The sequence below is a fragment of the Taurulus bubalis genome (genome assembly GCF_910589615.1).
Source record: "Taurulus bubalis genome assembly, chromosome: 8".
Taxonomy (NCBI): Eukaryota; Metazoa; Chordata; class Actinopteri; order Perciformes; family Cottidae; genus Taurulus; species Taurulus bubalis.
The window spans coordinates 14,379,041-14,449,566 of NC_136596.1; the positions used below are offsets into that span (position 1 = coordinate 14,379,041).

At 40.5% G+C, this 70,526-nt stretch overlaps 6 protein-coding genes across 6 annotated transcripts in view; 2 read left to right on the top strand and 4 right to left on the bottom strand.

Annotated features, from left to right (window-relative positions):
- antxr1a (ANTXR cell adhesion molecule 1a) overlaps positions 1-6,908 on the top strand; it is a gene marked incomplete at its 5' end in the record, with an annotated part of 19,006 nt that extends 12,098 nt beyond the window's left edge. The window contains 5 exons of the mRNA XM_079222009.1: positions 342-383; positions 1,129-1,224; positions 1,496-1,663; positions 2,480-2,560; positions 4,948-6,908. Of these exons, the coding sequence (XP_079078135.1) occupies positions 342-383; positions 1,129-1,224; positions 1,496-1,663; positions 2,480-2,560; positions 4,948-5,367 (807 nt within the window). The 3' untranslated portion in view covers positions 5,368-6,908. The remainder of the gene's footprint in view (positions 1-341; positions 384-1,128; positions 1,225-1,495; positions 1,664-2,479; positions 2,561-4,947) is intronic.
- A 3,512-nt stretch (positions 6,909-10,420) lies between these two features.
- LOC306740658 (glutamine--fructose-6-phosphate aminotransferase [isomerizing] 1) lies at positions 10,421-25,758 on the bottom strand (the record flags this gene model as incomplete). The annotated part of the gene is made up of 19 exons (XM_079222887.1): positions 10,421-12,132; positions 13,494-13,655; positions 14,131-14,298; positions 16,397-16,524; positions 16,936-17,050; positions 18,842-18,999; positions 19,336-19,456; positions 19,668-19,765; positions 20,123-20,218; positions 21,430-21,593; positions 22,223-22,331; positions 22,416-22,495; positions 22,579-22,640; positions 22,730-22,864; positions 22,949-23,007; positions 23,122-23,244; positions 23,346-23,453; positions 24,310-24,417; positions 25,641-25,758. The coding sequence occupies 19 exons, from the start codon at positions 25,756-25,758 to the stop codon at positions 12,088-12,090; spliced, it is 2,157 nt and encodes a 718-aa protein (XP_079079013.1). The 3' UTR covers positions 10,421-12,087.
- Positions 25,759-26,305: 547 nt separating this feature from the next.
- On the bottom strand, positions 26,306-32,646 carry nfu1 (NFU1 iron-sulfur cluster scaffold homolog). Its single transcript, XM_079222014.1, has 8 exons — positions 32,578-32,646; positions 31,070-31,170; positions 30,843-30,978; positions 28,517-28,583; positions 28,307-28,424; positions 28,166-28,229; positions 27,900-28,074; positions 26,306-26,659 (listed from the first exon to the last, which is right to left on the bottom strand). Exons 1-8 carry the CDS (start codon positions 32,634-32,636, stop codon positions 26,621-26,623), a joined length of 759 nt encoding a protein of 252 aa, XP_079078140.1. The 5' UTR covers positions 32,637-32,646; the 3' UTR covers positions 26,306-26,620.
- A 92-nt stretch (positions 32,647-32,738) lies between these two features.
- Positions 32,739-35,373, top strand: cUnh9orf78 (chromosome Un C9orf78 homolog). The gene is made up of 9 exons (XM_079222013.1): positions 32,739-32,876; positions 33,050-33,109; positions 33,202-33,253; positions 33,361-33,431; positions 33,554-33,631; positions 33,983-34,180; positions 34,300-34,436; positions 34,539-34,643; positions 34,869-35,373. Exons 1-9 carry the CDS (start codon positions 32,800-32,802, stop codon positions 34,964-34,966), a joined length of 876 nt encoding a protein of 291 aa, XP_079078139.1. The 5' UTR covers positions 32,739-32,799; the 3' UTR covers positions 34,967-35,373.
- Positions 35,374-36,426: 1,053 nt separating this feature from the next.
- Positions 36,427-39,474, bottom strand: med22 (mediator complex subunit 22). The gene is made up of 4 exons (XM_079222015.1): positions 39,406-39,474; positions 39,038-39,195; positions 38,741-38,821; positions 36,427-37,793 (listed from the first exon to the last, which is right to left on the bottom strand). Exons 2-4 carry the CDS (start codon positions 39,158-39,160, stop codon positions 37,575-37,577), a joined length of 423 nt encoding a protein of 140 aa, XP_079078141.1. The 5' UTR covers positions 39,161-39,195; positions 39,406-39,474; the 3' UTR covers positions 36,427-37,574.
- Positions 39,475-40,013: 539 nt separating this feature from the next.
- Positions 40,014-60,337, bottom strand: LOC306739915 (AP2-associated protein kinase 1-like; the record flags this gene model as incomplete). The annotated part of the gene is made up of 21 exons (XM_079222002.1): positions 40,014-42,571; positions 47,092-47,181; positions 47,524-47,691; positions 48,375-48,476; positions 48,629-48,733; positions 50,322-50,411; positions 50,708-50,776; positions 50,877-51,070; positions 51,354-51,541; positions 52,161-52,373; positions 53,109-53,284; positions 53,979-54,142; positions 54,229-54,308; positions 54,638-54,741; positions 54,885-55,017; positions 55,137-55,218; positions 55,300-55,421; positions 55,572-55,714; positions 56,199-56,307; positions 56,926-57,044; positions 60,178-60,337. The coding sequence occupies 21 exons, from the start codon at positions 60,335-60,337 to the stop codon at positions 41,703-41,705; spliced, it is 3,480 nt and encodes a 1,159-aa protein (XP_079078128.1). The 3' UTR covers positions 40,014-41,702.
- Positions 60,338-70,526: the final 10,189 nt, after the last annotated feature.

Genomic DNA, 70,526 nt, shown 5'->3' on the forward strand with positions numbered 1-70,526 from the left:
TCATATTGCGATGGGAAAAATCTAAACTAAGAGCAAATAATACAGAATTACAGAAGTTATGAGAGCCTTTTACTCTTCCCTTTTCCCAATCGACAACCTCAGGACCAGATTTGTAGGTCAGTGCTTTGCACTTGTTAATAAGTAGTAGAGACTTGGATGAAAAACTATTCCTCAGAAGTGTGTTGTGTAACCATTCTGTTGCACACATAGGACATATTGCAGTGACATACAGACGATATGAAAATCGATTTTGATACACGTGTTTGTGACATTCGTGGTCTTCCGATGAATAAAGAAAACCTCCCCTCCTTCACCGCTCGTGCAATTTCTTCCCTCCACAGATCATCCATGAACCCCCATCGCCAGCTCTGGAGGAGAGTTCGGTATGAGTTGCACCGTCTCCACTCAATCTGTTTCTTATGACTCCAAAGAAAATATATTATTTTTAGATTAAGACAGCCACCAGTGTTAGGTTGTGTATCTTACATCTCAATGACCATGCGGTGTCATTCACTTGCGCGAGTCTTGGTATGAATTTCATTTGGTAATTATTTCAATGTGAGTTAACGCCCTCTTCAAACAGTGAAATCCTGACTTTTACCATTTTGTTCCTGCTCTCTTTTCTAAATCCCTTCCTCTGGAGCTTTTTGGACCTTCATGGAACATTTAGTGAAATTAAACTGACAAATAACACCATTTCAAATGGATTTGATCCACAAATTAACGTTAATCAAATACATTTTAACTGCCCAAACTTACAATGCAATAACAGCAAGCCACAATGCGACTGAGAGACACGTCAGGCTACATTTATTTGCACCAATTAAGCAGAAAATTAGGTTTAACAGGGTAAAGCTATTCCAAAAGCAGACTCCATGACAGCTATGGCTTCACATACAACTTCCAGCTTTCATTATGGCTGTGGGCTTTGTAATTCCTCTGATCTGACAACTCGCACAGAGGGGACAAAAATGAGGGCTGGTTTTGGAGGGAATTTGTACCAGGTAGGTCCTATGTGTTCATTTGATGTGTATACTGTACATTCTTGTAAAAACAGCGAACTATTAGCTTGTTAAATTATTTATTAATATATCACAATAAAACGTACTTCCTGTCACTCCCCCGTAGGATGATGAAGACTTTGAAGGCCCTAAGAAGAAATGGCCGACTGTAGACGCCTCCTACTACGGAGGAAGAGGAGTTGGGGGAATCAAAAGGATGGAGGTTAGATCAAATAGACCATCTGTTGTGCTAAGGATAAGGATACTGGACTTAAAAGAAACCTGATAAGATGTTTACACATTGGGGTTGTTAAAAAGGAATATGGATAGTTGACCACCCCACTTTCAGAAAGTTCAAATAACACTTTCAATGAAACTCACTTTATTTGCATATACACTGAAATTAAGCATCTCATCTATGTATCCTGACCGTCTTTAAAGGCAGTGTGTGGAACCGTCAAACATCTCTGACTCTCCATACTCTCTGTCATCAGGTCCGCTGGGGTGAGAGAGGCTCCACCGAAGAAGGAGCAAAGCTGGAAAAGGCCAAAAATGCCAAAGTGAAGATGCCTGAACAAGAGGATGTGGAGGCCCCCACACACATCCTCAACAACGGCATGCGCAAACCCATGGGGCCACACAAGTGGTACTCACCCATCAAGGTAAGGTACCAGCCAGGAGGAAACTGTCTGGGGAATGTGTTTGGTCTGGAGATGCTCTTTCAAGCCTCGCTGATGACAACAACTAAAACTGGCAAACATATTGGAGTAATGATAATAATGATTTCAATAAAAACATTAAATTGTGAAGGATTTACAATATATTTGTTTTAAAAAGTCTATTATTATATCTGAGCCTTCAATAATTTTTTTAAGCATTCATGGTTTTGGCCTCTGCTGGGATAAATGTTTTGTATGCATGAAAGACATCATCTGTTAAAAATGACTGCATGTTAATCTGGCTGAGGATATGTAAATAATGGCATTATTAAAATGCCATAGTGAAAGTAGCATGAGATGTGTTGTGTAATAATGCTTCAATGACTACTGGCACACAGTCCCTTCCTCCAAGGCCAGCATAGGGTTAAAGGAGTGACTCCGAAGCATGCAGTCAGCGGGGGATTGCTAATAGAAACCAGACTTCAGTTGGACTGACCTCCAGGGAGTAGAGCTGCACAGCCAGCAGTTTTGTGAGGAAAAACAGCTGCAATTGCTGCCTTTATCCTCAAAGTATTTTCTGTGTTTAAAAGCTATAAAGAGTCAGTTCACGATGAACTGAAACCATTTCAGTTTGTCACTAGGACTCGGTTAATAATGGTAATTTCACTGCAGCTCGAGTTCGGCACACAGTGTGAAAAAGTGTTGTTGACTGAGAAAAGACAAAAGGGTTGATAACAGAAACTTGATATAAAGAATAAAAAGGTAATTTTGAGATGAATGAAATGGTTTAAAAGTTTGATTTCCTCTGTGTTTCAATAGAGCAAACTGGATGCATTGTTGGTACTTTTAAGAAAAGGCTACGACCGTGTGTCTGTAATGAGACCTCATCCGGGTGACAAGGTAAGAATAACTCAAAAGCTATAGGCATGAAAGCATACAGCCTACATTTTACCGATTGATGGAAGGTTAACAGTGTGTGACCTCTATACTGTTGGCAGCTGACATGTAGTCTAAAACTGTTGTAAAAAAAGTGTTGAAAAAAAGAGTCTGAGAGAAGTCTGCATTAAACCTTATTCGCAAGAGTTTATGTAATGATTCATTTTTCATTGAGTAAGAAATGTTGATTTAAGAGCAATCATTACCCTCAAAGTTGATGAAGAAAAGATCTTCAGAAACTTTAATGCACTTAACAGAGACAGAGCCAGACTTGGGGGCCTGCATGGTATTGGAAAAAATTGACATTGTGATGTTTTCTTTTTCTGCTATATTGCAATATAAAAAATACAGAAATATTCACAGTACATTTTTTAGGCTATATTTACAAGTTAAATGCATTAATCTGTTTAAGAGCAGAATTAAGAAGCTAGATAAACACTTTTGTGTTCTCGTCTATAATGTAAAGGGTCTTCAAACTCTAACTCAAATAACAGAAGAACATTTACTCAATTAAATTGGATTTTTGTAGGGAAGCGCATGGTGGTAGTAGATAAAACAACCCCCTATGACAATGTTAGGAAATATTTCCCTGGTAATAGAAGGTTCAGTCAGAGAGGCTGAGAGGAAATCCCACAAAGTTGAAGGTGTTTAAAGATTTGAGGCTTTTGACAAGGCTGGAGCTCCAGATTTGTATTATTTGAAACCTGAAAGGAGTGAAGGTACCAACTACAGCATGTCACATAGTGTAGAATAGTATACAATTATGCAATAAATGTTGCTAAATATTTCAGTCTAATATGTTTGTGGATCTATTAAAATAGGAATATTTCACTCAATGCAAGCATCATATACCGATAACATCCATCCTTTACCCCCTCCCCCTCAAATACAGTAAGTACAGCTGACACACCACCCTGTAATTAGAAGTGTATGAGTGAGTCCTCCATACTATAAAGCTCTTCATTAGTGCACTGGAAAAACAGCTCAGCTCTAGTTTCCTTGATGATTTGCAGTAAAGAAGCTTGTTCTGGTAGCAATTAGGAGTCTCCTGTCAAAGCCTTGTTTTTATAACTTCTCCTAAATGAATGCAGCGGCGGGATGGAGGAGGCCTGTTGATCCTACTGCCTGACGGAGAGAAACCCAAGGCAGGTTGCCGTAACGTGTAATTTATTTATGAGCCTCTAAAAACTGGGGAATCTTGTAATTAGTAAAGGAAATCAAACAGGGCACAAGACATCAGGCTAAAAACTCAATATCACTCTTTAAATGTTTTATCACATATTCTTCTATTGACTGAATTGTAGGTTAGCTGCAACTATGATTCAGTGCAGGAGTGCAAGAGACGTCACAAGAATACTTCCCTGTTAAAATGGCCATTTCTGTATCAATTACTCACTGCGTGTTGCCTTGAATTCTTGTAAAAATCGTGCATGCCTCCACAGAGAATGAAGTATTCAGAAATGGTCAAAAACAGAGTAAATCCTTGATGCATTTAATTAAAATCAGGTAGGTGTAATGCTTCTTATAAAGTCTAATGTCAAAACTTTATCACAACATCGGTTTACAAACTCTTACAGAATAATTCAAATCCCGTTTATCCTGTTGTGTGCTCAGTATTTCCTAAACACTTGAATTCTCACCTAAATGTTCCTATTTAATACACTTGCACCACGACTGTTTCATGGTATCGAGTACGATGCCAGGGGACGCCAACCTATGAGTCCAACGTGTTAGTTAAGAGTTTGGCAAAAATGCATCTTTGGAAAACACTAAACACAATTGGATACTTGGTTTATATTGCGGAAATTGAGAGAACGTTTGTAAACCTATGTTTTGTTATAGCTGTTGTTAAATCTGGCCTCCATTTACTTTGATTCAATGATTCACTCCGTTTTCAGAATCCCTGTACACCATCGAGGCGTGCAAGAAAAACGTTTTCTGCAAGAATTCAAGGTCATTTAAAGGGGATTTAAGAGTATTATTTTAAAGTCCATAATATACACTGTCCTCCTCCCACTAAGGAATACAACATGTCTTTGTCTTCGCCCCGCTTGTGAATGAGAGAACAGCGCTGTCATTCCGATCAGTCCACTCCCTGACTCCCTGTTCCCAGCTGCTCTTGGGGTGTAGCTTGTTTCTGAAATATGATAGTCGCTCTTGCGTGACCTCACTTTGGTTTGGACAGGGTGGTGGCAGGTTATTTTGGCAGGCTGTCAGTAGAGCATACAAATAATTCCCTTGTGACTGAGAAAAGGTTTGTTGATATTAAAAGTCACGTGTAGAAAATAAGAATTGCAAGGTTGTTTATCGTCACTATATGCTCTAAAATCAGGTCTGATTTCAAATTCCAGGGCAGATGCATGAACTTCACACGCATAAAGTCTCCCTCTCCTCATCACCCACACCATCACCCATCTCCCATCTACAACCCTCCCAGCAAGACTCCACCTCCACTGCAGGGCACCCTCTCCCCTCTCCCCAGCAGCCCTCCATCATCTCCAACATTCTCCTTCTCAACCCTTCCACTACTGTCTCTGACTCCTCCTTCCACCTCCACCACTCCCTCCCCTCCCATTTCACCTCCCCCTTACACACCCCCACCCACCCGGGCTCTTCCTCCGACCACCATGCAGATACCTGAAGCTCCGGCGCTTCCTCCCACGCCTCCACCCTCTGCCTCCCCGACTGGTTCCCTGCCTCATCTTCCACATGCACCTCCTCCGGGACGAGCCCCTCCACCTGCCCGCCCACCACCTCGCCCTGGCCTGTAAAGCCCCGGGAGCAGACGGGAGAGAGTTTAGCAGAATATGAAAGGCAACTCAAGAGTCTCACCAACAATCAGCACATGACCATCCTTGATTGTACCTGTGAGGACCTGCGAGTGTCTTGTGCCACACTCAGTGGGCTGTGGCCTTTCTGTTTGTGAAGTGGACCAGCGAGAACTTGTTTTCAGCTATTTGTCTACAGTGACTTTTGTACACATTTAGCCCAACAGTGCAATTGCTCAGATGCTTGAATTACACCAACATTCCCTACAAATGAGGTCATGCAGGCCGGCTCTAAATGATTTTCCTCGATGGTCCTCAGAGCTGCTTCAGGCCCAGAGTCCCTTCCATGTGTACGTAAGATTAGACAAATCCTGGCTTGAACTAATGCCTTTTCTCAAGGAGCACAGTCACGTTCAAAATGATCAAGACACTAGAATATGTGCCTGTGTTACATTTCCTGATAAGAGAGACAAGACTCATGCCGCAAATATTTCACATACAACAGATTTAGGATGCTTTAGAAGAATCTTAAAGTCCCAGTTTTTGTATTCTTGAATGTTGAGCAATTGCATGCAAATATTTGAGTTGATCTTTTTGTCACATTTCTACCTTGTTTTTATTTTATTGTTTTAACATAAATGCATTTTTTATTTGTACTTTTGTTGAGAACCATTTGAGGTTAGAACAACTGCAATTGCTGATAAACCCAGCAAACAAATTGCATATTGAAACAGCAACGCAATATATCTAAACTTATTCTTGCAACTTTTAACTTGCGTGCCATATTAAACGGCTTCATGGGAGTCACTGAAATCACTGCATATGCAAAAATATGTCAGTCAGGGAAAAGCTTTGCACATCGTCTTGCTCATCCACCTACAGCCTCTAGCACAGGGTTTTATGTAAATACTAATTTTGATATAACCATGTGTGTTCAGATATCTGTGAATGTGTGTCTGTGTCAAAAAGAACGAGACTATTTGTCACAGCCTGTTTAATCAACTTAAACAAAGTGATCTGGCTTTTATTTGCACAAGATGCTTCCAGTTCCTCAAATAATGGGACATAATAGAAGCCTGCTGTTTCAATGGGTCATACAAAGTTTAGTAAATGAAATTAATGGTTAATATGAAGCTGTTTCTTGATGGTGATCAGAGGAGTCTCATCCGAATGCAGTGAGAATTATAAACTCATCTTTCACTCTAAGAGTCTTACATAGATGTCGTGGAAAAACTGAAAAGACCATATGTAACTTTCCAACAATACAGTACAGTGTGTAGACACCTTTGTTGGTTTAATTTAAAATGAAAGTCCATCCATCCATCCATTTTCATCCGCTTAATCCGGGGTCAGGTCGCGGTGGCAATCCCTCCAGCGTGTCCTGGGTTTTCCCTGGGGTCTCCTACCAGTTGGACAACTGAAAATGAAATGAAAGTAAACAATCAAAATGTATTTTTTTTATATTTGACTTCATGTATTGTTCTTGGAAATGCAATTACTGACCAGTAAACCTGCGTGATTTACTTCTTGACAATGTGATAACAGCCACTTTGCTCGGTTTCATCAAAGGTAAAGATTTTAATGTGTTTACAGTGCTCCTGCTTTTCAACACTCTACAGAATGTTTCCCACATTCCATGTATTCTTCAGTATGTTAAGATACAACAATATTCTGTAACACTTATTGAACTTTTGATTCTATTTTCTTGTATTTCACTGTAAGTTAGACAATTGAAATTGCCACTGGGATCACCAGGTTCACACAGTGGACATTGGCTATTTGCAAAAAGCACAGAGCACCTCACTCCCTCTCCCTGTGATGCAAAAAGAGAGAAAAGAATATGCAGAGCATGGCTAACTAATCCCAGATGTTCATGTGTTGCATTATGTCACATGCACGAATGGAGTGAGCTATCTTGGAAAATATTAGACACCATTTAATCCTTAGGAAATGTGGACAGGCTGCAGGAAAGGTGTCCTAGTGCTAATCATCTGGGCATAATTTGGGGACAGACAATTGACAGGACAGAGTGGAGCAAGGCACTGCAGCTTCTAAATGTCTCAAAGAAAGTGACTTAACATTTAAGGTTGACAGCATGCAGGGACACTTTTTTTAATCAGATAGTGAATTTTTGTTGTTGCACAAACTTAATGCAAAATGTCATCGAGTCTATTGCCAGCTTTTGTTTGCCCTCTATCTTAAGAATTACATCACAGCTGTCTAACATATACTATATAAACATTACATCACAGACCATAACCCAATAACAATAGTCACTAGTGTTATGTTGGGTGTAGTCTCTTTTGGTAAATTCTTTAAGAAGTAGTTCTTCATCAGTATAAAACATTCAACTTAGCGATAAACCCGAGATCTTAAATTGCAACTGACAGTTTGTTGAACAGATTTTACTCCAGAATTGAGGTCAGCTTTGTGTTAAACCAACATTCACTAGTGTCTGGCCTACAGTCGGTTTACATGCTAGAATACATTATCAAACATATGCTCATAAGTGTTCAAGTCAGTGTTGAAACTGAAATCCATGTGCTTATCTATTTCCTAAATATAATGCATCAAATACTACTGATCATCAGGGACTTTTACTCATCAATCACGCCTTAAAAACACTGGGTTTCACTTCTAAATGGCATCACACTCACAAACATATAAGATAAAAGGACAACAAAAGGACAAAAAAGAGGCATTATTTCGGTTTCAAGCTGTGTGTGTGTGTGTGTGTGTGTGTGTGTGTGTGTGTGTGTGTGTGTGTGTGTGTGTGTGTGTGTGTGTGTGCGTGTGTGCGTGTGTGCGAGCGTCTGCGCGCGTCTGCAGGTAGAAGCTGTTTGTCAGTCTCATGGTTCTGGACTCTTGTAGATGCCTGATGGCAAGAGTGAGAAGAGTGCCTTCCTGTCCTGGGCAGTGCAGTTTCCATACCATACTGTGATTGAGCTGGTGTGGACACTCTCGACCGTGCATATGTTGAAGTTGCTGAGAATTTTGGGTGGCATGCCAAATTTCCTCAGCTTTCTTAGGAAATGCAGTTGCTGCTGGGCCTTTTTAATGTTCTGCAGTGTGTTATGAGACCAGGTGAGGTCCTCGCTAATGTGCGTTCCGAGGAATTTAAAGGTTTTCACCCTTTCCACCTCTGTCCCAGTCGTATGTGAAGAGGGTGTACAGCACGGGACTCAGTACACAGCCCTGGGGGGTCCTTGTGCTCACAGTTCTTGTGTCAGATGTGCGGTTGCCAACTCTGACTCATTGGGGTCTGCCTGAGAGAAAGTTCAGCACCCAGTTGCAGAGAGCATGTGTCAGACCAAGAGTGAGGAGATTTACAGAGAGTTTGTATGGAATGACTATTAAATGCTGAGGTGAAGTCTATGAAGAGCAGTCTTGCATAGGTGTCCTTGCCCTAAAAGTGCGTGAGGGTTGTCTGGATGACGTTGTTGACTGCATCGTCATCATCTTCTCTGTGCTGACTCTGAGGTCGGATATTTTTCTCATTACCGGCTGCGTTGTGGTTATGTTGAATAATTGAAATCATAAAACAGAGTTCAGTAGCCTCTTTAGCTTCTTCATTAACTTGTTGAAAATACATTAATTTATAAAACGTAGTGTTTTATAGATAGATTCAGTCACCATTCAGTGTGATTTACACAGAATATCATTGTCTCTGATGTCCAGAAGCTCATAATACCTGAAGCTGACATTGCAGCCCATTTAAGGATCGGATTTGTCTTTTTTGTTTGGTTCTCACAGAAAAGACACCAGACGTTGGGGGAGGAGCCGCAGACGGCATGGTGTATCTGGAAAAACACTTTCTCTCCATCACAGCTGGAGACTGCAGCAGTCAAATGACATTATTGCTTTCAAATATCTGCATGATTGTGGGTCTATGATGTGTTTTGTGAGTGTTTCCGTTCTCCAGAGGACGCTTGAGAAACAGCTGGAGAACCACAGGGAGACTCATCTGAAGCGTCTCAGCCGCCTCCGAGACGAGATCAATGAAAGACCAGGAGAGCATAATAATCTACATGGTATAGAATGTCTAACACGGTGCTTGGATTAGTGCACACTTCACACAAACAGAGAGTTTGTAGATCTCTTCTCGTCGAGGCCTCTCTTCTTCTGCAGACTTCAGGTCATGGTTGTGGGACCTTCCACAGGCCTACCAGGTTCTTTAACTTGTAGTTCAGAGACCAGTGATAACATAACGGGAGGATGCGATGTTGCTTACCCGATTTTCAAACTCGGGGCTCTCGTGTGACAGGCGCGTGCCTTATCATTAGTTCAGGGAGCCAGATGAAGAGTGCGGTGAGGCCGGGCGGCACACTCAGAACACGGAGCGTGCGTTTTTTTTTTTACATAAAAAGATAGAGAATCTGATGGGATTCGTGAAGCCATGGTGATAGTTAGTCAGTGCAATGAGATCCTTCTGGGAATTGCACTTGCTTGCACCAAGAGTATAGCTTTTTACCTTTCAACCATGCTGAGGCTGAACGCATTCCTCTGGCTAACGCTGTGCTCTTCTCACGAGAGAGACTGGACCAACGCAGACTCAAACCGCTCCACCTGTGCGTCATCAAAGACCTTCAGAAACAACAGCTCAACTCCTTTGTGCTTTGGAAGAGGAAGAACTGTGAGGTGGCTGACGTCAGCGCTGCATGCCATGCCTGCACTCTGCCAATGTTTACGCTCTGTTAGCGTGACCATCTTGGCCCTGTCAACTTGGTGCAGTAACTTCAGATCCACTGTCTCCACCCTGATGACTTTGTGCCAATGCATCAGACCATTGTGGTCTACCTTCCACACTGTGATTGGTTACTCTACACAAGTACTCAAATCGTTTGGGATCTGTCATCACTCATAAGCAAACCCTAAATGTTTTGTGAATCTGGATTCCTATTACTACCTGTTTTTATTCTAATAAAATAAATGTGACATTTGCTGATCAGCGTAATCAAGCACAATGTTTGGCCAATTGTCAATATTTCAGGATGTGCATGCACACCCTGAACTGTACACTTCTCATCAAATGAGCTTCGACAATTAAAAGGGAAGTTACTTGACACTTTATTGCACCACTCCAACATTAACCTGACAGCGGTTGCTAGGATTCAGTGCAGGGTTCAGTTTATGCCTCCAGTCAAGAAATCTAACTCTGCTTAAAGCATGTATATGTGGGTTACAAAAGTACCTGTAACATTGTCCAGTTTCCAAACCCTTTCACTGGCTCAGGAGACGCTTGGGTGGTAACATGTGATGGACTTACAAAAGTAACGAGAAGAAAACAAAGACATTTGGATCACACACAGCTGGCATCTGACTTTCTATCTAAATAAACATCTTCAGAATAGTAATAATTGACATACTGCCATATAACTGTGTATATGCCCCCTTTAGACCTTCATACCACACAAGCTACCAGCATCAGTACATGTTTGGCTACAATATAGGATGAACATATCAAATATGTATGTTTTGGTATACAACTGCCAAAGCCATTGCAGATATTTTTGGTTTGACAGTATATTTCCAATGACAGTAACATTCACATTTCAAATCAAAGAGTAACTTCAACATAAAACTCATTTTTCTTTTGAAAAAAAATTAAAGAAAAGAAAGAAAAAAATAACTACAAATGGTCCCAATATTGCAGTAGTTGTGCTGGCAAGGTGTGGGTTTGGAACTGGGTGCAACTTCTACTTCAGGTTAGTAACTTCATCTCACTTAAATTATTTCAGTTTATAGCTTAAACTAGAGACCTGTGATCAGCAATGAGGTCAGCATAAGAATCCTTAAATTGTGAACAGATAGCTTTTAAGTACCAGTATAATGTACAGAGAAGGCTAAAGCAGAAACAGTGTACGGTAACAAAACAATCTCACACTCTGGTGTATGTGGCTTAGTAAACAAGGCCTATTCTAAATACAAAACACTACGTTTATAGAGAAGAACAAGCTTCTATAATCTACCCAGTAAGGATTTTACACAGCAGCGTATATTAACACGCTTTTCTGTGAGGAAGCTGTGTGTCCTCAGAAGAAGAGAGAAACTGAGTCAACACGGTTAAACTGCGCTACAATTACAAAGAAGCGATGACCTGTGGCTTTGGAATGATTTAAGACTGTCGGTTACTTCAACTGTGGAGTAAAGACACTTCAAATAATTAGCTGCCAAAGAAAAAAATATCCAAACTAAACTACAAATCCTTGCACTAAAGGAAAAAAGAGCCAGTAAGGTCTTCAAAACACAACTTCTGCCAGTTCGCAGAACGTTCGCAGAACGTTCGCAGAGATGGCTCAAGCAGCAGTTCGAAGATGCTCCCAGTGAGACAAACCAGCACAAATAAACATGGAGGGCACAGGATAAACCAAAATGGTCGTCAGTTGTTAGCTTCACAAACCCAAATGATGATGATGATGATGATAGTGAAAATATGTCAGTGTCAGCCCAGACCTTGCCACCACAGACAGAACTGCTTCTCTAACAATAATACGACAATGATGCCAAAAGGTTCTTGGAAAATAGAAGTGAGATACAGATAATGTGCAACAGTGAGATACACAACTGTTGAGTAAAAGATGGCATTAAAAAGACCCATGACACACGATACATAAACGGGACATTGTTTTCTCTTAGTTTCTGCATACAGACGCTCCCTCGCCATCTGTACACGTTGAATGTGCGTCCGCCAGGCTTTTGTTGTTATGTGATGATTGGTGCGGTTCACTCTACGGTCACAGACTTGGCCAGGTTTCTTGGACAGTCCACCTGTATTTAAACAGAGGGAGGTAAATTACTACATAACAAACAACAACAACCATATGGGTGAACAACAAGTAATAAGAGGTTTCTACTATTGACTAAATGCTACGGTCAAACTATCAAGTACGATTAAGCCAAATCTTAACAACAACCAGTGATATGGTGGCTTGACAGACTGATAATTCCCAAATCTTTGCTCCTCATCCCTGGCTTCAGATACTAGGACAAACTTAAAAATAAATAAATAACTAACGTGGGTGTTTAACAGAGCTATTTGCATGTAAATGTTTGTGTCTCTGTTAGAACAGCAGTGCAATTAAGCGTAATAATGAATAGTTATTGACATAAAAACAAGAGCTAACTGGGCGGCACAGTCAGGACCTCTCTCTGAAGTGCTCGAAAAGAAGTGTTACACGGAATATTTGCATTACTTAAGGTTAAGCTGTTTACTTTGATGCCCTGCACTAAAGCAAAGCCAGTGAAGTGAAAAGAAGAAAAAAAAAAAGATGAAAAAAACACAGGTAAAAAAACCTGTCCAATCAAGTAAAAAAATGAGATAAGATAATCTAGAAATGGAGAAAGAAATAATAATAATACAGATAACACTTATAATAGCCATAGTTGGTGTAACTGTGGCCGAACTGTGCCACGATCCCTCATATTATCACAGTCGAGAGACCCCTCACAAATCCTTCTCGTTTTCGTCCTGTGAATAAACTATAGCTCCCTCAGTTCATCTAGACTGGCTTGGAGATCTAGACAGCATCAGGCCGTTTGGAGGCAGAGTAGCGTCTATCAGTGTCTCTCTTCTGGCCGGGAGAAGCCATATCGTTCAGATTATGCCTGCGTGGTATAATAGTGTCCCGATCAGGGTGCCTCAGACTTACATAAACATCGTGGAGCTCTGGGCAGTTTTTTTCTGCACTAAAGGATTGCCAGAGATTTCTCTAACAATCCCACTGTGGTAGCGTATATCCACCAAGAACAGAACAAGCTTAAAGATTGTGTATCGATATGTAATGGTTACATATGCTCCAAGGCCTGAAGTCTGTCAAAATGACGGATTACAAGCCCACTTTATGAAGAAAAGTACGAAAAATAATTAAGATAAGAATATGAAAATGCTCTCACAGGAGTAATATTATTGTGACTATTTTTCACAGTGACCAGTATATGTAAACACTGACAAACTGACAATACTGAAAGCTTTTAGTTACAATGATGACTGCAGATGCAAATAGTGGAGATTTCAGAAAAGAATATTTTATAGCATTTTTTGTTTTAAGTAACAGGTGAGGTAATAAATCTCATCTAGTAAAAAGGTCATGATTATCAGTTACCACTGGGCCTGAAGGGACAGTACTTACGTCGTAACCTCGGAGGACAGCCAGGTGGAAGGAAAGCAGCTGCAGTGGGATGACGCTCAGGACGCCCTGCAGGCAGTCCACACAGTGAGGCACTTTGATGGTGCGGCTGGAGTTCTTAGCGGTCTCGTAATCGTCTTTGTCACAGATCACGATGGGGCGACCCTATAATATCAAACAAAGCAAAACATCTGTCAATCTGGTCCCAGTTGATTTTCACACCCCTTAAATCCACATCTGCCACAGATTACTAAAAGCAATGATGTCACACTGGAAAGAGCACCCCCCCCCCCCCCCCCCCCCCTTGTTTAATGAGGTGAAGGATCAGAGGTGTGGCACAGACAAGACTGTGAAAATCATCAAGTATTCACAGAGTTTAAAATTCAAATATGGAATTCAAGAATTATTCAGATGTTCTGAATCACAATGATTTCACAAAAAAACAACTTGCTTGTAAAATCAGAGTTCAAAAGAATTGACCAAGTCAGTTTCCATAACATAATATCTCCTGACCATTTTTGAGACCGAGTTATACATCTGCAGAGTCAATCACTTGGGTTCACCACTGCAACAGGATATTCAGGACTGTCGCTTCCTAAATATCACAAAATTTTTTCGGGAGGCCGTATATAGGTCTTACCTGGCGGGCAACAATCTGCTGCAGGGCGTTCTGACATTTGACATAGGTGTGGTCTCTCATGATGATCATGATGACTGGCATGAGTTTATCCACCAGGGCCAGGGGACCATGTTTCAGCTCTCCAGCCAGGATGCCTTCTGAATGCATGTATGTGATTTCCTTGATTTTCTAGACAGGATGAAAAACACCCATGAGTTAAAACAACTACTACTCTTTTAATACTTTAATTGAATGCCATTATTCAACTAGAAAATTTCACAAGTGTGGCTACTATTGCCGTAAGACGTCGCAATATATATACATTAGTAAGATGTAGTAAGAAGGTAGTAAGATGTGTTATTGAGGTATATATATATATATATATATATATATATATATATATACCAACATTAGCTGTGAGGGCTTGATGGTGTAAATATGAATGGGACAGCACTTTGCACAACATATCACGCAATTACATAAACAAATATTGTGTACAATTGTGTATTTATTTTCTATTTAATACAATAATCCTCATTTGCGCTTTATGTTAAGATGCAGTTAATTCGTAGACAGACAGGAGGCGTTACAATGCCCGAATATCTCCAAGTCATATGTGTGTGCAGATTTTCTACCAAACCATCTGTTAAACCCCAGATTGAGGCAAAAACATGCTCAAATCTCCAATATAGTACATTCACCGGAGAGGAAACAAGCAACCAAACGCACTGATATGCTTGAATAGTGTTATGACTTAATAATGTGAGCGTCAGTGGAGCTGTTAGTGCTGATTCAAAGTGACCGTATTAACACGTGCACGCGCACGCGCACGCGCACCCACACGCGCACCCGCACGCGCACCCGCACCCGCTCGGCCGTTCGCGCGTGCACACATAGACAAAGCTAACTGACTGTGTGTCAACACAAAGCTAACTTTGTGTTAGCTAACTTCATGCTAGCAATCAAATTCACTTCTTTGTATCTCCACTATGTTCACGAGACCATAATTACACACGCACACACAGTCAGCCATGACATAAGTTAACTTCCTGGTGGCATTAAATTCACTTGTCTCTCCCCCAAGAGCATTGTGTGCGTGTTTGTGTCTAACAATGTATGATATATAAGAATGAGTGTGTGAAACGTTTTTTGTAGAGTTTAAAATATGAGTGTCTTAAGACTGTGGATGTCAGCTGACCAATGTCAGTTGGCGCCTCCTGCGTTTGTGTCACCGGTTGTCGTGGTGACAGCCATGATTGGCTAACTTGAAGCAGCTGTGTCACTGTGTCACAGAGGGAGACAGGACTGTGGATTTAATGAGAAAACAACCTTTCAAACTATTGTATTTGACACACAACCGTGGATCCCATCGCGCAAATAATTCATGAGAAGCACAAGACTTCTGAGAACGTTTCCGTCTACTAAATATTTGTAAGGATTTAGAAATGAGAGCGTAACTTCAGTTTATAAAGTGCTCACGTTTCAGTCGAGAGAAAATTGTGGTCCGATTTAACATGGAGGTTGATGGAGCAGTTGGCCGGACTTCATGTCGCTTTCAGGCTTGCTGACAAAACAGTATTCGTTTGTTGGATTCCACGACACATGTGTACCACAAGCACAATATTTCCAAAGTTTTCATATATAAATTATGCCTAAAAAGTAAATATTGTGGAGTGAATGGCAAAATACAAATAGTTTTTACGCAAGAGTCGGAAGCTCCGCCGTGCTCTAGCGATGACATCACCACTCTAACCTGCGCCATACACACCCATTGTAAACTCTGATATGGTCCCCACATTTTCTTAAACTTGAACAATAATTACATAAAAACTGTGCTGTTGTGGGTATCAAAAAATGGCCAATGACACTCCAGACTTTTGTCAACGTTTTAAACTTTAAATAATTTCTCTACATTAAATTATGGTGAGTCACTATGGGCACAAAGATGAGTGTTTTTTTGGCTCTCTTCACGCCGAAATCCCATTCAAGTGAATGGGACAATTTCTCGCCGTTTTTCGGGCTTTTCGGGCTTTTCGGGAAAACGGCCGGTGGAATCTCCCGCACATTTTGATGTATATTGACGCATCTGATGCAGCTGAAGCCACACTTAATAAGGAGGAGTGAGATATATAGCCAGAGACAATTATTTATAAAATAGAAACAAATATATTTTTGCAATCTAGTATTACTTGTATAAAGCCCTCCAGAAACACCTGACATTATAAAGAAATTGAAAAAAGAAACAAATCAGTTGAAGCTGGTGGAAAATAAGGTTGTATTTGCTCACCAGTGCTCCTTCCAAGCAGGTAGCATAATGGTAGCCTCTGCCCATGATCAGGACACTCTTCTGTTGGTACAGCTCTGTTGCCAAATCCTGGATCTCATCATCCAAAGCGAGGACCTCTTTAATCAGATCTAACAGAAAAACAGATGGAATTAAAGATTTTTTTGAAAAGTGGCAAAGAAGAAGCACCAACATGCAAAATCATGAATAAAATACTGTCATATGCAGGAATGTGGTCTCAGACTCATAATGTTGAGAATGGGAGTGGCAGAGTGGCCAGACATTCTTCATTAGTTTACCATTAAGGACATTCCATCATACGATTTAGATTCAGAGAAGGACGTGAGAGCCTAGAGCCTAAAGCGCTCTCTTCTTCTGATCCCACCCTCATCACTTAGCTTCCTTTTCCAAGAGGATTAACAAAAATAAAAAACAGGCTTTAAGTGTACTTGATCACTACCCCGAGAGCCCCCTTTACATTGTAATCTCACATGTGATCAGAATTTCTTTTTCTGAACCAGAAGACTTGTGGCTTTATTTACCTGGAAGCACTCTCAAGCCCTGGATTATCTCTCGGCGTCTGGGCTGCATGGAAATCCTGTCATCGCACATCAAGAGTGCAAACATGATCAGGGCCACAAACTGGCTGGTGTAAGCCTGCAGGGCAAAGAAAAGCAGATTGCATGCGTTATTAAAGTTAGCATTATCAAAAGTCACATTTTTATACAACAGCTGTCTGATGATCCATGCATGGACGTAGAATGGTCACAACTACTACTGGACATTGCAGCATTGCTTGTTGTGACCAGATTACTAAAGATATAGTATTTTTCCTGTTATGCAGCTTTATTGAAAATAAATAGCAGCAACCATATCCTGACTAAAGCCTCTCTTTTAGTGGAGTTCTTGGAATCTGTGCTTCTCGTCTCCCAATTAGGATAGTAAACTCTGTCTCCAGCTAATGATCTGCACCAGATGAGAAATGAAGGAGAAGTGGGTTTTAGTTCCTTGCCAAGCAGCATGTGGCAACATATGTAATCCACATAGTAAACTGTTTTTTTTTGGTGTTCTTGTCACCAACTTTTTATGGGTTTCATGCACAACATGCCAATTGTAACCCTGCAATTACCCTTGTATATAGCTGAAACATGAAACACTTTCATGACACAGTTCTGGACTAGAAAACACATTTTGTAACCAGGTAAATTCTTTAAAGATACTGCTACATAATTCAGAAAACCACTCCCCTATTTAGTCAGTTGACCTGCAAGAAGGATTTGTCTTTTGGTAGCGTCAAAGTATTTTCTCTCCACATATTACATAAGTCTCGAATATGATCATAGGAATTGGAAAAGGCCATTTCCCTTTTTTCTTTTCCAGTTAAAACAAGGCATCTAATTAAAATGAAACAAAGAAAGTAGCTGCCAAATGGATGAATTTGAAATAACTTAGCAATACGGGTTCTCTATAGATTTGATGAGCAAGGTTGCCGTATTTGGTTGAGTTGGGTGTGGGTCTTTGGCCCAGCAAGCCAAGCAGAAAATGATGCCGTCTCTGAGGCGTGCTTTGGGGCTTTAGAGCAGCACAAGAGTCCCTGAGCCAAGCCCATGGGCTGGGCCAGAGAGGGACCTACTACACTCTCTTCACTAGCTGGGACTCCAGTACTCTTGAGTCCAAACTGGCAAAACCTTTTGGTTTTGAGAAGGGAGTGGGATGGTGAGGCGGAAAACAAAAAATCCTAGCTTTACACGAGTTGAGATGAGAATATCAACTCCCAAAGGGTTAAGAGTGGAGGAATATGTCAGCTTCCAGGAGGCAGGACCAGACTCACAATGGAGTTTTCCTCTTGATTTCATTCAGTGGCCGTTGAGTTCATTTATGAGATGATGCAACAAATTGCTGTACAGTTTCTTCAAACTCAGTATATAAAAAAGGTCAGTTCACCAACACATTGAACTCAGTTGAGAAAAACAGAGGGGCTTGATGAGTTAGCAGAATATGGTAATGTGAATATAAAAGCTGTTTACATTCCACTGAATTGTCACCAAGTGGCCTGTCCAAAAGTATTGGCAACCATCCCCCAGGGACAAGTTAGCCAATTGGCAGGTGTGAATCAATCAATCAAAACAAAGGCTGTACTAACGATTATTTTCCTATTCCCTTAGTCAATAAAATATTGTAAACAAAATTAATTAAAAAAAATGTCCAAGAGCCTGAGGCCAAGACCAAAAGTTAAAGTTATTCAATGTCCGATCACAGAATAGAAAGAAAAAAAGCACATTAACATTGAAGCTGGAACCAATACATCTTCTAAGTCTGGGAAAGAGGAAAACAAAAATGTTATGCCTTCTTCAGATAAAGGGTTAGATCGCACACAATGCAATGTCTGTAGATACTGTGGACATTTCCCAGATATGGCAGCTTGCTGGTACATAAAAACAGGCTAACCTTGGTGCTGGCTACTCCAATCTCAGGCCCGGCATTGATGTGGACTCCGCAGTCGGTCTCCCTGGAGATGGAGCTTCCCACTGTGTTGGTGATGCCCACAGTCAGAGCTCCTCTTTCCTTACAGTAGCGCAGGGCCAAGAGGCTGTCAGCAGTCTCCCCTGGATAATTGTCAGTAATAGAAAAACATAGCAGTTCATGAAATATAACAGTTCTGACAGTAAAATATTGTTGATTTATTAGTTTTTTAGGAAATGGGTTTTGCACCATACTGGACTGATTTGAAACAACTTCACAAAAGAAACACACTCAATATATCACAAAAAACCTCCACACATTTAGAAGACTACAGCAGAACAGATGCAGGAAACGCAATTGTACTGCATAAGTGCATGCAAAGAACAGACTCAAGATGAACACAAATAAAGAGAAACATCAACGGAAACCAGATTGGCCCCAATGGATGTAAAATGGAAAAATGGCACCGGCCACCCCACCTGATTGGCTGATGAAGAAGCAGACGTCGTCTCGGAAGACGGGAGTGTTTCTGTCCAGGAAGTCACTGGCAAGCTCCACCATGACAGGCAGCTCGGTTAGCTCCTCCAACACCTGGCGGGTCTGGGAAAGCAACAGAGCACTACTCACCATCATTCTGTTAAAACAAGCCAGTGGAGCTCAGAGCTCAGAGTTAGCACACAAAGCTCACACCTGTGTCCACAATACAGACATCTACTGGTCTGATGGATTCAATGTGGATGGCAAGACAGACGTGTTTCCATTATGTCCATTACCATTAAAGAAAAAAAAGCATTTGAAGGTGGCTACTCACTGCTACCCCTGCATGGTAGCTGGTTCCGCATGCAATAAGGATAAGTCGCCGACACCTCTGGATCTCTTTGATGTGGTCCTTCAGTCCACCCAGTATCACTGAAAAGCAAAATGAACAGCTAACCCATCATTCTGCTCCATTATTTTCAACCTCATTCAAAAAGTGCCAAAAGCACACATGTGAGAATGTTTTAAGAAAATTATTGTTGACAAGTTACTTTAAGAATTTAGCTGTTTTACATGTGTGTAGCTCAGTAAAATCTAGTCAAGCACTGTGAAACATTTAACTACTTTTATGTTGGATACAAACTCAACTTCTCTTGTTTTAAACGTTTGATATTATGACATGTAGTGATATGCAGGCAACCAAAATGATCAATGTGTTCATGCAGGCATACATGAAAATAGTGCATTTATATATGTTTTATTACAACAATGGCCACTGAGAAAACTAACCTGTGTTGTTGTCGAAGTTCATTCTCCCCCTCATTGTATTGAACACAGACTCTGGCTGCTCAAAAATCTCCTTCTGCATGAAGGAGCTGAAGTTGCCTGTGGAGGGAGGATGTCAGGGGAATATTACACTAATACAAAACATAACATGTAAATTCCTCTTCAGAACACAGTAATGGACTTTTTATAAAGTGTGCCGTCTGAGAAGGGTCTTGTTCACACATTAAGGGCATGAAAACAAAAACAACAAGCTCCTGGAGAAGCAAGAAGATCTTTACAACGTTTTATGAATAAAATCAGGCTTCTCTGGAGGGAGTTACTGTCTTTTTGTTGCTATATTAACCTATTCAGAGCCACAAGGTAAGTAGTTCCTTAAATGAAGGAAAACAAACATGAGACATGATAAGGGTTTCACCATTAATAATAAACTGACACCAAAACATGCAAGCGTTTTTCAGCCTGCCACTGACAGCAATTCAGGTCATGCGATTTAGGTTATTCAGCAGAAAGACTCCAGAAACTGAAACGGAGGAGAGAGGCTGAGTAATGACAGGACCACAAAGGAATGTCGAGAGCAGCCAATATCAGTTTACATCTGCCCTCTGCTGGATGACTGAGGAAGAGTCAATGGACAAGTCAGAAATAAAAAACCTTCTTATTTTGAATTGTGTCATTCAGCTATAAGAGTGTTCACATCCATATTGGATGAACAGTGAAAGGCATGCCTCTCTTTTTAATCAAAGTTCCCCAATCTAATGACATAGCAGCAGGCTAATACTAACTCATTAATTGTGTTCCCCTTTAGAGCTGCAATAATTAGCTATTTGGGGAACTCTGTTTAAAACGTGCTCCAATCCAGACACCGTTCATCCAATATAAATTTAAATATTCTCAAATTAAAGCAGAAATGTATACTTAAAGCTTATTATCCTTGGTTTAATTCTAAATTATATGTGCGAGAGTACAAAGCAAAAATCATTACATAATGACTGCACTATAAATCAACTCAGGCTCAGAGAGGGAAGGCGAGGGTGATAAACTCCTGCAACTCAGGGGTCATTTTAGTGACAGTGGCTTCCCTGGGGGTGGGACTGATCCAGAAGGGTTGTAACTAGCTGGATGATAACAAGGATGGCCTTAGGGCTGGATGTCAACAGTTCAAACAGTCTCCCATTAAGACTTACACAATAATAACAGGGTTCATGACAAAATGCAAGGCAGTTCAACAATGATTTATTTAAAGATTTGTGCAGGGGGGAAATGTATGATAGGGAGAACATTAATAGATCAAAGGATGGCCTTCCACTCACCCTTCATGATCTGCTGTAGCTCCATCTGCAGGGTTTGGATGGCACGTGCTGGATAGTCTCCTGCCGTGCGCTTTATCCTGTGGATGGACAGCCGGCCTTCCACCACGGCAGCCACATCATCATCCTCCAGGAAGATCACCCGATTTGTGTGCTCAATCACTGCACTGTAGAGACGAGAGAGACAGAACAAAAACACCATCAAACATTTGGTTTATTAGGGCTGTACCCAAATCAGAATCGGATTTGGCTGATCAATACGAATATTCAAATATTGGCTCCTTTTTTGGGGGGATATGACAATCCAAAAATCCATGTGGCCCATCAGTTTCATAATTAACTGAAAATATTTTTATAATTCTCCACACGTGGCGAAGTCTGCCATGGCATTCAACTCGGCGGGTCAGGGACGTTCGTTCAGAGTGGGAGGATCCACTCATGAGATCTCTTGTGAGCTTTAAAGCACCCTTTGCTTGGACCCCGCTGCTTCCCAAGGGCTGTGGACTTAGCAACTGTCAACTGCGGTGGACTGTCCTCAGTGGGTGTCTGAGGTGATGTCTGCAACCCACCATGTTTAAATTGTTTAAAATATAATTTCTTCATAGATCTAACCTCTAAAATAAAATGACAACCTGACAAGTCGACTGAGGGAGTACCAATGAAGTATTTGAGTTATCGACTTTCGGGGGGCAGCTTTTATTCTGCACAGATGAAGGTAAGACACATGTAATTGGGGAGGATGGAAAACCTTTGAATGCCAGACAAAGTGGATGCAGAGATACAGGTATCAGCTTACCTTGCATCAGAGGCAAAGTAATACTCCACAGATTTCTCATCCACAGGGAACAAGCAGGTATCCTGGTCCACCCTGGGTATGGTACTACAGCCCTTCTTCTCTTTCGCACCTGAGGGAAAAAAGAAAGGTCCCAGTCACACTTTGGCAATCAAACATGGACAAAATCTGACAAAAAACAGAAGTTTTAACTTACAGGAGCGGTAAAGCACAGGAATATGATCCGTGGACAGCTTGTGATCACTCCTCACTCCCATCAGCAGGGGACTCCCCCTCCTGCACAGCAAAATGTATATGAACCAACAATACTTTAATCTGTAATAACTAACAACAGTTTGACAGCATCAGTGAGAGTGTACCTTGTGCCAACCGCCTCTCCAGGGTAGTGAACACTTTTGAAGACCAGGGCAAAAGCTCCCTCCTGGCAGTTAGAAGAACAAACTTATCAGACAGGCTCTTTTATCTGCTAATCACTTCAACAACAGTATGTGTGCATGAGTAGGTCCTTACCAGCTGCTGAGTCACCCGTTCTACCAGCGTAGCGAAACTGATGTCATCATTCTCCCGGTTGTCAAACATGTACTTCACCAGCTTGGCGATGGTCTCTGTGTCAGTCTCCGACTCAAACTCATAGCCTTTGCTTTCCTGTGGAGATGGAAAGAGAGTTAATCATGTCTATTGGCAGAGTGATGAAAACGTGTCTAAAGTTTATGATAAATATTTGCTCACCAAAAATTTCCTCAGGTCTTTGTAGTTGGTGATAATGCCATTGTGAATGACGATGAACTCTGCAGACCAGAAAGATTGTCAAAACACTTTAAGATATCAAGATACCTGCAACCAGGTCTAAAAGGGGACTGAGCTGTCAGCTGTGTGTAGTGAGCATTTAAAACAAAACTGACCGTTGGTCTTGTCAGACCGATGTGGATGGCTGTTAACTGGACTTGGTACACCGTGGGTAGCCCAGCGGGTGTGAGCAATGCCGAGATGAACATCAAACTCCACATCCAGGTCAATATCCTGCTCTGAAGGCCAACACATACAATATTCAGTATCCCACAGTTTATAGAATGACAAATCGACAAGGCATCATTTGCTAATGGTTGCTTCATGGCACTGGGCTTACTGTTGATCTCCTCATCAAGAGACTTCACTTTTCCACGTTGCTTGATCAGTCGGATGGACTTTGCATTCGACTCCCAGTCCTTGCCATTGCCACCATCTATTCCCACACCTAACAAAATACAATAAAAAAATAAATAAATTACATGTGAAATACAGTGATCACAGGTCCTTAATTATAAAAGAAGAAAATATATATATATACACACCACTAATGGAGCTAATTCATTATGTGAAGTTAATTTGTGTTTTATTCTTGTCTTAAAGTTGTTTTCCACGTGTTGGTAGAGTGTTGTTATCTTGAAATTAAATTATTAATATATATATATATATATATATATATATATATATATATATATATATATATATATATATATATATATATATATATATATATATATATATATATATAATTAATTTTTGGTCCGTCCTAATGAACAGTAAGATGGCGCTTCAAGATGCTGGTAATCAAAAAACATGAAGAGAAACTGTGCTAAAAAAGCATGAAATCAGTGATTTGCAGGACAGATTCCTTCCTATCTATCTATATATTTGTGGTTTTATATATAAATAAAAGTGGTAATTTATTTATATATATATATATATATATATATATATATATATATATATATATATATATATATATATATATATATAAATAAATAAATAAGCTATTACCACTTTGCAAGTGATGTCTGTTTTTTGTGGCCTAATGTCAGACCTGAATTTCAAGATAACAACATTCTTAACAAACAAAATAAACAACACATCAAGTGTGATTGATAAGACAATTCTTATGGTGTATTAATTATCACATTATAATGGACACGCTGTAAATACCATCAACAAATTGGTGGCATTAATCGAAAAATAAGTGTTTTGCAGGCAGACAATGAGGAGACAGTCAAGGATATAGGCCTGATAATAAAGTGTGTGTTGTTGATAAGAGCCTTTTCCATCTTTCTCACCAGCTGAGTCGTAGCCTCTGTACTCCAGACGGTGCAGACCTTTGAGGAGAATCTCAAGGATCTCACGGCGACTCCTTGGCACTTGGTAGTTGAGATAGGCAAAGATTCCTGGGAAGAGGAAGGAACAACATTTCAAGATTCAGAGCTGTGTTTGTATGTAAATAATATCTGCCCTCTTAAATATACCTTTTTTTTGTTAATTAGCCAAAGGGATGCAGGAAATACAGCCCTGTTAAATAGCTAAGCACTAACAGACAAACAAATATAGAGCCAGAGGTCTGGTTGGTTTAACAGAGCATTCATTCAGAGCAGCAGGTGTAAAGGGAAAGTGTAGTGTAGGCAAACATTTGGCCAACCGCTGCTTCTCTTTATATTAATAGAGACGCATTTGTTTGTATAGCCTAAGAATACCAACTAAGGCTAGTCTATCTGTTCCGATAGGCGTAATCAGAGATTGTAGTGACAGTGATGGGAGACAGAGACGCTTCAGTCATCAGAGGATGACCAGGCCAGACAACGTGCGACAAGGACAGATACTAGCGTAGCATCTCCACTACTGATCACGGCAAAGGGACTCATTTCTTAGGTGCATTTACTACAAGTCAAACGTTAGTGTACGGGTGATACATCAAAGCCTATATGGCCACTTCTTGTCACGCTTTAAATTGTAAAACACAAAAAGTATTAACGACTTCAATCAATGGAAATATTAACAGATAGCAAAAACCATTTATCGCTAAATCAACCAATCGGAGTGACAGAGGTTTAGTGGGACGTAAAAAGTTACCCCATGGACGTCACAAGATGCGTGAGCAGGAAGCATCACTTTACCATCACTCCCAGAAATCGACTTGCGAACAGTGCCTAAACATTGTTAACTTCAAATACACATAAGGCGTGTCACATCAACGTTACGGTACTGAAACAGTGGCTGCTGAATAATTGGCTCGCTGACAGCATCAGCAGCACCAGCTCACGTTAGCTAACACAGGTTAGCCTCCCCTAGCTAGTTTCAGCTGACTAACGGTAGCTCCTCTAACCTAACGACCAGAGCGGTATTTCAGACTGCTGCTCTGGTAAATATGGAATATGGTACTGGTACTTCCAACCAAACGATATACATGTCAAATGTGTTCAGTACTCACCACACATGTCTACAGTTCGGCCGCCAGTTACAGCTGCTTGGATTGCCTGTCATATATTGACCTCGCCTCCTCTGTTTTCATTGACGCAGAGCCAACCACCTTCTTCGATGGCGCATTCTGATTGGTCGAGCGGCCTGTCAGTCACGTTACACCTCTCCGCTATGCATTGGCTTCACTCGGCCGAACCGGAGTTGGCCGCCTGCTCTCGACTCAGGCACTCCTGACGTGGCATCAGGATGCAGATCCGTGGACTGGATAGCCGGCCAAACCTGCTGCTGCTATTCAGCCCACCTAAAGTCAACATTACTAAGCAATGGCCGGCCTGTTCTCCCTGTCAACTGCAAATTAATGTAGAATCTTGTAAAACAATGCAACACTATAACTAATTGTCGATTAACGTTTAGATTAAATGACTAGGGTTATACAAATACTACTATATCTCCTGTTTTAAGTCCTCTAGCTACACACCTTTTTTAAATGTATTTTTCAATCACTAACATTCTGTTAATGTTTTCAAACCGTGCAAAATCTTAGTGACAGCCCTGTCAGTAATCTCTAATATGACATAGCATATTACATTTGTGATGACAGGCAACAGATGCTGCTCTTTGCATTTGTCAAAAGTATTTCTACATGGAAAATGACACAGATACATACATGTACAGGATATGTCTCTCATATATATATATATATATATATATATATATATATATATATATATATATATATATATATATACACAAATGTGTTGATATATATGCCATTTAATAATGATAATACATAGTATATACATACATAGTATAGTATGATTATGTTACAAAGTTACATTATGTTATGCAATATTGTGATAATGTGATTAGATTAAGAGGCAGGACTGTCATAACATATTTCAACAATCTTTATTTATATACATACAGCATATGTTTTGACTAGTGACTGATTCAAAAGGTGTAACAATGTGAAATAAATACAATTTATTGCAGCTCTAGTCATCAGTTCGTATTTCTGAGCTCTTTTTGCAGAAAATGGTCACCAAATCAAAGATATCATCTGGATGAATGATGATGACAGCTATGCTATACACAAGCTCATTTTATTGCAACTATGGCTTGCAGTAAAGAAGGAGGCCGGGGGAGGGAGGAATGCGTAAATGGTTTCAGTGCAGTTCAAACTTGAGCAGCCTCCTCCTCATCCTCGTCCGTCACCTGTAGGAAAAAATAACAAGGTCAGTTAACACTTTCAAGTAGCACTGACTTTTCCCACCACATAATGCTGATCTAAACTTCCAGTTAGATGGTTCCTGTCACAGTACGATTCTGAAAAGCTGTTTAATGCATTCATTTCCAGGAGACTAGATTACTCTAATGCGCTTCCTTCGTTTAATAAACTATTATTAATGAAAAACAAAAAGGTATTTTAACTTCTCTTCACTGGCTCCCAGTAAAATAAATAATCAATTTTAAAATACTTAATGATAAGATTATACTTAATCTATAAATGGCGTAATTACTTCCTACATCAGTGGTTCTTAACCTCGGTTCGATCGAACCCCAGGGGTTCGGCGAGTCACTCTCAGGGGTTCGGCAGGGGTCAAGACACACATAGTATAGCCCGGTTCACACGAGCGCTGACATCTTTGCTCAAGTAGTTGCAGATCTGATTTCAAGCCCAGCAAAATTCAGCCTCCAACTCGACGAGACCATCGCCGTTTCCAATCTAAGCCAGCTTGTTGTATTTGTGCGCTATATGAAAGACGACGAGATAAAATAAGATTTTTTATTTTTAGTCAATGTGAAGAAACTCGTGGATGACTTCAGAGACAATGGTCTTTTGTGGAATGTGGTTTCCTGCCCTGCCGGCTGGTTACCTGCCCGGTTGGCTGGTAGACATGAAAACTAAGAAAAGGAACAGACTTTGTTGCGAAAATGCTATGAGAGTAGCACTTGCCAAGGTGAAGCCGTGCATTTATGAACTTTTATCTGAAAGGCAACAGCAAAAGTCACATTGATTTGCAGGAAATATTCATTGAGTTATGTTTTTGTGTGAAATTCATGTTCTGTTGGTTTTGTTCTTTGAACACAGTGATTTTGTGTGCAACTGATGCATGGTTAATTTTGTGCACTAACAAAATATATACCTATGTTTTGAAGAAATCATATTTTATTTTTTCCAATTACGAAGGGTTCGGTGAATGCACTGATGAAGCTGGCAGAGTTCAGTACCTCCAATAAGGTTAAGAACTACTGTCCTACATTGTTGAAGACAGCTAGAATTAATGACAAGGCATGTTCCATTATAAACGGTTATTCAATCATACAAAGTAATACAAAATACAGTTCTTATACAAGTGACAAAATTACAACATAAAACATTGTTTTTAAAGTCTTGGCTGCTCTGAAATGTATCTAGCATGTTAAATACATATCCTCTGGCAGGAAAACAAACCTGCTCCACTGATTCAACTTCGGGGACGTAAAACTGCAGCATGTTTTGGATTCCACTCTTCAAAGTAACCATGGAACTGGGACAACTGGTGCAGGAGCCCTGCAGTTTCAGTTTTACAATGCCGTCCTCAAACCCCCGATACACAATATCACCTCCATCCTCCTGCACTGTTGGCCTGGGGAAGAAAAACACAAGTGTGGAGAAAGGACCGGAAGTTGTATTGCATGAAACAGATGCAGATATAATATTAGATTGCATCTTCACACCTTATTCGAGTATCCAGCAGTTCTTTTATCATGGCAACTACTTCATCGTCATCATCTGATGGTGCTGAAAAGACAAGTGAAGTTGTCTTAACATTTTGTCTTTTTCAGTGTTTTCCCCGCACAGCTGGTAGAAATCCTTACCTGTATCTGCACTAGGTGTGCTTTCCTCATTGACCACAGGAAGTCCAGAAGTGAAAAAGTCCATAATGGCAGCAAATACATCGGGCTTAATAACTTTCCATTCCATGTTTTCATCAGACTAAACAGAGACAGAAAGGCAACAAGATATTCTTAGCAATGACAATATAATGTGCTTCACTTTGAGGTTCATGTAAACTTGACCTGGTTTACCCTTGATATGGTGATAAAGTCGGGGCCCAGGAAGACACTCTTGACTCCCTCAATCCTAAATAGCTGTCTGAAGACAACACAGAACGTTACGGATTTCTATTTACATTTGGAATGAAATACAAGGTTTTTGACACTTAAAACCTAAAAAAAATTAAAAATTAAAAATATTAAAAAAAAACAAGGCTATACGACCCAAACCAACCAATTGTAAATACTATGCTTAAAAACTAAAAGAAAATGTCCAAAACATACATAATATCTATGATTAAAAAGTAGCAAACAATTTAATAAATATTAAAGCATTGAAACTTATCAATACTCAATATTTGAAACCGCTTCAATACTTGATTCAGTATCATGACAACATTACAATGCTACAAAATAAAAACATCAACTTAACAGGCGATTCCAAAATGATTATATATGATAATAATAATAATAATAATATATAAATCATTTTAAAAACAGCAGAGTATATCACACTTCTAATCTCTAATCCCTCTCCACCCTTCTACAAAGCCACTTTGTTGACTACTTTACAAAAAAGATAGATGACATACGCTCTTCATTTACTCATCCATCTTCTTCTAGAAATACACCTTCATTAACTTCATCTTCTTCCCCTTTGCTTTCCTCTTTCACCCCTGTCTCCCAATCAAGTTCGTACCTTAGTAACCTCGGCCCGCGCAACCACCTGCCCCCTTGACCCCATCCCATCTCCCATTCTCCAGTCCATTGCTCCTGACCTTCTTCCCTTTCCACCCATCTTATCAACACCTCTCTCTCAACCGGCTGTTTCCCTGACTCTCTGAAGGAGGCAAGAGTTAACCCTCTCCTGAAGAAACCCACTCTCACCCCGTCTGAAGTCAACAACTACAGACCTGTCTCTCTCGTTCCCTTTCTTTCCAAAACTCTGGAGTGAGCTATCTTTAACCAAGTCTCCTCCTTTCTCCACCAGAACAACCTTCTGGACCCTCATCAGTCTGGATTCAAGGCAGGCCACTCAAGAGAGACTGCCCTCCTTGCTGTCTCTGAACAGCTTCACACTGCTAGAGCAGCCTCTCTCTCCTCTGTCCTTATCCTTCTAGACCTTTCTGCTGTCTTTGACACAGTGAACCACTAGATCTTTCCTCCCTCCAGGACCTTGATATCACAGGCACTGCACTCTCCCTCTTCTCATCCTACCTCAACGACCGCACCTATCGGGTAACTTGGAGAGGATCTGTGTCTGAACTTTGTTCTCTCACTACTGAGGTCCCTCAGGGCTCCGTCCTGGGTACTCTCCTCTTCTCTCTGTACACCAACTCTCTCGGCTCCGTCATACGCTCGCATGGCTTTTCCTACCACAGCTATGCTGATGACACCCAACTGATCCTCTCGTTTCCCCAGTCAGAAACAAAGGTAGCAGCACTAATCTCTGCCTGTCTGACTGACATCTCTCAGTGGATGTCCGCACACCACCTGAAAATTAACCCTGACAAAACTGAACTACTTTTCCTTCCAGGAAAAGGCTCTCCCACCCACAACCTCACTATCACCTTCAACAACTCAGTGTTGGCACCGACTGCCAGGAACTCGACAGTCAGCTCTCCCTGACTGCCAACATCACCGCAACAACACGTTCCTGTAGGTTCATGCTGTACAACATCAGGAGAATACGTCCCCTTCTCACCCAGAAGGCGGCACAGGTTCTCGTACAGGCTCTGATCATCTCGCGCCTTGACTACTGTAACTCCTTCATGGCAGGGCTACCTGCTAGTGCCATTCGCCCTCTGCAGCTCATCCAGAATGCAGCAGCTCGACTGGTCTTTAACCTCCCGAAATTCACCCACTCCTCTCCTCTCCTCTCCTCTCCTCTCCTCTCCTCTCCTCTCCTCTCCACTCCACTCCACTCCACTCCACTCCACTCCTCCGCGACCTTCACTGGTTACCGGTGGTTGCCCGCATCCGCTTCAAAACATTGGTAATTGCATACCGTGCTACGAACAGATCGGGTCCAATCTACATCCAGGACATGGTCAAACCGTACACTCCGACTCGTTCGCTCCGCTCGGCTTCTACCAATCGACTTGTAACTCCGTCACTGCGAGCTAAACACTCAACAAAGTCTCAACCTGGTATGGCAGGTGAAGAAATCTTACCAAACACAAATGCAACTATTAATTACGAAGGCTGCATTCAAATTCGGAGTGAGATGCCAGGAATACAGCCAACACCAATATTATAATTTAAACCTGTGCTTTTCCTGCTAATGTGTATCAATGCCTGCTGTGGAATCAATGTATTACTCTCCATTCAGTAACCTGATATTTAAGAAGTCATATACCTGGCTAAGGGTGAGCAGTGAGCGTCCCGAGGCCCTGCAAAATTCATAGTCCCTGATTCAAGAACTGTGCGGCCAGGCAGAAACTTAAGGCTGTTTGGATTTGGTGTGTCCTGGGTCTGCACAAACATTGTCCTTCCTGGAAGGAGAAAAGACATAAAGACAAGAATGAAGTCATACATAGTGTTTTTCAAGTTAGACAGCTATAAGGATGCTGCATGCATACAAACCAGGAACAACCCAATGAGGGTTTTGTGGCCATCTGTTTGGGACTGCTGTGTTATGTGAAGGCCAGTGTAATCCGGCGCTCTGATAGCCAATAACTGCGAGACTGACACACCACAAAAGAGAGATTTAAAGGGTTACTACAGCAAACATTACACTTTAGTAACAACTTTATGCTGCTAAAAACTGAATAATAACTGCTCATGAAAGCATGTGTCATCCCCACCATGTGGGAGGGAGTTACAGATTCAAAGAGGAATCAGTTGTGTAAAGATAATTCACTCGAAGCCTTTTGTGAACAGTGATAATACAACACGTAATTCCTCTGTAGCAAGAGTAAGGGCAATATGTAAACTAACCCTGCAAGGATTCATGTAGCACATATTATGTTTAATCATCATTTATCTTTGACCTTGACAAGGAGGAGTCACAATACATGTCTGTGTTTGACTAAATTATATGAATAGGATTTTATTATAAAGCACCTTTAAATTCAGAATGTTGTGATTACTGGCATTACAATACATCCAGATATACACCATGGGATATAAATGATCATATTTGTGTGGCACAGTGGTGCTGGCGCCTCAAAGAAATTGCAGGTGTCACACCTGCCGGTAGGCTGGGACATTTCCCCTCTAAAAACATGCAGCTTAGGTTAACTGGTGACTCTGAATTGCCCGAATGCTTGAATGGGAGTATGAATGGTTGTCCATTTGTATGTGTCAACCCTGAACTAGATATCTAGATGGTATTATACATTTGGCATACATATAAACCACAAACTATTTCAAAACTATATTCACCACATGTACTATGACAATCCTACAAAATGATTGGTCCAGCCATAAGTCACATGGTTATTTGAATGGTGATCACTTCTGGAGGTTACAAGATTACAAGATTGATACAGCTTCACATCAGATAGGGGACACTGTGCATACACCGGCATAGTCAAGTAACTAGGAAAAACCCACTTCATTGGATAACTTTTTTTTTTTACATGCATTAAGGTTTATGTTCTAACAAAACAACTCCAAATATGAAATCAAAGTTACACTGAGAAGTTTAGTAGGAGACAAGATCTCAATCCGCTCGAGTATTTGTGGCAGCTTGCTATTTCCTCACAGAGTCCATGAAACAGACTGAATTTAAGCACTATAGTAAACTATAGTTTGACTTGAAGGGGGCGTGTTTATTTATATACGTAGCGTTCATGTTGTTGGACTGAGAGAAGTGTTTATAGTACGGCATTCATTGAACAAACACACTTTGAGAACTGTCTGTCTCATATTTTAGGAGTTAAAACAGTAAAAGACACGTACATTACATCACGCTGCTCTAATAAGTAAGAATCCTTGTGCGTCACACTGCAATTTAGCCAGCTAACTGGTAGCTAGCTGTTAATAGTTAACGTGTCTGGTACGTGAGAGGTCAATGCATTCGTGCAAGCATTAAACAAATAAAATGAGAAAACATCGCACTCTCACAACTGACGGACAGTTAAACTTACGGACGTGAAATCCTTGCTGAAATACCCAACAACCTGCCGACCTGCCTGTAAGACGCCATGTTTGTTTTGGTGACCCACAAACAGGAAGTAGTGTCTTCTGTCTGCGGAAGTGACGTATATTATTGTGCGTTTGCTGTAGTTCTCCCCTTAACGTTCAACCATCTGCTACCGTTTAGCTACATTTTTTCGAAAGCTCTGATATAACGTTAAGCTGCATTAACTATGCCGTGTGGAAAAAACTTCAGACGGAGAAGGGACTCGTCAGATGTTGAGGAGGATGAGACAACTAAAGAAGTCAGGTAAAATACTTAAATACTAGGGGACATTGGATTAATGTTATGCTAGCTAAATTAGCCAACTGCGCAGTCCCTTAAAAACAGTAACTTCATATGTATTAACGGACTTTATTTTTGTATTGTTTTGTTTCATGCAATTTAAACGTGCATTTATACGTGTATTCTTTGTTTTTAAGATCAAAAGTAGAAGAGGCGAAAGAGCTACAGAGTTTGCGGAAACGACAGACCGGAGTCAGGTAACGTGAATGTTAACCTTGTAACGCTGTTTCTTAACATGTTTTCAATTGACTTATGAAACGTGCTATATTAATGTTTCCTTTTCATTTAGTGTGACCGCCCTGTTGGTCGGGGAGAAACTGCCACCAGATGCCGAAATTGATGTGAGTGACCATTTTAGAATATGTATTTGTTAGGATTAACCGTAATATATGTTTTTATTTGGCTATTTGTCTCGTTCATCGTTCTTAAAATACAACACCTCTTATAGAATGACCCTTTCAAACTGAAGACTGGAGGAGTCGTCGACATGAAGAAAGCCAAAGACAGGAATAGGGACATGTAAGTTAATCAGATACTGTTTCAATCATTTTGTGTGATTAACATATTGCATTTGCTCTGGTATGTTATTTTAATGTGTGTCATCACATATAACACTGATTTGACCTCTGTTTCACATGCAGGACAGAAGAGGAGACTGACTTGAATCTGGGAACTTCCTTTTCTGCTGAAACTAACAGAAGAGATGAAGATGCAGACATGTATGTCTATTTTTTCATTTGTGAGATACACACATACATTCACTTTATTTTGCACTCAGTTAGGTGAAAGGTTCGTCCCAATCACCACCTCAATCAGAGCACCTGTTTCTTAATTTGTTCTCCATTTTAGACCGCAAGATCAACACCTGCTTTATCTAAATGTGGAGGGTAATTTCAGTTTGAAAGATTAAGGAATTTCCTGCAATGGTTGGAGCACATCTACAATTACAAAAGATACAAGATTGACATCCATAACATTGAGGACACCGTTATGGATACTCACTCAGTTATTTACAAAGGGCTTCATAAAAACATTTAACATCTTTTCCTTTCATAAATCTACACTCACAGGATGAAATATATTGAGACCGAACTGAAAAAGAAAAAGGGGTTGGTGGAAGCAGAGGAACTGAAAGTTAAGGTGAAAAATGCAGAGGACCACCTGTATGAGCTGCCTGAGAGCATCAATGTCAATTCTGCCAAGAAGACAGAAGAGATGTTGTCCAATCAGATGCTGAGTGGGATCCCTGAAGTCGATCTTGGCATTGAGTACGTATAGGAGATTCTCAAAATGATCCTATGAGGTATTATTGGTCACATGGCAGTGACTAGCTTACAGCTGGGATACAACTGTTACTGACAGTCTGCTTCTGTGATTTATTTCCCAGTGCAAAGATAAAGAACATTATCCAGACGGAGGATGCAAAAGCCAAGCTTCTAGCGGAACAAAGGAACAAGAAAAAAGACCAAGGCACATCATTTGTACCCACCAACATCGCAGTCAACTATGTCCAACACAACCGCTGTGAGTTCGGTCAATCTGTCAACATTGGGTTTCAAATAGTGAGAGCACACGAGAAGGTAATGAGGTGAAATGTTGGTTAAATATATGCATTGCTTTTCTCAGTCTATCATGAGGATGTGAATGCACCACAGAGGCATCACAGACACCGAGAAGAGCCCAAAGCAAGGCCGCTGCGTGTGGGAGACACTGAGAAACCGGGACCAGAGGGTAAGAGACTGTTCCTTCCTCTACCAGCTCACTAACAATAGGCTGTGGAATACTGCTATGACATGACAGCACACCTAAACAGGAGCATATAGAATTGTACTTGTTTTGATTTACTCTCGGGCATTAGTGACCTGATTTAGGCTAATTGTTTATACAAATAGTATAACATTTTCCCACTGCTCTTCTGAAACATAATCTGATGTATACCTTCTTCTGTGTCTCCAGTTTCAACACCAGCCAACTTCCGCAAACGTCCAAACAGCGAAAAGGCCACAGATGACTACCATTATGAGAAGTTCAAGAAGATGAATCGCCGATATTGAGGAGCTGGGTGTTTTTTTCCCCCCAAGAATAATTTACTCAACTTGAAATTCATCTTTATAAAGATTAAAGCCTCCAGATGAGCCATGAAGATAATTTGCAGACTGATTTTCTCAAACAACTGTTAAAAAGGAGTATGCCCAAGCCAGTGTAGTGCTTTGTAAATAGTGTAAAGAACTTACTGTGGTTAACTGTAAACAGTACATTTGCTTTGTGATGTCATGTATAAGAATAATTCTGCATTCCCACATGGCTTAAATGGCTCAGGATTGTCTGATAAGGAAAACAAAATGTTAAATTGAGTGATATACCTGCTCTGAATTGTGAACAATTTGCTTTTTATTCTGTTAAAAGTTTACTTTAAGTTGTATAACTGTTTTAAGGGTTTTCAAAAGAATAAAAAAGTAAAACAAGATTTTTAAATGGTCTTTTAATGCAACCAGTGCTTAGAAGTAAAAAAAAACAAACAAAACAGGCAATAACATACACATTCAAAGTCAGACTTAAAAATAGAAAGAAAAAAATGTATACAGGTAATTAACTGCTGCAAAGGTACTCTAACAAAGTTGTCTGCATGTTTTGCAATACTTCAATATACAGTATATAAATCAATGTATGCAAGTTTATAAATCAATTTGAAAGTCATTTAAAATGAGGGGAATGTTACACAGGCCATTAGTCTGATTCTAATGACTTTCCAGATATTTCTTGTTTATTACAGCTTCTGTATTTCACTCTTTTGCTAGAATACCCACTTTTGCAAAATAAATCTTCAATGCCAAAGTCTACTTTTTAGTCTGACATTACGGTGGCAGACCTAATCAAAAACTAATTCACAATGTGTAACAAACTAAAATAGCCAAACCATAGTATAAACTCAGTCTTCTTCATCACAGTTTCTCTATAGTAGATGTCCCGTGTCCGTTGAGGTGATTTGTCTCCTGAGAAGGAGGTCCCTCCAAGTCCTCTCGGTCGCCCTGGGTAGAGCTGCAGCTGCTGCCTGGCGAGGCCCAACTGTCTCGTTGGTGGTAGGCCTCGTACAGTGGCAGATCAGTGCTGTCCCACTGACTGTAGCTTTGCAGAGCGGAAACCAGTAGGAGGCAAAGAATCAGCGCAGCACAGAAAGAGAGGAGCAGACGAGAGCGGCAGGTCAGAATAAGCACATTCATCCACTTAGAGGAGCACATGAAAGGCACACATACGACAGAAGCATGGAAGTTATGCAGAAGCACTGGAAACTGGATCAACACTTAAAACAACTGTATATTAATTAGATACTGTGGTTAGCGGTGCCACTTATCACCTATAAATTCAGCAAAAAAGTGTGATTAGTTGCTGATGAAGGAGAAAGCAGAGTGAGTGCAGTGAGGAAGGAAGGCCCACACCTAGCATGCTCCAAACAGGACTGAAAGACACGTAATACTTTCTCACAGAAAACAAGACACACTACGACAGTGTTTTGTCTACTTTATTTCGTAATCATTCGGGTTCTAATGGAACAGCTGGGACACACTGGTATACAAGTGCAACCACACGTGTGATCGATATCGCCTGCACGATTACAGCTCGAGTCACTTGTGGTCTTAAGGACGGAATCATTTAAACATGATTACCCAACTGCTTTAACCAACAAAAGATATACTTGAGACACTTTCAGATTTGACCTCAAATAAATAACTGCAAGAGTCGTGTCTAATTTTACAGTCTAAACCAAGCATTCATCCAGTCCATCCCCAAAACCTACCTTTACATTTATGATTTGAATATTACATATAAATAATATTAATATAATGAATGATACATCTATATACTAATATTCTGATAAAGTTTTAGTTATTTCAATGTGTAATTCGTCGAAAGGAGATTCCCTACAAAGCTTTGTTTTGCAACACTTCAGTATTTTTTTACAGCCATCTAACTATTAATCCATGAACAAAATACCATGTGCTTTAATTTGTTGGATTTTGATTAACTCTGGTTGCAACTTCTATTCAAATTATTTTAGTCGTGAACTAACTATGAGAACAGGCCTCGTTTCTTCCTCACTCCTCACTAAACCATGTGTTTCTACCATGTGCCCGACAAACACTTTTAAAAAGCATTTAGAAATAAACCCAGCAGTAGATCAACACCCAAACTTTCTCAATTATGAAATATATCCCATCACCATTCAGGCCCTCTGAGAATTCAATGCAGTTTACTAATGCAGTTTGAAAGCCAAAGGTACATTTTGAACTGTGGTTGTTCAAGAGCTGGATACATTTACACAGCTAATATTCAGTTGAATTTCCCTTTAAATGCAGAAATCCTCAACTTTGGCCAATTATGACAAACGTCAGAGAGCAGAAAACCTCAAGGCACTTATCAATAAAGTCACTTAGCGAGATGCTCTCCATCCCAATAACCCTCAGCAGTGATCTGTGTTGATGAATGGGAATGTCTGGATATGACAATGAGTAACATTTAAGCCCAAAAGTGTCAGATTTAGATGTGGGAAGAACTAAGAACTAAACCCTTCCTTGGGTTTCGCAGTGAATGGTGAATGTGAGACAGTACATGGAGTGGGGCATGGGACAAGAGAGGGGCGGTGGGATGGGGACAAGTATGAGCCTACTTGTACCTGGAGGAGTAATATTCTTCCTCTAGCTCATACAGGTCGATGGCGATCTCGTCACGGAGCGAGGTGAGTTTCTTGTCACACTCCTCCTGCAGCGAGCGGAGCTGCTGGTTCTGGAGGCTTATAGCGTCGTTCACGGAGGGAAAGTCGTTCAGAATCAGGAACTGCTTCAGATCGGACACCAGCTTCATCAGGGACTCGCCAGCTCGTACCTGATACAACAACACAGAAGTGGGGAAATCAGGGTCAGAAATAAATCATGCATTTCCCTTTATCTTTTTATTTATTTATGATTTTTTTCAGTTAACAAAAATGCGACAAAACATCGTAAATGACAAAAATAGGACAAAATAAATAAAGTAAATTAATAGGGGGTCACCAATGATCAACATTTCCCCTTATCTTATCCTTAACGTCTTAAACCCTGCAGTCCTACCAGTTGGTCAGTAAGTACAAATGAATGCTGTGGAGCGATACTTTACTCAAACCATGTTTTAAATCCCCCTCCCACCCCCCAATAAAAAAAGAGGCTGAATTTTGTTTTAACTGAACAATGTTTCTATTTACAAGAATGGCACGACCATAAAACATCATTTGTATGAAGATTTGGAACGAGCCAATACAGAATTTACATGCAATACTGTCAGTGGTGAATACAATTATTGGTCTTCAACCTTACAGCTCCAAGTGAATCATTGTTGAATGCATTCATTCAGAAACCAGCAAACCCCCAATGAGGTCGTTGTTAAATGGTGGCTGTGAGAGATCTTGTGTGCTTGCTTCTTAAGGTATTTACTTTAGAAGGTAGGCAAAACACCAACTTCAGAGTACGCCTACACTTAAAAGTATTTTCATTCAGTCATCACACACAATACAATAAGCACAAACAGTATATACAATATGAATGAAAAGGCTCAGCCAGAAGCACCGTGCTTATATATGCCAAATGTACATTTTAATTAATAAAATAATGATACAATTGAATGTGATTTATTGGAAGTCACATGATCATGTTACAATCAGACTAAAAGTTAAAACAGAATGAACTGACTTTTCCTGAGCAGTCTCATCTTTCCTCTCCCTACAAAATAAAATACTAACAAGATGCCTAAAAACCACCGAGTATATTCTGTACAACTGTGCATTCTGCAATACTTACAATGTTGGCTGCTCTCACGTGCATCTCATAATGGTCCTGCTCTGCTTGGGTTGCTCTGGACACCTGCGTCTCATCCTCTATCTGGAGAGAGCAGACAGGGTGAGAACCTCACACACACTCGTGTGTTTGGAGGACGAAGGGGAACCACGTTACGAGGGGAAAGGACAGGGAGCGGGAGTGATGCTGCAGGGATATTACGAGTCGTATAGCTTTCCACCAGAAGTTAAACTCATAAAACACGTGCAAATGAGCAGAGAAAGTAACAACGTTTGCGAGAGAAACAATGCATTTAAGTACCTTTGCTGTTTTGATAATTTCTGTTAAGTTGTCCAGGATGGACCTTATGTCGTCTTTCAGCCTCTTGTTGTAGTTCTGCAGCAGAGACTCTTTGCTCTGAGGGAGCACCCTCTGAGCTGCCATCGTGCTCAGGAAAAGGGCGACACGGCGCAGGTTACCTGTTCACGTCAAGCAAACGTCACGCACAGATCCGTTCAGCTCGTGAGGTTTGTCATTAAAACAAGTGAGAAGCTAGCTGGCTAGCATGAACAGGCGCGTGCTTTCATAACAGAAGCAAGACAAATGTGTAGCTGACGTAGTTTTAATATCTGCACCGCTGCATAAATATCTCTATTACACACCCCGCAGTGGAGATATCTTATTCTTACCGCATACTTTGAACACAATGTCGTTATTGTGAAAATGAGACCCGCGTTCGCTCTTCTTCTCAATATTTACTGACGCGAGCATCCGGTGAGTCTGTGTCAGCGCCCTCTAGTGGAATAGAGCTGCTAAACACCGAACGGATATAAGAAGCATTACTCTAGTCTTACTTTTCACGCCCATTATGTCATGAATCGATACATATTTAAGATCTCCAGAGGATGGTAAATGGGATGAAAAGTACAATGTGAAACACGGACATGTAGTGGAATAGAGGTATACATTAGAATGGAATATACTCAAGCACTGTACTTGAGAGTGTATAGGTAGATATATACTTTATTCTCCCCTATGGGGGAATTGTTTGTCATAGTAGCAGCTTACAGAAACAAAAACAGGGATAAAAGATGCTCAATATATACAGCAAAACTCCAAATGTACAACGAAACAGAAGAGTGTATTAATTTAGGAAATTCAATTTAAACAATAGAGAAAGTGCAAAAATGCAAAGAATGTGTAGTGTATGTGCTCAGTTGGTCCTACATACACATTTATGTTTTGAAGATAATAAATAACTCAAAACACCTCAAATATTTGATTTACATTCATTTAATAGTTTTTTTTTAATGACTTACAACATAGTTTTCAAAGGCAGGTGCAGCATAACAAGTATTTTGAGTGCTTTTTTTGTCCAACAGTATCATCAGTTGTTGAATCATCCAAAGATTCCCTACACAACACTGGTTGAAATACATTATACAGCTGTTACAATCAAAACCCATTCTTAGGGAACCCTGACTGTGTCAGTGGCTATGTGCAACCTTCATGTATACAAGTTGGATGAGAAAAGTGAGCATTTATAAAAAAAAGAGTATACATTTTGAAAAGAAAAAAGAGGATTTTAAATTGCAACAGAAGAATACATGAATTAAACTTTGGGCTGGAACAGGTTGGATCCCCTTTCTTAAAAGTGCCGTGGTGGGAAACAAAGAGTGGTCCATGATTTTGCAGCGCACAAAGACAATACAATATTCCCAAATGGTGATGAATTAAATTCAAAAGGAATGTCACCAACCAGTCACCTTTCAAGACACTACTGTTACAATCCCTGACTGGAACTGCGATGCATAAGTGCTGTAGATATTTGTGCGACTGCAAGTGTGAGTCACAGTTAGTACACACTTGGAGTTTGCAGATACCTACTATAGAGTTAGAGTTGAATGTAAGTCTTGGTGCATGAGTATACTGCAGACAGGAAAAAAGAAGTTGTATGTGATTGTACACAAGTATTTGGTACTGAATGTGTGTGCAATAAAATGAAGAAAATGCAGCAGTTTTAATTGGAGGGCACCAAAGGCAAAAGTGAAATGTGGTCAGAGGGACGAACTGTAAAAGTGTAAGGATTCAGAGATATCATCTTGTAAAGTAAGTAGAAACCAAGAAAAGCAGGTGTACTACTATAATGTATTTTGTATGCCTAACATATAAACAGTTCGTATGGAACAAACACAGATTTCTATCAGACAGGACAGTGACAACAAACACAATTCATGACAAAATGCAAACATTTTTGAATGAAAAAAGGTTTCATATCAACAAATGTTGCCCTTTAGAAATGCCTACGCATCAGTATTCAGCATCTCCCTCATAACAAACTGCCAAGCTTTAAGACAAAGGGCCCAAAACTATACGGACTTTGAAGGGCATGATTGTAAGGTTGTTTGTAATTACATCGAGCCAGATATTTTCTAGATAAATTCCTCTGAAACATCTTTACATTTCCCTCTTGCAAGATTCTGTGACGTTATGATCTTGTGATTGACGCTGAATCACACATTTCTGCAAACTGTGGAGGAATGAAGCTTCATCGGATCATAGTTTGACCGTAAAGCTCAAATATACAGGAAATCAAATAAACTCTCTCACTGCGTGGTGTTTTAGACCGGACACGAAAAGTAACTGAGGTAGGCAATAAAACAATCAAATACTTGACCACCATATTGTCTTTGTGTAGATGAACGTACCAAAAGTATTAAGGACAATGTAAAAGGATGCGACAGGAAAAACAAAAAAGCAACTAAGAGTCAGGGAATGATGTCAGTTTTTTTTTTTTACTTGCCGCATTTTAGCATTCAAGTGTAAAGATGACCTTGCACTATCACTAGTCGGAGCCTAGAATGAGATCCATGCAGGCCTGCAGTCCAGCTGCAGCGCTGATGACAGCATGCAGTATGCCGGTTGTAGTTTGCATAATTCAGTGATGAGTGCTGATACCCACTAACCCCACCCTCGGAGTGTGCGTTCAGGGCTTTTCTTGTGGGGCCTTGAGGTGAAAGGGTGCAGAGACGAAGGGGTCTACAGCACTCACTTCTGAGGTCCATGAGTGAAGAGGTCCTACAGGGACTGAGGCCACAGCCGCTTGCCTGCTCACGTTAGACACTACTCGATGAGCTGCTACGGGCTGCTGGGGCACAGGTCCCTCAAAGTGTCGGGAATATTTAGCCAGAGCTTGTGGGCGGAAAGGTTGTTGAGCAACTTCTCCCAACGCGCCTTGATCAGGGCTTACAGCATGGACTCCAGCGGCATGAGGATACGAGTGCTGAGCTCCTTGAGCCTCCTTTCTTTTTCCGAAGGGAGCCTGAGAGAAAACATCAAACTGCTGCGGCGCTGCAAGGGGGGCGCGTGGAAACGGAGCGTTGGAGAACACATCGGCTGCTTCTTCTTGCACACCCCAAAAGGGAGCTTTTGAGAAAACATCTACAGCAACATCTGTCCCTTTGACTGGCTTGAGAAGATGTTGGGAGTGATTCTGAGCAATGGTGCTTAGAGGAGGTTGGTGGAAGGTAGAAGATGGTTGTGTTGGTGCTGCGCTGGAGTGCGGTGATGAGTGGAGGGCTAAATCTGTCTCTTCTTCATCCTCAGAGTCCAGCAGCAGAGGTCTGGAGCCGCTGCAGTCATGTCCTACTGCATGACTCTCAATGGCTCCCTCATCCTGCTGCTCTTCTCTATGGGCTGCTGCTTCTTCTTCTTCTTCTTCTTCTTCTTCCTCCTCCTCCTCCTCATCATCGCTGGAGTGCACACATTCCTCGTTTGCTTGAGAATCTCCCTCTGGAGGTTCAGTCTCCTGTCCCTCTCCAAGCACAGAGTAGCCATTACTCTGCACTTGAACATCTGAATTAGAGAGCAGAGATAGAGAAAAACATATCCGAGGTGAACACAAACTTTAGAAAGTATAAATATTGTCAGTAGCAAGAATCTTTACTACCTGAGGTCGAGCTGCTCATTAATCTACCACACTATCAAACAACATACTATACGACTGATGGATCACCTGTAACCACTGAAGAATCAATGATAATGACCCAACAGTGAGAAACCAGCACATGACTACAACAATACAGACACATTCTACTCTGAACAAGTCACATCCGACAGACGAGACTGGCCAGCTCTAGCATTACAACATCAAATAACCTTGTTTCCACAAATTAGTTTCAGCACAGCTGCAGTAGCCTCAACCTTCAAAAACAGGGCCTCGTGTTAGGGGAAGCAGCGGTTATGCTTTTAGTTAGAATTGATTGTGTTGAGGTAGATGGAGCTTTGAGGGAGTCAATAGGTCTGTGGAAACAAGGACACAGAGCTTTCACAGCAACAGGAGAGGTAATTAGGGACAGACAGGTTTGCACAGATGAGCAGAGACAGTCTTACCTCAGCAGTGTCGACAGCAGCTGTTAACTGGCGGCTCTTGGGCAGATGTTAGTTGCAGCCATTAAAAGGGAGTTTTGTTTTAGGTTTTGCGTAACTTTCTTCATCACTCTTCTGTTTTTTAAACTGTCTACAGCCCATTTCACATATTGTACACTTGTCTTCATGATTTGAACCAGAGTAAATAAAACTGAATTCTCAAATACAGCTCAAAGGCCCTGCAGTCTAACTATGGTCACATCTAACAAAGAGGAACACGTACCAGGAACCCAAAGCTCTTTATCAAAGTTCCTGGCCTGGATTCACAACAGCAGTGAACGGTGATGGGGTTTTAAATAAATGTCTACCAAAACTAGGAGGCATAGAACAACTAAGATACAAGGGGGTGCCAAGAAAGAGGAATAGGAAAGAAAGCCTAGAAAACACGAGAATAGTCCTTTAAATCACAGAGCAAAGCTGAAGAAAGATAACTGAGCAAATTGTCAGACAGAAAAGTGTGTCTGATGCTTCTATTGGGATGCGCAAACAATGGTTGAATCCTGAAATCTGAGCAGAGACGGCCTTAGTGGGTACCATCAAGTCAGATTAGAGTACCTGCAATCTAATTTGGTTCCCAGAAGGAAAAATAATCTCTCTGCTAATTAAAACCATACAAATGGAGGAATCAATCTTCTGACCAGCCAGCTTGCTACTATTCTATTCCGAGTAAAAATCCAATAATGTGACACTTAATTTACATTCACAATAATGCGTTTTATTCATTGTTTCTCATTCTAAACCTTAATTCATAAAAATAGAAGTCCACACTCCACAATGGTCCTGCTTTGACATATGGACGCCTGCCAAATCATGTCAAACATTTTGATATAATCAAAGTAATTTCTATACCTGGCACCATATCAACCCAACCAGCACAACAAGTACATCAGTTTCACACAGCAACACAAGTCAAACTCTACAGCGAAGGCGAGAACTCTACAGGATACAGCACTGTGGTGTCTGATAAGAACATGAAGCGTTATTGTAGGATTGCATAGATCAGCCACAAAAATGCAAATGACTTAACTGAAAAACATTCGATGGAAAGAAAAAACATCTTAGTTGTATTTACCCATGCCAATTCTAACATTGTTGTTGATCTCAATGACTAACTATGTAATACTGGGGCAGGACGAGGAGGAGAAAACTATTTATGACCCAAACCTCAAGCATATATACCAGCGATGGTATGTTGGGAGAAATGTTTTCTGTTTGTATGTACATATCTACGGTAATATTGGCCCTAAGAAAAGAGACTTATGCCTCTACAATGGACCTTGCTTGGCTAGAGAAAAGCCAAATTGAAAGATATTACTTGCAAAGTCAGTTGTAGATCAGATCAAATATGATCAGATGCAAAACAACCTGTACAGCTATTTTTTCCAAGTCACACACGCCAGATAATAGAGAACGATTATCAGAGGCTATCCAGAGATATCAGGAAGTTAATTCCGTCATTAGCTCTGTTTTGCTGTCCGTTAGATAAAATCTCTCCCAGTAATGTACAGTAACTTACGAATGCCAGTATTCTGCACAGAACTGCTGTGGAGAGATAAAAAGATTACATGAGCACATTTGTATCGATGACTTCTAAAACAAAAGTACAAGCAGAATGCTTGACATGAGTAGAGAGTAAACACAGAGGGACTTTGGACAGAGGGTCAACATCTTTGCACTCTTAAATACAGCTTCATACACAAATATTGTTTTTATCTATATATCCTTGTAAATTGTACATATTTCATGATGGTACTCAGTTTATACATTCATTCTAAAAAGGTCCATAAATAATAGTAACGTTTACTCATAGCATGATAGATGAAATGCCTTCAAATATTACACACTAAAACAATTCTACTTTTACCAATGCTTACCAGAGCAAAACAATAACAGTGAATTTATGTACATGTAAAGGATTTCTTTTTTTTTTCATTTCTCTTCTGGCTGAAATAAATGACACATTGGCCAAATGACCTCAACGTATATGTGGGAGGAATAGATTGGAGAGACAAGATCGCGAGGATGTTGATTGGAGAGGAATATATATATGAAGCTTATTTGATAGCACAGTACCTACACAAATAACTCAATGAAATCGACATTGTATCTCCTCGTCTACGCTGCTAAAATCTACTCATCCTAACTGACCCCGAGAGCAGACTGATGCAACAGCATTTATTATTATTTAATAATAAAACATTTCCTTCAGCTTTGGCATGGCTGCAGGTCAAATAATTTGATTCCCTTTTGTTTATGTGTGCTTATCTTCACAACGGGTCAAAGATATGCTGGCCAGTTCATGACCCTACTCATAAAAATATGTAATTATTAAATGCACACAAACTGGTTTTAAGCCAAAAAAAAGAAGCATTCTGCCCAATGAATCAGCCATATTAACACTATTGCCTATTTATAGGTGTAGTTTTAAGAGAAATGATACCCTGATTAACATCCATATGAGATGGCAATATACAGGTATGATGAAGCTGCAGTTGTGAATTCATGTACTAAGGTAACTTCGATAAATAGTTGTTGATTGCTGATCTATATTGGAATTCTAGCACATAATTGCTAAGATGGTGCAGACAGTTTGAAAGAAGTCTCCGTCAACAGTAAATCACACCAGAGAAATCTGTAAAGACGGCCCAAAGCTGATACGTTTCTCTTCACTGGTTTACAAACTGGTTCAATCAATGCAAATAGCTCTCAGTAGTTCACTCTGGGTGCGTCTTTGATTGGTCAATGATTTAGTTCAATGCATCACATTATCCTGAAGGTCTACAGCATTTATGACTCCTGACTCTTCAGTCAGACCCCTAACACAAAAGAGCATGCCTGAAGGTGGCTGGTTTAAATAAAGCGTCAACCCTGACCAACAAAGTGAACACAATGCGGCTGTGATCAAGCAGTTTAGCGTGTGCACATGATGAAAGTCGATCGCCATGGCACAGTGCACTCAATGAGGGAAATGAATGCGAGTATGAGGAAAGCATGAGGAAGTCCATGGTGTAGCCGCGGCAGAAGCAGTCGATATGCTCAGGCATAATGAAAAGTTGTTTTTTTTAACCAGTGTGGGAATGTCAACGGCCAGCAGCGATATATGAAGCTGGCTTATCAAGCAACAAGAGATGGAGTTGAGGCCAAGGAGGCACAAAACAAGAGAGGTTCTACTGAACCAATCTATGCTGACTCCTCTGTTTTAATTCACAAGGTGCTACATTAAGTGCCTCGGCTTCCCCAACTCTATCCCCCCCCCTCCCCTTGTTGCAAACGGCCCCTTCGACCTCTCCCACCCCCTCTAGAGGTCGATGAGCTGATCCACGAGCAGAAGGGATCGGGCCAAGTTGGGGATGCTGGACTCTGAACTGCCACTGTTGCTGCGCGAGTGACCACCTGAAACGTGCCAGAAAGAGAGAGAGAGACAGAGAGAGATGGACATGGAAGGAGAGCCGAAGGAGATTGTGAAAAACAAGCAAAAGAATAAGTAATATTAACAGAGATTGTATGGAGAAATTAAGAGCAAGGAGTTGATGAAGGGAAAATAATGGCAGAGCATAGAGATGCATGAACGGGGGGCAGAAAGAGAAACAGGCAGAGAGTGAGCTGGGGTAACCTTCATACAGCTGCATCATTACAGGGGGAGAGTAGGGGAATGCCATTCTAACATGAGGAGGCTTTCAAGATAAACTACAAAGAGCCAAACACCTGCAAGGCAGAGAATCACTGGCAGTATAACATTAGAAACAAAAGAGAGGAAGAAGACTAATGTGAGAGCTTGATGGGATTAACAAGCCTTAATGTGACAAGCACACCATACAAGACTTCACATCAGCAGTCACAGGAAGGAGCTATGGAGCTGAATTAGGGGCTAAGGCATTCATCTTTTTGGCTCATAGCCTGGGCTTTTGCAGTTGGGAGTGCTCATCTCTGGATTCTGTTAACCTTACCTTGATTTGAGTTTTTGGAGATGAGCACGGGAATAGGGTCAAACTCATCTTCATTGCCCTTCTCCCCACACGACATGAAGAAAGCAGAGTCTGCGGTGAAGGTAGAGGAAGTGAAGGAATGATGGAGGGGGAAAAGAAGTTAACTCAGCCAAAGGAAAGAGCAAAAAGAAAGTAGGATGCATGTAGATTAAAAATAGAGGGAGCCAGGGCAGTCACAGTATTTAAAAGCCGTGCATTTCAGGTGGCTTTTGGCTCTTCTACAAATGAGTTAAGGGTCTGTGAAGCTGTCGTTTAACGTGCCTAATCAATTTCCATATCACATTTGAACAGGTCCTCCTGTTGTTGGAAGTATCTGTAGTCTGAGATGGTTCCATGGGACATAGAGCCCAGCAGTCATAAGGCTAGCTTAGGGGTGCTGCAAAGAGGTCTTACCAGAAGCTGTCTGACCAGGCAGCAGCTCCTCCAGACAGGATCCAGAGCCAGGATGAGCAGAGGAGCAGGAGGAGGAGGAAGGGAGAGCAGAAACAGACTGGTTTCCATGAGGACACGTATGAGATAGAAGATCGCAACCCAGCAGAGAGTCCTCCCCACTGAGAGAGTCTGAGATAGGATGAAGCAAAGCCAAAAGGGACAAAGGGTCACAGTAAAATAAGATTGTTAGCTGAAGGTGCAGAGGAAATAGCATTTTGTTAGAAAGGCATGGTCTAATCTCTGAAAGTATATAATCAGAAAATGAAAGTCTGCGTGGAAAGCCCATGAAAAAAATACACTGCAAAGTCTGGGGCAGGAGGAGCACTTTAACACTCAGCAGTAGCTACGGACCCAAAACCTGCATGCACAGATAATATCAATCATTGCAGAAGACTGTTAGTGGGTTTTAGGCAAGATTTGCATTGATACTGAAAAACATGTGAAATGTTTTAATTGAATAGATTGCTTAACACTTTAGAAACCCTCAGTGAAGCAACTGTTCCAGTCACTGAAGTGAGCTGCTATTTTTAAAAGAGCAACATGCCAAACAGATTTGCTGTTGCAGTGTTTTTTCCAGGACAGTGTGATCTGGCACAGCTGTGCTTGTCAATGATAAATTTGTTTCCGCTTTCTACGCCTAAAAATAAAGTGATTGCAGTTGTAACAAAATCCCTCAGGAAAAACACTGGGGTTTCGATGACATCAACAAGTAACAAGGGGATTGTGACCACAACTGGAAACAATGAATAATTTATGGAAATATTGCAAAGATTTCGGTTAAGATTTGCTATTCTGTGGTCCAGGACGCTAACCTGGCATGCTGGGAGGGATGAGCTCTGGCTGGCCTGAGAGTCGTGGGGCCTGGGGAGCTTCCAAACCAGGAATCAGTGAATCCACACACATCTCTGCCTTCACTACACGGAGACAGCAAGTGGAAAAGACAGTAGTTCTATAGACACTGCTAGTAATGTAAAAGAAAATATGATTGACTGGTGGGTCTTTTTTTTTTTCGTGGTCATGTGAGTGAGAAGGAAGGCAAGGAAGAGGACCAAAATGGAGCTAGTACCATTGGTGGAGCTCTCTGCAGCACTACTGAAGGGGTTGGCCAGGGTTAAGAGGTCGGGGAGCAGCAGAGAAGGTTCAGGGGACTTCAGTCCCTCAATCAGCTTCTCTGTGAGCAAGCCAGAGGGAAAAGACAAAGAGAAGTATTGGACAGATGGCAAGAGAGAGTAAATGGCAATGAACTTTGTATACTAACAAAAATGGAGCAAAGCGTAAGAGATATGCAAGTCTAACAATGTGGGAGAATATTATATTGACGTGCATCAAGGAATTACAGTTTATACATAATATTGTAGGCTTCACGGCGTACATTGTTAGGGACAAAATATGTTAAGAAGGCAAGACAGTATATAGGGATGATGCATGATGCTGCTGAATGAAATGAAATGTAATGAAGACCATCATCTTTACATTTTAAGGTAATTTTACATTTACATGACTCAATCAGCAATCAGGTTGCTTGCAAACCACAGACCAAATTATGATTTGTTAGTATATTTAGATCACACAGATATGAACTAAAACACCAGCAAGTTGAGTGAAATCTCATGCAAAGGAGAGAAACGTTTCCTTAACCAGTTGGAATTATGGTGCCAAAAAAAGCCATAATGCACTGTCACTGTCCACATGCCAACCCTCCCAACTAATTTATTTACTTATATGTATTTATCTTATTAATATAAACAATTACTGACTCAATTAAGCTGATCCATGCATGAAATGACAAATTACTGAATTTTCACTGCAGCTCGTACTTACAGGAAACTGCTTATGGGGCAAAATGGGGCAGGGGTGGGGGTGGGGGTCAAGGAATGTGTTGGCTCAGAAAATGGCACAGCAGATGTGACCTTTTGCCCCCTTCACTATTGGAAAGAGGCCAACACTGAAGACATTGTTTTTTTTACAGATCCTAACATATTCCAGTTCAAGTTAGTAAAGTCAATAGAAAGCATATGTAATGTAAGAAATGCTGCACAATATCTTAAATGTGTTTAATTCCAAAGAGGAAGTTTTTATTCTCAATGCTTCTCATATACAACTCACTGTTCCATCAGCAGAAGTCAGACTGCGTTCGCTTTTATGCATCCAGTTTAGGCTTGTTAGATAAGATTAACCACACCCTGATTATGTAATAGCCTCAACATTTCTCCTCTCAGTTCTGGCCTTAAACAGCAAATACACAACGGAGGTTACACAGCTAAGAAGTAGGCACCACTTCCAAAACGGTTAAAGGCTAAACTGAGGGGGAACATAACGGCTGGGCCATCATTTTAACAAGACAGCAAGCTTAACTTTCTCTAGTTCTTAGTGGCAGTAGTAAGCAGGCTCCTCCAGCAGTAAGGCAATCCAATTAACAAAGGAGAATTTGTCCTTCGCGTTACTAGGCAACACCGAAAGCACAGATCTACAAATGAGATGCGATCTAGCTGTAGCTAAGGTCTCTATTCATGGCAGCTGACAAGGAGCCACTGTGAGGCTGCCTGCTCATTCAACATGATGGGACCGTGTACAAGTGGATACTACACAACTAGCGCTCATAAGCTAACCACGGGGGAAGTGCGATATCCAGGAAACTACTTCGGTAAATAAAATGGTGACTCATAAACTCTTGAGAATATATTTGTTCAAGAGTTTAAAAGCCTGAAGGAATGAAAAGGCACGGCTCGTTCTGTGTCATGTTGTGACAAGAAAATTACCTGTGGTGTCAGAGAGGGAGAGGGTTTTAAGAGGGTCCGGGACAGTCAACAACGCTGAACCTGCACTGATGATGTCTGCAGATCTTTCAGCTTACATTATACAGTGAATAAAGATGGAGAAGAACAAACAAGGGAATTTGAGAGCATGTACAACAGAGAAGAGCTGGGTGTGACTAGGGAATAGACAACTCTAGACATTTGCCAAGACATATAAAGAGGTCATAATCCAGCAAAATGGTTGAATTCCAATATCAAATTGTTGCATGAGGATATTGAGAGAAAGGTCCACTTGAAGCCTGATAAATGACTCAATGAAAAGCCTCCTGGGGGAAGAAGTATGCAAAGCCATGGGACAGCATAGAGAAAATAATTAGGCAAAGACTTACCTGGAAAGGCAATGAACCCTGAAATGAGATTTTCACTGGATCCCGTGACCTTCTCTCCTGGTGCAGCATCTGTGCACACGCAAACAGCAAAGTTGCAATTCATTTTAGATCACACAAGTGTCTAGCAAAGCTGCAGGTGTTAAGTATACAGCAATGAAGTTGCACTTACTCTCGGCTAGCTTTGCAAAGTCTTTGTTAAGGAGCTCCTCTGCTGTTAGTTTGGAGAAGTTATCATCCCCAAAGGGGTTCCAGCTTGGCTGAGTGTTGGGTGCAGCAAGAGCTGATGGGGCGTCACTATCACCTGGATGATACACACTCTGCTGGGACGAGCAGGGGGAGCCAGATGGAGTAGTGCTGGCTGATCTGCAGTGCAAAGAGGTGGAAACATAAACACGATTAAGAGTGCACAGTGAAATTTGATCATGGACGTTAGGTCTGTGGACACTGGCCTACTGATGTATGCAAATAAGGCCGAGTGACTAGAGTTATTTAAAGACTGAATTGGGCGATTCTTCTTCAGCTGGACTCTCTGGGATGTAAATGGGTCGTTTATCCTCCTTTGGGGTTCTGTCATATGAATGGACTGTCTATTGCCCTTCTCAGCTAACTGATCCACAGATCACTGAAGGGAGTTCATTCTGCTCACTTGGACTTGTTGAGGCTAGCTTCAGCTGCGGCTGCCTGGAGAAGCTGGGTGGACTTGCTGACTGGGACCCCAAACACGGCACTGTGAGTGACATCGCTCAGTATGCGCCTGTGCCCGCTTTTAGGGGCCATCTTTGGCGACGAGGGGGGTGTCAATGAGCCGACTCTGTGAATCACTCGACCGGCCGTCTACGAGGAGAAGAAAAAGATACAGAGGCAGAAATATAAGATGAAAATGTACTTGATGCCAACAGAGAGAAATTCTGTTTAGTGCATGAAGAAAAACAAGCAAAGCAGATCCCCAAACAATCAAAAATCAAGCAAGCAAGATCCACTAGAATCTGAAAGAAATATGGATTGTAAATTCCTCGAAAACCACAACAAAAAGAGAAAATCTGTTATGGGAAAAGGGAAAGTATTCCAAGTGATTGTACAGAAACAGATGCACCTGATGAATAGAGAGTTTACACTAGGACATAGAGTAGGGTCAATGACATGAACAAGACAATTATGACAGTTGAAAGAAGCAGTTCAGAAAGCAACACTAAATGATTTGGTTATTATGTGACTTATACTGACTATTTAACTGCAGCAATGACGTCTTTCTAAGATGGCATTTCAAGAGAGCATTTCTATCTACATGGCATTCACACGGTCACATTTAATATATTCTTTAAAGACCATTCTTGCCTTCCATCTGCCCCGGAGGAGGAAAAGTAGAAATTTGGATTTGATTGGATAGAAACGAGCTGGAAATCAACTCCCAAACCCAAAAGAGCAGCAGACGGAAGTAGGATGTTACCACAACCTCTTGGTCAGATGCAGGGCTTACTGCAGACTCAGGGATGGAGGTGAGAGGAGAAGCTGCCGTTTCGTGGACAGGTGCTACATGCTGCTGGTGTTGCAGTTGCAGGGCAATAACTGGAGGAACAGGTTTATGTTTGGACTGCAGCACGGTACACGCCTGAGACGCTTTTTGTAGTTGTTGCTGCTGCTGGAAGAGGCTTTGTACCAGTTGATGCTACATAGGAATACCACACAGCCAAGAAATGAGGAAGGACCAGTTTGTCATGATTTACAGTAGCAGCCTTTTAAAACATACTTTTCAGGATTTGTTACCTACTTTTCTGACAGTACACAATGAAGATGCAACATAAATCAAGATGCAACATAAGACAGAGGTAGGGAGATAGATAAAACAAGATAGAAATTAAGAGAAGTGATTCATTCACAACATTTAAGTTTCTAACTTTAGTTGATTTAATAATATTTGTATCCCTAAAAGCACAGATTCTGAACAGTCTGAACCACAACATGGACAGATAAACATGCAGGCCCTCAGCACTGTGTTTGTATGTTTAAGATAATGGTCACTACTTTTTAAAAACAGCAATTTGTGCCTGGTAGCGCATTGTGTGTTATTGCATTGATAGTGATTTGAAGCAGGAGTAGCGGAACAAATTATTTTCTAAACTGTGTCTCTGTTGTGGTCAATCACAGCAAAGCTGTCTTGCAAATGGTCCAATACACATGTCAACATACAGGTCTTTTCGACTGGGACAACTTGTTTAGGAACAGTACTCATGCAATAATGTGCAAAAATGACATCTCAAAAACCTTTTATACTATTCTTTGGATTTGAAAATTAGAATATCTTTGTCATTGTCACACACTTTCCCTCAGTATCCCCAAGTGAAGTTCAAACACAATCAATGTGGAAGAAGTATTTTCATTCTTGTTCTGCCAGGATGCCTACCTGCTGGTTGCTCTGTGGGCTTAAGAAGGCCAAGGCTTGCTGCTGCTTTATGAGGAGCTGCTGATGCTGTGCTGTGGCCTGTGGCTGCATGTTGGCTGTCGGGGCTGGTTGTGGTGCAGAGGGAGCCTGTTGAGTAGCTTGGACAGCAGCTGCAGCTGGGACATTGATGCCAACGCCTGGAAAGGAGAAACATAAGAAGAATGAGGTGAACATCATTTATCATATCAGGAGTCACATTTATGGTGACCTGTAGAATCTATGCCAATATCAATTGCAAAGATTACCGTTTTGATCCAAATAAAGCCCTAGATGGGCTGGCCCCTCCTTTATCGCAGAGTTCCTAACCCGTTATTATTCCTCCAGGTCCCTCAGGTCAGCTGGCATTTGACTCTTCCTGATGTGGCAGATTTGTTGTACTTTTGCTTATGTCTATTTTTGCCTATGACCTGTCTTCTGTCCACCCCCTAATATATACATAATATATTTGAAACCAGAAAACACAAGCTCCATTTAGACCCATCCGTTGAGTGAGTTAGAACTGCATGGAACTGCAGTAAAAACCATGACGGTGTGCTAGTGTAATTAATGTGACATCACTCCACCATCTATTTTGCGGGTGGGCAACAGATGGATCGCCTTGTCAAAATGTGAATGTCAAAAGCCTCATTAAAAAGACAAATAAAAGCCTTTTAATATGAGATACTTGAGCCACTGGGAATACAAGCCCTCGATAGGCATTAAAGTCAAATTCTTGAGCAGTTCATTATGCTGAGTTCAATACAAGTATAGGTTAACTCTCCATACAGATATCTCCACCGAGATAGAATGGCTTAACAATGACACACAGAGGCATCACAGAGCTCCTCGTACCTATTCCCTGTGGTGCCACAACAGCCACATTGGGTCTCTTGCGTGGCGTGAGAGCCGGCTGGATTGGAAGAATGCATGATATCGGCTGGGGCTGAGCCTGGCCAGCCTTGGGTCGTTGACGAGGTGCAATTGAGGTCTCCATGGTAGGAACGGGGTCCGAGAGCCTGATGGAAGGAAAGGGGGATATTGACTAGTAATGTCGGAGTTTCTGACAACAATGAAAAGTGAAATGCTTTGCATTTTCACTCACCTGGCTTTGGTTTGACTCTTTTTGGCCACTGCTTCACTTGCTCTAATAGGCTCGGGAAGTTTTGCGGGAATAGGTGAACTCTACAACAGCAAGAGGATTTAAATTTTTGATTTGATCAAAGATAACCAAACCAAAGAGCTTACTTTTCCTCACATCATTAAATTATTAATCACAGCCACTCTAGTACGGATCTACAGCTTCCATGAATGAATCAATAGACCAATTGCTGAGCTATTTTGTAAATTCATTATAAAACGGCAGGATGAATAGAGGGCAGCCAACTGGCCAAAGCTATAAAGTTAGCTTCCCTCCAATATCATTACCTACTAGATTACTTTCCTTAGAAAACAACTGAAAACACCAAAACATAGTTTTGAAAAAAGAGCTGACCTAGTAGCACATGACTTACATGCTCATTTGGGACTGGACACTCTCGTCGAGCCAGTTTAAAGGCAAAGTGTGATATTTGGTAGATGTCTGGTCTCTTCTCTGGGTCAGGTTCCAGCATGTACCCTGAGAAATTAACGAACAAAGGATGTTTATTTTCAGTCAAACATAAGAAAATACACTTTCAAACTCACAGTAATTGCACATATATGTAAAGCGCACGCTGTTAGTAGGACAATTTGTATATTCTGAGGAACAATGTTACTCACTGATGAGACAGTGCATGTCCTGGGAGTAGCGGGAGTTGTCTGGGATAGTGAAACTTCCATCACAGATAGCCACTTGGCTCTCCCCAAAAGGAAGCGTGAAGTAGCACAGCTTATAGAGTAGACAACCCATGGCCTGTTAAGACAAGAGAATCAACACTTGTAATGGTAGCTCTTACCGATGCACATGTCACAATCATGGTGAATAATGTGATCATAATGTGGCATAAAGCTAGTGAACACAGTCCTACTCACCCAAATGTCTGCCTTTGTTGTGATAATCATTCCACCATAGAAGTTGACCATCTCTGGAGCGCGGTATGATAGAGTGGTATACCTGGTTTTAAGAATACACCAATGAGCTCCTGAATTTCAATACGAGAAAGGATCGAAGATGTAAAGGGCCCAGAAAACTCACTTTTTGATTTCCTCTTCCACAACTGCAACCCCCTCTGTCTGAGGGTTTTGGAAGTGGTTCGTGGCACTTCCAAAGTCACAGAGCACATAGTGTCCCCGGTCGTGGAGAAGAATATTTTCCACCTACATGAGAAGATAAAATAAGACCTGTCAGAACTCATAGCACATGAGATAAACAACATGTCACAATAAATCACTTCTAAGTAATTACAGTGGCTCTCAATTAGCTAGCCTTATGCAGAGAGTAGTATATTGGTAAATAATTAGACTTGCCTTGAGATCTCGGTGGACGATTGGAGACTTGCACTGGTGGAGACGAGCGACTGCCTCGCACGTGTCACAAAAGATCTGTAACACCTCGGCTTCAGTGAAGCCTGTCTGCAACCGCTGGTTCATTAGGTTAACCACCTGCCCACCTGCATAAAACAAATAAGTCAACTAAGACTCTATGCATTTCAGATGATTGTTACAGGAAAGCTGTGAAACAGCCAGGGGACAACATTGTACAACTGTAACATCTGCTTTGATTTCAACAAATTTGACAATTTAAAAATAAGAAGAAAAAAACATGTGCACACACTGCATTCCATTGGTGCTTGTATAAAAACAATTATTTGAATCGTATCCATTTTCTGCTACAAGATTGCTTGTAGCAGAAATGCTACGTGGCTTGTCTGCTGCTATTAGAAGGCTTTAACAACTACACAGTGAAGTTAATATTTGAACTTTATATAAATAGCACTGACACTCTGCTATGCATTGACTGAAACAGAAGTTCTTTTGACCACGACAACTGTCAGTGAAATATTTGCCATTGACTAGAACAGGATGCTGTGAAAAGCCGAGGGTAATGGAGCTTTGAATTAAACAAAGACAAACATGGGAGGTGGGCCTATTTACCTCGACAGAAGTCCATTAAGATTAGGACTTCCCACACATCACCAGCTCCAACTGCAGTAATGCTGGAGTCCAGGAAACCAACTATGTTTTTGTTGCCCACTAGGTCCCTCTGTGTAAACAAACAGAGAGAAAGCAACAATGGAGATACATTTGTCATAGATTTAACAGTCCTAAAACATTTGGGTTAGTTAGTAAATGACAAAATACAGCCATAACTATTCAGTCTATTTGTAACAGTAGAGATGCTGATTCTCTCCCAAAGGTCTGGATGTAATGATAATAACCATCCAGCAACAGCCATGCCACCCAGGGTGTGGCTGCAGGAACTGGTTAGTTTCACTTACAGTAAGCACTCCATTCAGGAAGTGGACAGGCAAGGGAGCTTAGATTGCATTAATTACAATCCAACCCTCTGTGACTACCACTGTTCCTGGGTCAAAGGGTTTTCAGATGCATAAAAGTGTTTTTCTTGAAGGGTATAGAACTTGAAGTATTCAGGATTACTCACATTCAGACCAAGAGGGTTAGAACATCTAAACAAGTATTTAAATGTCAACTCTGTATTTTTTTTTTTATGCAACTACATTTTCAGATGCTGTTAATTCCATGGCAGTTTAACGGTAACAACTAATAACACAATCCGCTTTTACATGACCATCTCCAATAAGTATTTAAAAAAAAAAGTAGTGTGTAATGTGTTTGCTACACTCTGGACTGTTTAACTTACCATTATCTGTATCTCAAGTTGGCAGACTTGTAAATCATGTTCATCGTTGACATACATCCTTTTTAGTGCACAACGTACGCCTTGATGAGTCCGTACCAAAAAAACTATGGCAAAACCTCCTGCAAATGATTGGAGAGACAGGGAAGGAGAAATGGAATGAACAGACACACACACACGTTTCATAAATACAATACCATCGGAATAAACAGTAATCTAAAATTAGTCAAATCTATCCTGTTCTATTGCTTTTTAGTGGGTTTTCAAAATGTAGGAGCAGCAATGCCTTACATGCTGTTGTTTTTTTACATAAAAGTATAAGTACATTGAGTGACTCACAACAGTCACTGTCAGCTTTTCCACCAGTGTAACCAAGAGATAATTTTTCAGTGACTCTGACAGCAAGTATCTTTTCTGAGAATACAGGAAGTGAGAGAATTTGTCATCCCACCTTTGCAGTGATACTGACATATGGGGAAAACCACAAGATCATCCATCTACAGCAACGTACACCAACAGCAACCACACAGATTAATAAAACATTTATTTCAACAGATATGAGTAAATGTACCGGAGTCAAGTCAAAGTATGATACCAGTTACACATGAAGCTTTCATCTCATGTTTTTATATAAATAGACCTTCACTGCACTGAAATGTTTGATAATATATTGTCTTCACTGACTTCTAGATATTAACTGCCTCAGCTTGCATTTCGTCTCTCTCTTAATTCTGTGTTGACCGCATGTTTACGGCAGCTCTTCTGATCACATCTTGTGATAATGCCATGCACTGGGCTGACTCCTCCAGGTCGCATCACTAAGCTAAGGGCAACTCTGTGTGACTGGTCTGGGCGACGTTTGAGTGGGACTGCTTGAGACAACGTTAATGTGAGCCGTATCATTAAAGAAATGAACTGAGTACAAACAGTATAACAAACACAATAACCCTCCCTACTATGATATTATGTGTGTTTCAGTGTTCGGTCCTGTATGGGACAGAGCGGCGCTGGATCACAATGAATGATAATAATAACACATCAGACTTTTACTTATGTCATCAGCTATAAATTCAATACTGGAACTTTCACAATGAAATGCAAAACTGTGAGACACAGTGCTGCACCAAGATAAATTATAGTGTCAGTGCACTAGGCTGAGTAATTAGTTATATTAGAACACAGAGTAGCAATGTGCTTGAGAAATGTTATGGTGAGAACAATATAAATCCAATTGAGAACCTATCCTGAGTCGTAATAAAGAGAAGGAAGCATACTTCATGAGAACATGAAACACAGGCTTTAAGTGTGCATGCGTGTGTCAGAGTTCAGATTGTTGAACACCCTCTGTTTTGCGCAGTCTAAGCTGAGATGATTGACTAAGAAATTAAAAGGATTAGCAGCCTTCTTAAGCAACATGTTTAGCAGTGGTCTACAATCTAAGTAGGTAGTGTGAGCGAATAATTGTAAGTACAGCTACAAATAGGCTACCCACTGTCTCTTGACGTAACTGACTCTCAGGATTATACGACTCTAGCTAGTGCATACAATCAAAAATACACCTTTAGGCACTGCAATGAAAAATGCAGCAAAATAATTTTTCATCAGTTTGTAGAGGAATGTACATACCACCAAGACTTAAGACTAGTACACATGTCTTCACGACTTCTACAGTTTACAAACTTGCAAATAAAACACATCTTGTTGATAGTAAAGACAGAAAGCCGTGTCTCCGAACATCCTCAGATGACTAGTTGAGAATAAATCAGACTTCTGCTCGATGCCCAAATGTCTACAATACAAACTGCAATAATGCCATGATTTCAAACGGACATTTCGGCCTGAAGCTACAATAGCCGTCTGACTTTTGTCTGTAAATAGTGAAGTGTCTTTATTTCAGTTGTAAGCAACAAAGTTCCACTATGACAACAAAGGGAGTAGCCACCGAAAAACACAATTTCAAAATGGAGCAGCCATCTAATAGCCCAGACTACAACCAAAACCATCTGAATAAATAGGCCTAGTGACACCGAGGGGAGTCGCATTGCAAGCAGTAGGTCCACTGCTAGAGCAAGAAACAATATGATCATGCAGAAAAACATTCCAACTAGCTTTTTGTGAAAGAGTCATAATTCTGGGGAAAATATTAACTTTCACAGACTATGCAATATACTGTTTATGAGTCCTAACAATTACCAGTCTGAATGGTGCCTCCCTCAAATGAATATCTGAAAAGATTTGTACAGAACTGATAAGAAAACTAAGGGAACTCAGGGAATAAACAAATTCCAAGGAAGATTTCCACAGGCAGCTCAGTGCAGGGTAGACTGTGTCTGTCTAACCCCTTCATAAAGCCACGAGGTGGCCAAACAGATGGGGCCAATCTATAGTAGTGATGAATTAATCAGTCTTCTTTCATATATTATTTAGTAGCAGGCACTCATAGCTAACAGAGCATGGCTGCAGACTCTCATTGCAAAGACAAATGACCACGGGAAACCCCATCAAGAAGCCTGTTTAACTGTGTTCAGGTTAAGACCAGTTTTCAACAAAACATGTCTCACCCTTTAACTCAATGATTTAGATTCACCTACAGCTAAGCAACCTGCAAGATTGTGTTGACATAGATAAATGCAGGCCCAAGAGAAAACGTTATAAAAGTCACACCTTGTCCAAAGTCATGTTTAATTTGTCTGCACATCCTGATAACATTTCCCTCTTTCTAAAACAACAATACATTGTTCATTAAATCTTTTAAAATCTACATTTGTGATGTGTCACTCGCTCTGTAAATATCGAGACAGATGACTCAGCAAGGCATCGGCCCTTTACAACACAATAGAACATCCAGTTATGAAATGTTCCTCCCAGCCTCCAGGTAAAGAGTGCAGTCGTGCAAAGACAACACACCCTCTCACACGTTTGAATGTGCTGCTTTTCCCCCACTCTAGTGTCTATTACGCAGAAGAAAACAAGCTCAGGCCACAGAAGAAAAGTGATTGGATCACAGCTACCTGGCAAGTAAATGTGAAAGCCTTGTGCCATAAGCATGTCCACTGCCGTCCCCATAAGGGACATATAATGAATAGGAGTAATACGTTGGCCCTCTAGCGAGGCCATAGACCAAGAAAACCAGGGTCACTTATGTATTTAACTAATGACACCACTGTCCGTCCTCACAACAACGTGCAGACGGCGGATCCCAAACGCATTCGTGTTACGTGTGTAATCCACACAACAGAAAGCCACATCGTTCACCTTCGGCGACTATTTCCTCGACGGTCACTTGATATCGTCCAATGGTGAAGACCCGTCCGATGAAGCTGTCGCCGCCGCCGGAACCAGCGCCTCCTCCCCCGGCTCCGGGTCCGGGCCCAGAGCTCACCAACTCCCGACGAGAATCAAAGAATTTCTTCATTTCCCCTCCTCGGTGGTTATCCAAAGCACGGCCAAGTCCAAAATGTACACGTATCGTAACAATAATTGTGATCCGACCAGTTCTCGTCCGCTCGTCGAGGTGCTGGTTTTAAGGCTTTAGCCGTTTTTAGATAATTGAATGAATGCGGTCAGCTAGCGTCAAGCTAAATGCTATAGCCAACGAGCTGGTCCTCAAAATGCCCCACACAGTCCGACGCTGCTAGGCTAACTCATTGTGTGAACAGCAGGCAGAGTCAAATATTGTTGAGACAAGAATAAGTCGGAAGTAGCCGCTGTCTACGTTGAACCGAGAGCAGCACTAACTGAGCAATGAGCACGAAGAAACACTTGCTAGCCGTGAGCTCACCTAGCGAGCTAGCTCAGCAGCTAGGTGCAGTGACAGCTGTCAGGTGATAGGCTGGCAGCCAGGTAGGTCCTTAGTGTCCAATGCAGCTTATTACACATCTCCACCGATGTCATTCACCCGAAATGTTACTTTGTTCGCCTGCTGCTTTACTCGTCTGTGTCGTGACAGATTGAGTGAAAGTGACAGATCTCCACTGCTTTTGTTGCGTCCAGCAGGCTGGTCCTAATGACAGAGCTAACGGAGCTACAAACAGACGAGATGCTAATAGGGAGAGCAGTGTTGCCAACTCCTCAGCAAGGAAAGTCGCTATTGGCTGTCTCTAGTAGTTGCAAAATGACGTCATCGCCTAAATTGCATACTTGTAATGGAAGCTGTAGGAGACAGGGATATAATGATATAGCACGTTTGTTTTACTCATTAATGGCAGCTTGTTTTGGGTGGAACTGGTATAAGGCTTTGCCTTTTGAGTATGTTGTTTAGTTGTCATGTGTTTTATTATATCACAAAGTTTGACATAGAAATATTCCTCACAATACGTCCATGTATCAACTCTGCTGTCCTGTATCTGCAATTTGGGTCTGTGAACACGCCACATCATAACACTTAAACTTGTACTAAAATGCAGTACTCGAGTAAATTAGTTACATTCTACTGCTGGTAATCAAGTCAGTTGTGTAATATATTAGGCTCGTTCGAGATGAGCCAGTTCTGCGCAGAATCGATCGGCGGCGATCGGCGCGCAATGCATGCCGGTTAGATTTGTGTACAACTTGCTCCCGACTTGCTCTGACGTCATGCACACGTGGTCAACGATACTCTCACGAGACTAAGCTGACCGTCGATTTCAGAGGCAGGCGCTGCAGTGGCTCTCCCCCGACTGCTTGGCCCAGTGCATGATGGGAAACGCCTGGCTCTCGCCACATCAGAGAGTTGATTGGCTCTTAGATCTGACAGCAAACACCAAGTGTTGTAGAAAATCCTTATTTTATGTGTAGTTGTAATACTTAACCCTCAATTATTGACTATTCGTCTCATGTTTAATCTAAAAACACATCTTGTGTGGTTGATAATACAAAATTGTATGTTCATAACACATATCTAAACCAGTAGTAATGTATTTCACAGGCAGACATAAAAATACCAAAGGATGCAGCTACACAGTCATTTCTACATAAATATATATATTTATAAACACATATAATAAATCCAAACGTGATCTGTGAACTACAAGTAAACAAAAGTTCGGAACTAACAGGAAGTACTTTTTTCTGTGACTTCCTGTGTATACTTTGAAGGCACCTGACAACTGTCCGACTTGATTGCAGTTTATTGTCAACGCCTCCTGCTGCAGCCGCCTGCTCTCGTCTGGATTCCAGGCGAGGCGCAGCTCTAACGAACGAGCCTATTTTCGCCACGCCGGCTTTTTATGTCTCATCTCCGAGTCAGAATGGCGGCTTGGTCACGTGACAGAAGGTCGGCGTCGCTATGAGTTTTGGCGTCACTTGTTGCCATATAATTTTTTTATTTTTATTACAATTATCTTACAATTTACAGTCTACCCAGTTTGTCTTTTTTGTTTATTCCGTCTTTTAGTACTCAAGCAACTAATGATAATGGTGGCTGACACACCAACGGCCTGGGTTCAATAGATGGTTCAGATGGGTGCGGCCCTTTTTGCTGTCACAGAGTTCCACGTGTGTGTGTTATGAGGGAACTGGGGCGAAGTGCCAGTTCCCCACCGTATATACTATGTATATACGTTAATACAAGGTATAGAGACGGTCACGTTTAAAAGGTGGTTTCAGTAGCATGGTGGCTGAAGCGATTAGCGCTAGCCTGCCACCCACACATGGTTGTGAACACATGGTTCACACCCACTTGGTGGGTGCGGCCTCTCTGTCACAGAGTTCTTGGGCCTTTCCCCATGTTATGAGGGAACTGGGGGTCAGTGCCAGTTACCCGTATATACACTAGGTATATATGTATATGTATTTGTTTTAACCAGGTTGGTTTTTGCAGTCATTCAGGCTGGCTATCAAACAGTTAGTTCACTTTAATGTTAAAGATCAATTATGATGGTGTCAGCATTAACTATCAACATTAAATAGTTTCTCTCTATGAATATATCTGATCTCACAAAATGCAATATTAATGTGGTCTGTCACACCATCTCACAAAATACGATATTAAGTTATTGTTCATATGGAGTTACATTACTGAACTGTTGATGCGAAGAACTGAATAAAGTAATCATTACCCACCCCCCAACTGGAATACATTTAAGAAAATAAATGTATATGTTTATGAATGTATATATATATATATATATAAATATATATATATAAAAAATATATTAGTTTATTTTTTATATATATATTTTTGTTTCTTTACATAAATACAATTCTGAGGTACTTTATTAAAGTATTCCATTTCATGCTACATTTTGGAGGCCAATATTGTACAATATTGCAGATTCAGATTATTTTTACAATTACAAAATACTTCAATATTTGAAGTGGATTATGAACCACTTTAAAGTACCCAAAAGTATGTCTGTGCTCTCTCACTATGAATTTTCAATTAAACATATGTGCTTACAAAATACAATGTGTGTGTGTATATATATATATATATATATATATATATATATATATATATATATATATATATATATATATATATATATATATATATATATATTGATGAGATGCCTTGGTTGGCTGCATCCATACAGTATGACAGTATGAGAACTTCTCCTGCAGGGGTCACTGTTTCATCACTAAATATTATGATTCAGACCCTGTTTTTTTTACACCCCAAAGCTTAATTCAACAATAATACTACCATTTTTCATTACGTATCTTAATAGGTTTGTTTGTTTGTTGTTAAGTCATATTATGATTTTTTACAAACTTCAACTAAAGGCGTTCCTTGTTCCTTTATGAATCGTTTTGTTAATTGCTGGTTAAGATTCCACAGGAGCCACTTTCCCTATTCATTCCCAAATTCCTGATTAGTGTCACCAAAGTGTTTGCAGCTCAGATGATTAATCAAACACCAAATGCATGTGTTTTACATTTCTACTGTAAATGGTTTACAAACTTTATGTATCATGGAGCTGCTTAATGTTATGATGTCATATCCCTCTTTGACAATGTATTTTTGTTCCATTATTTGTTTTCAGTGTACAGGACATTCATTCTCGCACAGCTAATGCCTTGGAGTCAATGTAGCCACACTAAATGTGGTGACCATTTCACTAAAATAATTGAACCATTAAGCTATTTGAGCTGCAGAGCTGCAGAGTTAAGCTATGATGCATTCTTTCCTCTGTGTTCATCTACAATACGCTAGATCTCTGCTGACCCAAAAGCTTAAGGTAAAAATATACTTTGTTTTTTTGTGTGGTCCCACGAGAACAAAAACATCATTACAATGTGGTGTTTGGATTAAAAAGGCAGGGTAAAAATACCAGCAAGAACAGAGTCTATAGTGCTTGTGTGAGTCGAGCTGCAGTTACATCATTAGCGAAGTTAGATCTGCCACTTTTATAAAGGTCACACTAACTGTGATATTAAACCACCTGTGTGTGTGTGTGTGTGTGTGTGTGTGTGTGTGTGTGTGTGTGTGTGTGTGTGTGTGTGCGCGTGTGCGCGTTAGTGGTCACATAAATAAGCCTCTGAGACCTGAAATAACCGAGATTTTTTAAAATATTAAAGTGATATCTAAATATCACCAACATCTTTCTTTTGACTCCCTATAGGCTTGAAAGGAGGTGACACACATCTCAGGAAAAGCTAGTGGACTGTGAGTTAAGATTGTTCTCATTTGTCAAAGTTGTAAAAGGTTTACAGTTCCTCATTAATTGAGACCAGTGGGCTGCTTGGATTAAAAAGAAGTATCAAAACACCCATACACAGAGCAGGAAACTTCTAATGTCATGACAACTGGAGATTTTTATTAATTTATTTTTCGGTGGGAGTGCTTCTTGCACTCAAATAAAGTTTGAGATGCTCTTTAAGGATACATGTAGATGACAAAAATATCAAGAAAACTCAAAGGCACTTGCTTTAAAAACAAATAAAATGCCTCTATTCATGGCAAAGTCCTGTCAGACCTAAAAACAAACTTCTTGACTCATTCCTGAGGTTTCTGGGTATGTTTTGCCTATTCATTTGTTCTTGCGTGAAATGATACTTTAAAATGATCCAACACAAAATAAAATGTTCGTCATTCTCGAGAGATCAAAGGGATATGAAAGTGGTATCAAAGGTTTTGCTTCTCTGCCTCACGTTTCTCCTAAAGTAATTTAAAAAATAGCTAGAATGAAAACAAGGATTCATTTTACGCTTCGACCTTAACTTCACCGCAATAGCTGACTGAAGATTGCGTAGGTCCCCAAAGATTATCTCAAAACCATAACGGTCCAGATTAAAGACAATTAAATGTATACCAATAATGACACAGCCTGACCTTCATCTTTCTTCAATTCAAGGTAGTTGTTCACATCTAGATGGTCTTTTTCAGGTCATAATGACCTTTCACTATATCTCCATTGTTCTTACTGTAAGGTCACACAGTGTATTATCGTCTAGTCGTGTCCGTCACAAAAGGGTGTTGCAGCTAATCTGTTCACATGTATTAACTATGGGATCGCGATTTTATTAAATACCAGTGGGTCAGGCAAAACATACAAACATTTTTAATGATGTTTATACATGAAGAATTGCATTACAGAAGAAAAATATTGCTAATTAAAGGCACTCCAAACAAAGAAGTCAGTTAGAGATTTCTGTGTATATTGAATCCCAATCAAAGCACCTGGATCCCAGTTCCTGATCAAATTAAATTAAATTTACAGGATTACTGCAGCAAAGGGGGTAAAGTGTAAGAGACATAGTAAAAAAATAAAACACAAGTATAAATAATGAACAGTGTAAAAACACTAATAAAAGCAGTGAGAATCCACAATAACTGAGACACATCTGGATCTCATCCCCTTTGACAGAAAGTCAATCATCATACCTAGTCAAGCTCTCCTATAACTTTCTTGAGATATTACAATGGAGAAGTTTAAGCCTTACTTATTGCGCACATTTATCAGGAGTGCAAATATTTGCACTCCTGATAAAGTATGGACCAAACTCTTCACATTTTATACAGATTCATGACTCTGGAAGTTTAGCAGGCACATTTTTAAATAAATTTGGCTCCCTAAATATTACTGCAGTAAAGTGCATCGAGAGTGCAAAGGTACATTTTTTGAGGAATGAGATGATCCCTTCCTTTTAGACCATAGTCTGGTGCATGTCATGGTTAGGATTCTGCTCGAAATAACATACCCAAACTAAAAAGGTTGTGTCTCTGCAACCACTAGGGCTATTTGAATAATGTTGGTGTTATAATAAAGGCAACCCATGTGAGCTTTTGTTCAGCTGTGTACATATTAGTATATATGTTTATGGTTAAGAGTAAAAAAAGATTGAAACACAGCAAAAATAGAAGTTTCAGATCCGCCGATAAAAAAAAGCACTTTCAGAATGATTATCTCTTTTTATCTTTTTGATGCCTCAGTAAGGTCTAAAGTTCTCCCAAATCATAGCACAATATGTGAACAGTCTCTCTGCAAAGTTTACCTTTGAAAAAGTGAAGCAGAACAAAGTCAGAGAGGTGAAGTACAGAGAGAATTCAGGCAAGATTTCCAAAATTTGCATTTGGGCACATTTGCGCGCATTTGTGCGCATCTGTGACATTTGCATTTTTTCATGTACCAAACCTTATATTTCACTTGTATATTACTTATGGTGTTCAATACACTTATATCAGTGTGGATTTACTGGGGGAAATGTATTTTTTCTTCTAATAGACAAAGGTAGGCAGCATTTGCTGACTCAGCGATTCATGTTGCTGTGTTCGTTGGTTCATATCTCGGTGATGCTTTGGAGCAGAGGGATCAATATATTTGTTCATGATTATTGTAATGTTTTACACTATTTAACTATCATGTCTAAAATTCAACCTAGATAGATCCCGTGGGGCTTAACGGGTTAATAACAAGGATCTTGATACCTGGGCTTTGGGTATCGGCCGATACTGAGCACCGAGTCAATACTAGTGTTTAATTAATAAGCCTTTGACTCACTGTGTTGAAGTGACAGGGGTCATTCTTTTATGTGTAAGGAAACCTCCTGCTGTACAATAAATTGAAACAAATAAAAACACAAATATAAATGTGCTGAATTGTTATTCATTAAAATAATTGTCACCTGATCCAGCTATGAGTCAATATTTGACCGATATCGGATATCAGCATCTGCCCATAGGAAAGCTGCCCCTCACCTGTGTGAGTGTGAATACTTAATATAATTTCCCCATCTTATTCTGTTTTTCCATCCATGTTGCACCAAATTAATTTTAGAAAAGTAAACACAGGGAGTAGAACAAAGCATATTTCATATTTTATAGCATTTCAAGTTTGGCTGGGATGCAACCTTCCTGTCATGCCTTATCACCAGCAAACACATGCCATTTCTTTTTGCATTCCCTCTGAGTGCTTATCCAATAGAACATGTATTTCAAAACCCTGTAGGATAGAAGCATCATTTCACTACAGATATAGGAAGCAGTTCTGTGCCAAAACACAGTTCAGTTCAGTTGCAGACACACTGTTAATACACAGTTATTGCCAGTGAAGCATTCATTGGTGTTATTCTTATTTCTGTTCTGAATCTTATGTGGCTGTCATCCAAATCTGTAGTATTTTCTAAAATCCTGTAGCTACGGCCCTGTCTGACATAAAAGGGGTCGGCAAAACAGTGTTCAAATCCACACAGATAATTTACTCATCAATTCACCTGACACACATGCAGGGAGAATCATGCAGACATCATGTTGTGAGGCAGCACATACAGCTGAGCCACCCTAATAACGGCTGCATGGGCTCTTCTTAATTAACAGCAAACAACTATTTTAAATGTAAAGATATAGTTTAGTAATGTTTCCCAGAGCAGAGAATGAGTTGCTCTCCCTCCTGACAGCTGAAAGACACCTGCTCTACAGAAAAGTATTATATGCACGTATAGAGTGTTTGCACTGGGCCGTTCTCCTCACAGGGAGCCACAGACAAAGCAGGAGCAGCTTTTGGATTAGTCATCTGGTCGCAGTGGCAGCAGGTGTGCTGACCAGGAGTGGATGGTGTTGATGGCCAGCAGTGACAAACAGCCAACCTGATTGGAACAATCACACTATCTGATGGAACTTGTGGCAGCTGCTACAACAGTATATTTTGTGGATGAAAAAAAGAGGTAAAAAAAAAAACTTCTAGTCTTAACACTGATTATACAACATGTGTTTTTAGCACAAGTTTCACACGACTAAAGTATAAGGGGCTCCTCTCCTCATTAGCATGTCTTATCAGCCCACCTAGCCATCAGTTAGAAGATCAGTCCAGGCAGGAAGAGTGAGGGATGAAGGGAAGAGGCGACGAGTAAACTTCCTGTGGAATGGGCCTCTTTTCTCCAGTAAAGGGTGGAGTGCGTCTTACAGACACAAGAGGGGAGCATTTGACCCTATTTCGTTTTTTTAATCATTTGTGGTCACGGTGCACTAAACAAGAATACTTCTCTGTGTTAGTAAACAGAGGCGGTTGTTTCGGGAAATACGACTGTTTAGTTTTTCCAGGAATGAGGAAATTAACAAGTGATGGCAAAGTCTTAAGTGAAGCAGAGTCCATTTAAATTGTTGTAAAAGAGTCCCAAATTGGCTGCAATGTCACATGAATTTAGTTTCAGTCAAAGGGAGGATTATCTTCTTAAATTGATCATAGCAAAATATAATATGATCATGCTGCCTATTATGATGTAAAGCAATACACTTTAGATCAGTAGTATTTCTTTGCTGCAACTCAAACCACAGATTAATTAAAAAAGTTTAACAGATAAAAAAAATCTCGGAGAAACCAGTCTACATCAGGTCTGCATCTGTGTCTGCATTTTTTTAAACTATTTCAATTCTTAAAATGCAATTTCATCAAGGAAGTGATTCCGGAGTTGAATGGTCTAATGTTTGTTTTGGTTTCCGAGGTCTGATCAGAGGGGATTACTGAGCAAACACAGCGAGAAATGGCTGTTCGCCTCTGTGATAACAGATTCTCTCAGAGTTTATTGAGATGACCCTGAGATCACCATCCCGATGGAGAAACTCTCAAAGCAAAAGCCAGTTCAATCTCCACGTATATTAATACATGTATCAATCTCTGCACAAATAAAGAATTCAACACAACAATTGAACCGAATAATACTTCAGATATATGCATGTGTGCTGCTACGGTGTCACAGTTACAGTGTAACACATGACTGTCAGCGCACGTGCATATATATGTAACTGTTACAGATATATGCAGAAATGCATGTGCTGTTTGAACCTGGAGATTTAACCAACATTTTTGGTTTTAATATTCCTGATTGAATTTCCTTTCATTAATCAAACAATGATGTGGGTACTAACCACCATTTTACATTATCTCCAGCAATTTCTTACAGATGATGCCAGAGCTGTACTTATTTTAATACACACACACACACACTGATTCTAAAAGCTCTGATGTGGTCAATCTTAAGCGAAAAGTTCACACTGTATTTAGACACCACCACTGAAAATAAAGCAGCTTGTTTCCCACATCGACGGGAACAGATCATCTCAGGAGATTTGATATCTATTTGATTTGATATCTATTTGTGGGTCACATCATTTGTGGGTCACATCATCAGGAATTACCTAAGTGATGATGACGATGTGCAGCAGCAGTGTTGCAAACTTTATGCACAAGCCAATATGTTGGCACGTATGTTAAAACTGCTCTCTTTAGAGCCTACTGTACTCCTCTCTATACAGCCCACCTGTGGTGCAGTTATAGTAAGGCAAAAATAAAAAAGATTCAGGTGGCATTAATGATGCTTTCAGAATCTTGCTCAAGCTTCCCAGATGGACAAGTGCAAGTCATATGTTTGTGACTCGTAATGTTCCCACTTTCCATGCTGTGCTGAGGAATTTCATTTACAAATTTAAATGTAGATTAAATGACTCAGAAAATATAATCATAAAAGCCTTAACTGAGCCAACACAGAGTGATACGAGGTATTTTTCCTGTGTCTGGAAACATTGGAACAAGTGTCTATATGTTTTTAACCACGAGTGACTTTTTAACTGCAATTAATTATACCCGTGTCCTCGTATTGTATTTTATTGTATTGTATTGTATTTTATATATTGTTGTTGTATTTGTGTTTTTTGCTATATGGACCTATGAGTCTGAAATAAAATGAATATATATTTGATATGATATATAAACCAATCAAATCCTCTTTTCTTCTTCATATTTGTAGTTTTCATTTTAAATCCACTCAACACCCCTTTCCCTCTTATGTTTAATATTCATCATCATCATACATACTATATCTAGTGCTAATATGCAAAAGTATATTTTTATAATGAAGATTTAATCATAGGTTTTCATTGTACTCTAAATAAATTAGTGGGTTTTTGTGGTTCTTACCGCAACTGACACAGAGGAAAAGTCCTCTTGCACAAACCAAGAGAAAAATGCAACGTTTTTTACATTGATGTTAGCAAAAGTAATGATAAACAATGTGGCAATTTTTATTAAATGAAAACCCAACAAAACACTTTTTAATCACCCACAGAAAAGCAATCTCTCAGTCAGCCAAAATTAGAGTGAACGTTGGCTTTAACTTTTGAGATGAAAAGTCATGTGAGATGAGATGGGACAGGCAAGTCTGTCATTTTTTAGCAACAGGCCAAAAGC

Coding starts and splice junctions, on each gene's coding strand:
- nfu1 (XM_079222014.1), bottom strand. CDS start 32,636: ATGGCGTCTTACAGGCAGGTCGGCAGGTTGTTGGGTATTTCAGCAAGG. Junction 28,230..28,306: donor CACACCTAGTGCAGATACAG/GTAAGGATTTCT, acceptor TTGTCTTTTCAG/CACCATCAGATGATGACGAT. Junction 28,075..28,165: donor CTGCTGGATACTCGAATAAG/GTGTGAAGATGC, acceptor TTTCTTCCCCAG/GCCAACAGTGCAGGAGGATG.
- cUnh9orf78 (XM_079222013.1), top strand. CDS start 32,800: ATGCCGTGTGGAAAAAACTTCAGACGGAGAAGGGACTCGTCAGATGTT. Junction 32,877..33,049: donor GAGACAACTAAAGAAGTCAG/GTAAAATACTTA, acceptor TTTGTTTTTAAG/ATCAAAAGTAGAAGAGGCGA. Junction 34,437..34,538: donor CTATGTCCAACACAACCGCT/GTGAGTTCGGTC, acceptor TGCTTTTCTCAG/TCTATCATGAGGATGTGAAT.
- med22 (XM_079222015.1), bottom strand. CDS start 39,160: ATGGCAGCTCAGAGGGTGCTCCCTCAGAGCAAAGAGTCTCTGCTGCAG. Junction 38,822..39,037: donor AAATTATCAAAACAGCAAAG/GTACTTAAATGC, acceptor TGCTCTCTCCAG/ATAGAGGATGAGACGCAGGT. Junction 37,794..38,740: donor ACGTGAGAGCAGCCAACATT/GTAAGTATTGCA, acceptor TTGTTGTATCAG/GTACGAGCTGGCGAGTCCCT.